Below are 70,837 nucleotides of genomic sequence, written 5' to 3'. Positions count from 1 at the left end.
ATTTCCCGAAGGCAATACATATAAACACACATTCACCCACAGGATGCACACACTGACTGGCACACACTCACACACACACACAGGTGAGTGCATTCAGGACGCACAAGCCGGCTGACTCTGACAGCGGCACCCACCCCCAGAGCGCTTCAGGAGGACAAACCGGAGAGTGTCCCCCAGCTGAATGCAGACCTGTCACTCTGAAGGCCGTGGCCACTTTTCTCTCTGCTGAGAAACATGCCTACAGCCTTACTGAGTGGAGTGCAGGGGGAGGGACAGGACAGAAACACCCCCGTGGGGAGCCTTGGTGCCTAGAAGGGAAACTGACCATGGCCGTGAATATGACTGCTGCCGCCATTTCTGGCCCCACCACGTGACTCGCACGGACTAGGAGGTGCTGTGCCGGCAGCAGCCTGTGAGACAAGCGTCGGGGCTGCGTTCTGACTTCCCTGGGCCCCCAGCACTTTTGCCTTTGTGGGCACCTTCCCGCAAAAACGAAAAACTGAAAATTATATGCTAGGACCTTATCGGCATAAAGACCAATATGACCCAGCCTGATTGCACGGCATTCGTGTCTCGCTGCTGCTGTAAACAAACTCCCATAAATTTAGTGGCTGAAAAGCAAGTGCATTATCTCACAGCTATGGAGGTCCCGAGCTCAGAATGCATCTGACTGGGAGAAGACCAAGCATGTGGCTGGGCTGCGACCCTTTCCTGGGGGGTTGGGGGGGGGGGGCCTGTGCCCTGCCTTTCCCAGCTTCCGGAAGCAGCCCGAACTCCGTGGTCCGTGGTCCCCTTCCTCCCTCCTCAAAGCCAGCAACGGGCAGTGGAGGCCTTCCTACATCACACGGCTCTGCGACCCACTCACTCTCACTTCCTCTTCCCCACAGAAGNGCAACTTGCCCAAGATGGCAGGAAGGCTGCTAAGCAGAGCTTCAGGCAACAGTCACAACTCCAAGTTCAAGGCTGTGGTTTTTCCCCTCTGCCTCCCACTGAACGAGGTTTCAGAACAAAGAAGACCGAGGAGCCCAGAGCCCAACCTCTGCAGAGACCAACAACGATTTGGGTCTTGGACTTGGTCTCGGACCCCGCCCCTCTCCCCCATCGCAGGCAAAGGAGACAACGCTCGTCAGAGACTGTGCTTCCGGCCGCTCCCCCAAGGCTGGCTGGGCACTGGCCACAAGCGAAACTTGGGCAGGGGACTCAGGAAGCCACCGTATACTAGGCACTTAGGAGGTGCTGCCCTCTAGTGTCCCTGTGAGGAAAGTCAATAGCTCCCAGTCTTGGAGTTCATGGGCCAAGAGACAAAAATTGCTGGGGGTTCAGTGTGTGTGGGGGGTGGGGGGGGAGAGACACAAAGGAAGAGTTGTCAATGCTTTTTACTGTCGGCGGGAAATTGGATTGTGCCACTTTCACTGCTTGACATCCTCTGGTGCTGTCCTCTAGTGGTGGGTCCGAGAGTCACGATTAATCCCAGGTGGCTATTGGAGATTGTAAAATTTTTACGACCAAATAAAACTGAAAGTGCAGTTCCTTAGACACACTAGCCACATTCCCAGGGCTCAGGAGGTACCTATGGCGAGTGGACAGCTCGGATGCAGAAGTCCACGGCAGCAATGCTCTTCATCGCCACAATCGGGAGCGGACGAAACTGGAGGCAGCAAGCCAGCCAGCCCTCCGTCCTCTCCAGCCTCATCTTGGGCCACTCTGCCTCTTTCTGACGTGGGTCTCACTAGCCCCATTTGGCAGTTGAGAAACTGAGGCTCCAAGAGGGGCAGCAACTTTCCCAAAATCAACAGAGCCAGTAAATTCTGAAACCCAGACTCGAACCCGTGTCTGACCCCTTAACCTTCACTGCTTCATTCAAGTTCCTTATTGTCCCACGACAGTTAGAAAGAGCCCTTCATTCTGCTTTTCCCAAGTACAGCTCGACCCGCTTTGGGCTCTTGCCCTGACAGCCCCTCAGGTGGCAGGAGCTGAGGTCCCCCTCTGCCCGTGAGACTGCCAAGGTCAAAGGCAGAAATTCCAGGGTGTGGCCCAGGTTCTTCTCTTCCATCAACATAAGGAGCATTTCCCGGGTGGCCACTCTCACTGGCCAAGAGCCAAGTGGACAGAGAAGGGGCCAGGGGACCCTTTTAAAACAAGAAAACAGCTTCAAAGAAATTTCCCGAAGGCAATACATATAAACACACATTCACCCACAGGATGCACACACTGACTGGCACACACTCACACACACACACAGGTGAGTGCATTCAGGACGCACAAGCCGGCTGACTCTGACAGCGGCACCCACCCCCAGAGCGCTTCAGGAGGACAAACCGGAGAGTGTCCCCCAGCTGAATGCAGACCTGTCACTCTGAAGGCCGTGGCCACTTTTCTCTCTGCTGAGAAACATGCCTACAGCCTTACTGAGTGGAGTGCAGGGGGAGGGACAGGACAGAAACACCCCCGTGGGGAGCCTTGGTGCCTAGAAGGGAAACTGACCATGGCCGTGAATATGACTGCTGCCGCCATTTCTGGCCCCACCACGTGACTCGCACGGACTAGGAGGTGCTGTGCCGGCAGCAGCCTGTGAGACAAGCGTCGGGGCTGCGTTCTGACTTCCCTGGGCCCCCAGCACTTTTGCCTTTGTGGGCACCTTCCTGCAAAAACAAAAAACTGGAAATTATAAGCTAGGACCTTATCGGCATAAAGACCAATATGACCCAGCCTGATTGCACGGCATTCATGTCTGGCTGCTGTAATAAACAAACTCCCATAAATTTAGTGGCTGAAAAGCAAGTGCATTATCTCACAGCTATGGAGGTCCCGAGCTCAGAATGGGTCTGACTGGGAAAGGACCAAGCATGTGGCTGGGCTGCGACCCTTTCCTGGGGGGTTGGCGGGGAGCCTGTGCCCTGCCTTTCCCAGCTTCCGGAAGCAGCCCGAACTCCGTGGTCCGTGGTCCCCGGTCCCCTTCCTCCCTCCTCAAAGCCAGCAACGGGCAGTCGAGTCCTTCCTACATCACACGGCTCTGCGACCCACTCACTCTCACTTCCTCTTCCCCACAGAAGGGACTGGTCATCACAGAACCCAGGAGACCTCTCTATTGTAAGGTCAGCCGGTTAGCAACCCCAGTTCATCAGCGACCTTAACTCCCCTGTGCCATGTGGTGTGACATACTCGCAGTTTCCAGGGGGTCAGATGTGGATGTATTTGGGAGGCCATCCGTTCTGCCTGCCATAGTTCCCAAACTAGGATCTCAGACCATCTGTACCTAACAGATAAATCGGCCCTGGACATCAGTGTCCCCGCACTTCACAGCTGAGAAAACTGAGGTTCAGAGAGTACAAGCAATTCACTGGAGGTCACACAGCATGGAGCTGAGACGTCAGCTCAGTCTTGCCTGCCTCTAAAGTCAGGGATGGGGTGGGTGGCTGTGGTCAGGGTCCTGGGGAAGCCACACTGGCACAGCAAAGCCACCTGCACCGACAGGTATGGCACCTGGAAGAGCCTGGGTTTGGTGGGGAGGGTTGGAGGCTGGATGGCAAAGGCTGGCCCAACCCTTCCAAGCTCCCAGTACTGGAGCAAGAAGGCGGTGCTGGCAGGGACGGACAATGCGGGGGTGGGGGTGGGGTGGGGCGGTAGGGGCTTGCCAGAGCTCCGTGATTAGCGGCCCAGCAGACGCCTCCCTGCACCAGTGTGCTGACTGTTAATAAAATACATTCATTTGTCTCTGACATTCATGACCAGAGACAGAACTCATGTTGGGGGAAATGTATTACTTTTCAAATGCACAGTTGTTTCCTTCTCACCACCTACCAGGAAGCAGATGCAGGTAAGAGGTACTTATTTGAGATTCCTATTAACTGGTAATTAAGTTGCTAACATGCTATGAAAAACACAGTGAGGCCGGCGAGGGCGTCCTCTTCAAGACGGCCAAGCAGGACTGCAGAATTGGCCAGAGACCACGCTACACCCCTGCGACAGGGGGTCTGTGACCCAGAGGACCCAGAGAGGCCAACAGTTGGTGGGGGTGGAGTGGGGGTGTAGAAGATAAGTCCAGCACAAGTCAATGACTCTGAACTCTGAGACTGGGAACTGGGGGATTCGAGGGGCACCGGGGAAGGTGACGATGGATCTCCCTGGGGTCACAGTGGGGCGGCAGCAGTTCCCAAGGGTGATGAGGAAGGGGAAAGGCTCAGGGCTTGAGGGTGGGGCCCAAAGGCTTATTTATGGTGCACGCCCAGAATAGTAACCCCTGCCATTCCCACAGCACCTCCTGTGTGCTGGGCACTTGGCAGACAGATCCCAGTGCAAGGGCCAGAGCTGACACGTACTGGCGTGCTGAGTGGGTGGCAGTGCCCCAGTTTTCCAGGTGAGAAAACCAAGGCACAGAGAGGTCAGTTCACCTGTCCCTGATCACACAGCTCAAGAGCTGAGACTCCTACTTAGGTGAGTGGGTACCAAGGGCAAGCGGGGCAGACCCCACCCCTGCTCTGCCGGGCTGGTCTGAGCAACCAAGAGTCCCAGGGGTGGGGGGCCCCGCCTCTCCCCAGCTTTCCCAAATCTTCAACCCACATCAGGCAGCCCTGCCGCCCACCCTACCATTGATAAGGGTCTTAGGCTGGGAGCAGGAGGGCGGTGGGTGAGGGAGGCAGGAATCGCCCCCCGCACGGCTGCCTGCCCTGACCCCCCTCACAGATCATTTCCCCCTGATGTTTATTGCCTTGCGCTTGTGTGTCAGCTGGGCCGTCTCAGAATTTATGCCAAATCAATGTCATAGCAACAGCTCAGCTGTGAAGACTCATTTCTCCCATTTCAGGGGGAAGCGGTTTAGTTTGGAGGCCCCGAGCAAAATCCTCACATTTGCTGAGAAGACGCCGCTTGGCAGGGGAAGGATCCAGAAAGCTGCAGCCTTCTGAGTGAGCTGCCGGCCTGCAAGGCTCACAGTTCCCAAGGCAGCACCCTCAATGCCAAGGAGGACGAAGGAATGGGAAGACGTGTCACCGAGGACAGGCACTGCCACTCGCCTCAGTAACGCCAGGCACCTCCCCCCTCATTCCTAAGAGAGAAAACTGCAGTGTGGAAATGCTGAGAAACTCATCCAGGCCACACGGTGAACTAGGTCTCTCCACCTCTAAATCTGCAGGACGCTCCCTGAACCTAGACAGCAGGAGTTCTTTCCCCCAAAGGATATTCGCTGAGTTTCTGAAACCACCTGCTAAGACAAATTGCCGTAAAGCAGGCTACACTTTCCCACAGGCACGACATGAGACACCCAGCTTGGGATCCTGATCAATGACCGGGCGCCCAGGAAATCATAAATGTGACTAGCTCTGTGTCATAAATATAAATGTATGCTGTCAATGCCTTCATAACCAGCCAAAACATAAACTCTAAACGGTCACGTAAAATTTGTCACAAGTCCTAGCACTTGGGAATAAATACAATGTGCATATTTGTCATAGGAGAAACCCTGAAGTATTATAAATAATGCATATATTCAGTGCATAAAAAATACAGTTCTCACATGTCATAAACTTGACTTTAAAGCAATAAGTTTCTGTAGCAGAATTATAGAATTGCAGAGGATGGAGGAAACTTAAATACTATTTATACTAGTCCCAACCTGATGCTGGGATCCTCACCGCCACAGCATTAGTAAGGTCTTCCAGCCTCTGCTTGCATATCCCCAGGGACAGGGAGCTCACTACCTATATGGCTTCCTAGTCTACTTTAGGTCAGAGTTCCCTGTGGCTGCTTCTCACAAACACTATGGTTGCTTAAAAGGAATGAACATAGCACTTCTTTCAGGGTCTGGCCAGGGCAGAGCCAGCAGGCCTTGAAGGAGGACCTGTCCTTGAAGAATGCTCTGTCACCTACCAGTTTTATGACTCCTGGCAAGTTATTACACCTCTAAAGCTTCCATTTCCCATGTGTTGAAAGGGATGCTAGTCCCTACGTATCAATACTAGTCCCTACGTACATACAATAGTACCTTGTTACAAGGGCCAAACAAGGTGACCCACCTTAGCTAGCATTATTTGTACTAATATTATCACCATCCCAACCACTGACTAAATGACCTCAGTTTCTCCCATATGTGTCTCCCCCGCTGCTCCTGATATTTTTTTAACCCAAATGCAAAGCCTTTGACTCACCCCTGCAGTGCTACATAGTATTGTTTCAAACCATTTCCTCGCCATGCGGAGACGCCTTTGGACGCCAGCCCTGCTGCCCAGTGCACTCTCCATCCCATCCGGGTTTAAACGGCCCGTCGCTGTGACTGGTGTGACTCCCAGACAGTGGGTGCTTTCCTCCCAGTTACTGCTGGGAATGCTAACAAAGGGGGACCTGGGACCGAGCACGGGGGCAGTGGCATCCCACTGCAGACCCCTCAAGGCCAGTGTTTCCCAAACTGAGTCCCCTGGAATTTTTACTTCCTGTGAGGTGCAAACCTGTGTTCGGGAACAAGGGAGTCTGTGGTCAGACGAGGCTGCCCCACAGCAGGTGCCGAAGTGAAGGACGACCACTGTCCAAACAGGTCTGACAGCCCCTGGGGGGGGGGGAGCTCCACTGCGGTGGGGAGGGGGATGTCTATCCATTCCAGATCCCTCTCTGCCTCCCCTCCCCTCCCCTCCCCTGCCTGAGACTCAGCACCCCCAGGGCTAGAGTAAAAAGTTATTAGGACACTTGTGAAGAAGGTGAGGCAGCCCCCTTTGGGACCTGCATGACAGGCGCAGGGACCGCTCAGTAGGGGCTTGCAGATGGGGATGGAGACCAGGTTCAGCTCTGAGCACAGGAGCGTGGGCAGGAGAGGACTCACAGCAACAGCGTGAGTGGGAGTGGGCAGACGGACAGTCACTAGGGGAAACATCAGGGAGAAGGGGGCCTTCCGGCTAAAGCAGCCTCAGAAGACTCTTGCTGGTCGGACATCTGGGGAGCGGGGGAGCGTGGGGACCGAGGGGCCCCGTCAGACCTGAGGATGACCACAAATGGAGGGTGGGCAGTCCTGGTCAGCCTGACTGAGCAGGGTTCTGCTCCAACGGCCTTTACAAGGAAGTGCACAGGGGGGCCTCGGAGAGGTTCCAGCGCCCGAGCAAAGGTGAAACTGAAACTCACCGCCACTCCACTCTCATCTCCTCAGAGGACACCTTTTGGAAAAATGGGCCCAAGACTCCCCAGAGCGTCTGTCTAAGCAACTGTCAATGGTGGTCCCCTTTTATCTTCCCAGGTGCTCCCTGAAAAGTCGTTGGAACTCCCTAAAATGCGCGTCAGTTCTCCTCAGTTGCCACTAGATGGCGACATTGTGCATCATTTGCTTTTCCAAAAAAAAGCACTTGGGAATCAACAGGCAGGCTCTAAATTTTTATTATTATTATTATTATCATTACCATTATCATTATTATTATTATTACACAGGTACTAAATTAATCAAAAAGTAATAAATTGGAGGAAAGTGGAAGGCAGGGACTTTGAATTCCAGCTCCCCACTCTCCTACATGGCTATGGAAATGTGGATGGGTCCCTTCAGCTACCCTTCAGCCCTATGAAGCAGCGTTGGTGGTGGTCCCTACTCCTACCGCAGCGATCAGATCCCCGCGTGCATATTATGCTCTTCTGGGGAGCTTTAAAAATGCGTCCCCAGCCAGACCAGTGACCTAAGAATCTCTTGGTGTGCCTCCCCCCAGTCCAGTATTTAGGAATAAAAATGAAACCAAACAAAGCTACCCAGGCGACTGCAGAGTGTGGGGGCGGGGGGGAGGCACTGCCCTAAGGCAGTACTTACGCTTGAACACCACCAGAATCCCTCGACGCTCTTAAACAACTCAGATTGCTGGGCCCCATCCCCAGAGATCCTGACTTCGAGGGCCTGGGGTGGGGCCAGCCCGGGAATTGGCCGATGCTGCTGGCCAGGGCCACAGTGTGGGTGCCACTGCCCCGGAGAGGGAGGAAATGAGCTAATGCCTACAAAGCACGGAGGCCGCGCCTGGCACCAAGGAAACCCTCAGTCAATTCAGTTACTCTTTTCCTAAACCCACAGCTGTGTTTCCAGGTCTCATGGAGGTCACCCTGGCACCCACCTGGGCCCAGCTCTGAAGCTAGACACCCGGCCATCTCCTAGCTCTTTGCTCAGGAATGAATCCGGAGCCTCAATTTCACATCTGTAAGATGGGAGTTAAAACCCCTGCCTTGCCAGGCTGAGATGAGAGAAGATGGTCTATGCAAAGTACCTGGCACAGGGGACAACTCGAGAAGTGGTTGCTAAACCAGATGACCTTGAATTAGACGATGATTTCTTAGATTTTATACCAAAAGTGCAATAGACAAAAGAAAACCCTATCTAAATTGGACTCCATTATATTCAAAGGACACCATCAAGAAGTGACGACAACCCAGAGAATGGGGGAAAACATTTGCAAACAAACTCTTTGACAAGGAGCTCGTATCTAGAACACACAAAAACTCTCACAGCAAATAATCTGAAAAGAAATCTTCCCAAACATGATATACAAAGAGCCAAAGAGCGTGCAAAGATGCTCAATGGGTTTAGTCATATGAGAAATGCAGACCAAAACCACAATGAGATACCAGTTTATATCCAGTAGGCTGGTTAGAATAATTTTTTTAATGCAGATCTTAACAAGGACCAGTGAGAATGTGAAGAAATTGGAGTGTCCACATAAAATGGTGCAGCTGCTTCGGAAACCAGTTTGACAACTTCTCAGAGATTAAACTTAGAGTTACCACAGGGCCCAGCGATTCCACCCCTAAATATATATCCCAAGAGAATGAAAACTAGGTTCACATAAAAACTTGTACACAGTATTCATGGCCGTCTTATTCATAGTAGCCCAAACGGAAATAACCCAGGTGGCTATCAGCCAATGAATGGATAAGCAAATGTGGCGGTCACACACCAGAACATCACTCAGCCATGAAATAGAATGAAGTTCAGGTACAAGCTACCACACGGATGGACCTTGAAAACACTGCACTCATTGAAGAAAATCTGTCACCAAAGGCCACATAGTACATGATTCCATTTGTATGAAATGTCCAGAATAGGCAAACCCATACAGACAGGAAGTAGATCAGTCATTGCCAGGGTTGGGGAGGAAGGGAACGGGGAACACTGCTGATGGGAAGACCCCCTTTGTTTCAGGGGTGATACCAATGTTCTGGGATTAATTGTTGGTGACTGCTGTGCACTCTGTATATACACTTAAAAAACACTGAATAGCCTGCTTTGAAAGGGGGAACTTTATGACATATAAAATATATCTCAATAAAGCTTTAATTTTTAAAGGAGACTATTTATATTCTTTTTTTTTTCTTTGGTCATGGATATGGTATTTGGATTAGATTTCAGGGAGCTGGAAGGGCTAGAGGTTCTTGGGAGGGGGGACTCCAAGCAGTGGAGGCAGCACGTGCAAGGGCCCTGTGGCCCCACAGAGCACTGTGCTCACAGGGAACACCACCCCCCAGCACACTCGAGGTGGGGCCACATCTGGGCCACAGGCAGCAGCAGGCCTCGAATGCCAAGCTAAGGAGCTTGTGCCTTGTCCCGAGGAGTGAAAGATGGTTCCAACCGCAGTCTGGTGAGAAACGAGGTAGGTTGGGGTGAGGCTATGCATGACCCTCCAGGGTGAGAGAGGACCAGAGTGGAGATCCCAGAGCCGAAGGCCCTGCAGGACTGGCCTACAGGGCAGAAGGGGAGGTGGCAAGCCACCCCCCAGCCAACCTCCCCAGTACTCCTCTACTCCAGTCAAGACTCACCACGTGTTTCCTGTGAGTGGCCCCAGCCAGGACTCAGAATGGCAAGGAAACTTTTCCAGAAATACAAAGAGGGCCGAGGCCACTCTCAGTGATTATCCCTTAGCCCAAGGCCAGGGATGGCAGCCAGATTCCCAGGTACCAGGGAGTACAGAAACAGCCCACACAGATGAGAGATCCCTGCGTCCTCCTCTTGGCTGGTTCCCCCCCAGTGCACCCCCACAGAACTGCCCCAGCACTGCCTTGCCCTTTCCTGCCACCACACTAGGTAGAACTGTGTGCAAACTGAGAGTTAATAGGCAGCAAACCACCCCTGCAAGTATGAGCTTTGGCACAGGGGCTGGGAGGACTCCTTCTGGCTGGATGGAGTGTCTCAGTGGCACTTTCCCTCTTGGTTCTCAGTGGCACAGCAGGCGGGCAAGGCTCAGGGCTTCCCCAAGATGCCCGCAGGCCTGTGTGATCAGTCCCATCCCCTCCCCAGGACCAGCTCAGACGCCCTCTTCCCCAGCTGGACTGTGCCCAGAATGCCTGCCTCGGGCTACAGGGGTGAGGCCAGTGTGTGCCGAGGTGCCTAGAGACAGGCCAGGCCAGGCCAGAGGTCCTGGAGGCAGCAGGAGGCAGAGGTCCCAGGCTCGCCAAGCTCTGGCCCCACTGCCCCACTGTGGTGCCTTGGGCAGGTGCCGGAGCCGCGTCTGGATGCCCCATCAGGGGCAGGATGGGCTGGCCCCCGCCCCGCGGATGGTGAAGCCCTGACCTATTGTTTTCGGGGACACTTTGACGGAGGGCACAAGGAATGTGGGGCCTGGAGACAGGAAGTCCCGGCTTCCGTGGGGGGAGGTCTCTCTGCCAAACTCAGGCCAGTCCCACAGACAGAGAGGCCTTGGTCCCCTCGTACCCCTCCCAGCTCGCCAGGCCATGCCACAGCAGGGGCCTAACCCCTCTGCGCCTCTGCAGAGGTGAGGGTGCAGGAGGCTCGGTCAACAGGGGAACGGGACGATGACTCCAGATGACGGAGGAGGAGGGTGCTGCCCCGGGCCTGATCTTCCCTAGGCTCAGCTGCACCCCTCAGCCCACTCATGCCCCCTAAACACACACACAGTCACACCCATGTGGGTGCCTTACAAGCTCCGCACATGCTCTTCCATGTACACATACAGCCGCACGGCTGCCAAACGAATGCACAAACAGTGGCTGTGCTCACACTCTGACATGTGACATGGACATGGCATCACTGTCATGGCTCAGGTTCACTGAGCACCTGCTGTATGCCAGCAACTGCTCCAGGCACTTCACTTGAACCTTCTCAACTCCTCCTTCCAGTAGCCCCATGAGAAAGACGCACAATCAGTCCCATTTTACAGAAAGGGAAACAAAGGCACAAAAGCTACATGGCTTGTCCAGGATCGGACAAGGACTGTAAGCCCCAGCAGGACTGTACGTGGCAGAGGCAGCTGGGTGCAGGACACCCTCCGAACCCTCACGCTCGTCCGCTCCGTGCTGCTCCCCTGAGGTCCACTGCACGGTTCCCTAGCAGGCTTCCCCGGATGTTGAGAGAAAAGTGAGACACATCTGGGAAAGTGCTCCGCGGATGCGGTATTGTTCTCAGTGTCGGGAATTCAGTCCCTGGCCAGCCAGTCCTTTCCTGGTCATGGGAAGGCCTCTCTCACCTCCCGTCCCCCCACCCAGCTCCAGCGGCCGCCCACTCAGTGGCCCTGGCTTGAGGTTTTCCAGCCTGTAGCCTCTCCCTGGCCTGCCAACAGGCCACTAGCATGAATAGGGCGATTCTGCTAAAATTCAGGGCTCCTTGGGCTCCTGCTTGAGGTGAGGGGCCCAGGGTCCCCCTGTCTAACCTCTCAGTGTGGCATGAGAGGCCCCACCCCCTGGCTTCACCCGCAGCCTGTCCATCCATGAACCCCAGTGCTCCCCTGCCCCTCCTACCCTGACCACGGAATGGCTTCTCCTTCCCTAATAGGCCTCTGTGCCCTTGACCTTGCTGTTGCCTCTGCTCTGCCAGCTCTGCTCTGTGCTTGGTGAGCTCCTGCCCACCCTTTCCAAGCAGCCTGTGTGCTCACAGTCTGTGCTCCGTGGTCCAGCGGCTGTGAGCACACCCAGCAGGGGGCACACATGTCAGCCACCAACCTGGCCCTACCCAGTACAGCATGCAAGGGGCATCCGTCTCTTCCGTCAAAGTGGGGACACATGAAGGACAAGGACCCAGCCCGAGTCACCTCTGTGTCCTCCATGCCCAGCACAGAGCTATGCCCAGATTGGGAATTGTAACTGAGCATAAACTGCTAAACAATGACAGGCTGTCAGCAGCAGGAGGGTGCAGAGTGAGCACTACACTGGGAACCAAAAGATGAAGGCAGCTCCTGGCTCTGCTGCTCGGGAGCTGTGTGACCTTGGGTAAGTGACACAGCCTCTCTGAGCCTCCTCAGCTCCCTTATCAGGGAATACAGATAGTATTTGCAACTCTCGGGGCTGTCGTGTGGAATCAATACCTACGTAAGAAAATAGGGGAGGGGCCCGACAGACTCTCAAACTGAACAAGCAGGGTGCAGGGTGGGGTGGAAGCTTATGAGAAGACAAAACACCTTCCATAGTGGGAATCTGGGACGGCTGGACTCAAGGTGAGCTGGGCACTGGAGCGCCGGGAGGGTTTGGGCTGGCAGAGACAGAAAGGACAGGGCACCCCAGGTGGCAAGGAGAGGTGGGCACAGGCTAGGGGGCAGGAAGCTGCGGCATCTCGGCCTAAGAGTGGATCTAGGTTGTTCTGCACTCACCTGAGCCCTGGTTCCAGCTGAGCAGTGATGTGGTGGGCTGGTCACTTAATGTTATGAAATGGGCAGAGCCATATGCCGGCCTCAAGGTCAGTTTGTGGTCGTGGTAGTGACTGTAACTAACTCTACCCCTGTGTCAGAGTTTATCAGCGGATAGGGTCCTTCACTTCCCCGAGTCCCACCCTCCTCCTGGCCCAGGGCTGGGCACCCAGCAGGGCAGAGAGATTGATTGGTCAAATGGGCACCTCCATAAAGCCTTGGAGAAAAGCACTCGCTGTGCGCTGGGATAAACCACGGAACACAGGCATACACCTGGCCCCGCGCCTGTGTCTACCTCAACATGCCAGTGGCTCATCCACCCAGTGGTTCACTTGTTCACGCCTCCGTTGGTTCCATGACCCCCGCTCTGTGCCCGCCCTAAACTCAGCTCTGGCCACTCCCAGGTGGGCCCAGCCCCATCCATGCTCTGAGGAGTGCTCCCTGTTTCTGTGGGGCCACAGCTATTCCTCCTTCCTGCTCTTCCTCCCTCTGGAGCCCCCAGAGCCCACCCCACACGGACCCCCACTCTCCTTCCCCTCAGCAAAGCCAAGGAGCTTCCCCAAATCCTGCTGGACAGCAACACAGCAGNCCTTGGAGAAAAGCACTCACTGTGCGCTGGGATAAACCACGGAACACAGGCATACACCTGGCCCCGCGCCTGTGTCTACCTCAACATGCCAGTGGCTCATCCACCCAGTGGTTCACTCGTTCACGCCTCCGTTGGTTCCATGACCCCCGCTCTGTGCCCACCCTAAACTCAGCTCTGGCCACTCCCAGGTGGGCCCAGCCCCATCCATGCTCTGAGGAGTGCTCCCTGTTTCTGTGGGGCCACAGCTATTCCTCCTTCCTGCTCTTCCTCCCTCTGGAGCCCCCAGAGCCCACCCCACACGGACCCCCACTCTCCTTCCCCTCAGCAAAGCCAAGGAGCTTCCCCAAATCCTGCTGGACAGCAACACAGCAGACCAGCAGGCCAGCTCCCAGGCCAAGCCAGCCTCTCTCCCTGCAGTCAGGGGCCCAGCGGGCAGCCTGTGAATCTAACACACCCCACCGTCCCCCTCTGTGAGGACTATGCACACAGATCAGGGCCACTCAGTGAAGGGCGAAGAGACCTGCACCCCACGCTGCCCCTGAAGAAGCTGCCAATCTGGCCCCAGTGCGCCAACTGCCATCCTAAGGGCCCACAGTGTCACGTGAGCATGTATGAAGCACCCACCTGGCACCAGGCAACCACCAGGCACACACGCACCAAGGAGACCCAAGCTCAGTGGAGGGCGCCAAGATCAGTGGATGAGGGAGGTGGTGGGCTGTGAAGGGGGCCTTATACATGATTCCAGAGCCCAGAGGAGGGGGTGGGGCAGAGGGAGAGGTCTGGGTGGAGAAGGCAGATGGGGCTGTGCAAGCCAGCGACGGGGCAGGGAGCAAGCAGCCAGGGCAGCGCCATGGCAGGAGGGAGACTGCCTCGGCCGAAGCCAGTGGCAGGGCCTCCGGCCTCTCGCATCACCCGGGAGAAGAAGCGACGGGGAACTTGGCTCAGAGGAATGGGCGGCCTGGCTCAGAATTCCTGTCCCACCGCTGCAAGCTTTGATCACGGGGCGCACTGAATCCCCAGTCTCTGTTTCCCCATCTGTGCAATGGGGATGACAACAGTGCCGTTCCCCAGGGCTAGCCAGAGCCTGGAAGGGGAGACCCCGGGGACGGCCGAGTGCACGGCCAGCACACACGGACCATGGACCGCGGCCCCCAACCACGTGCACACTGACACGGCCTGGGAGCTGCAGGCAGCGGGTCTCGGGGGCCCGCTGCCAGCAAGTCTCACACCATGGGTCTGGGGAGGGGACCAGGAATCTGTGTGTCCACACCCCCCGCCCCTGCCAATGAAGTCTGATTCTGAGACGGGGGAGAGACACTTGCTTGGTAAATGCTGTTGTTCCCAGCATTTACTTTCGTGGCCTCCCCTGATGCTCAGGACAGTCCTGCAAGCCTGACCCAGTCACCCACTTCCCACGTGCAGAAAGAGGCTCAGAGAAGCATGTCAACAGCCCCAGGTCACAGAGTCAGGGATAGGCCTGGGAAGGGCTGGCCTGGGTCTGCCAATCCCTAAGGCTGGGCTGTCCAAGCAGGACGTGCCAGGGTCCCCTCCCTGGGCAGAGGTGGGCGGGTGTCCCAGGCCTCCCCACCACCCCCATCCTTGCTTCCTCCCCTTCACTGCTAATCAGGCCCCACACACCATCCCGTTTCCTGCTGGCCTGCCTACGGCCGCCTCCTTTGCCCTGATAGCACTTCCTGGCCTTGCACCTTCCTATTACCTCCTTTGCCCCCACACAGGTTGCAGCAGGGGGTGGGAGGTGGCAGAAACCGAGCATGAGATCCTCGGGGACACTAGCCTGCCTCCTGGGGCCTGGACTACCTCAGCATGGCCACCCTGTCCCCACCCCAGGGCACAAGCGTGGACGGCCATCCTTGTTTACAGCATGACAGAACAGTGGGCTTGGGGGCAGAGTCAACTTCCCCACAGGCTGGAACACAAAGGGAACCAGCAGATGGTGGCAGGATAGACCCCGCCAGGGTCTGCCACCCGGTCAAGACCCGGCAGGAAGCTATGCTCCGTGGGCACGTACACCATGAGGGCGAGGGCAGGCGGCTGGCCCAGGCGGGGTGAGGGGCTGGAGCACCAGGGACGGAGCGTGGGCCTGGGCCGGCCCCTGCGCAGCCACCCCCAGCCCCGGGCAGGAGACAGCAGGGTTAATCCTTTTGCAGAAGAGAAGACTGGGCTGTGTTTATTCCACAAACAGTGATCCAATGTGCTGGAGCCCACTCAGAGGCCACGTCAGGACGAGATCTCCAGCAGACCTGGCCTCCCCCCGACTGCTGGACATCCCCTCAGCACACAAACATAGCTTTTAAAAAATTTTTTTAAAAAACAAACAGAAAACCTCCCTTCCTCTGCTTCCACTTGCTACAAGTCCCGGGGCAGGGCCTGTGATCACGCACACGTACCTCCACATCCCCGCCCCCTTCGCCAGCCTCTAACCTATCCACCTGCCCCTCTCCGTTTAACCTGTGGACAGGAACCTCCATTTCTGTCACAGTCATCGTTGGCCTCCCTCTTCCAAAGCCACCCTCGCTTCTCCAAGGCTGACCCAGCTGACACCTCCCTATTCTCACCTCGCTTCCCTGGCCTCCCTCCTGCTATGGGTTCCCTTCATTCAAAGAAGATCTACACACCTCGGTGGCCCAAGACCCCGTCCCTGCAGGCGCCTCCACTCCCAGGATTTCAGGTGCTGTCCAGAAAGAAGTCCCCAGCTTCCAACCTCATCTCCAGGCCACGTGTATCCACCTGTCTCCTGGGACACCTGCGTCTCTCAGGGCCATCTCAAACTCAATGTGCCCAGAAATCTTTACCTCCCCCTCCCCAAAACACATTCCCCCACACCATGCCCTGTCTCCAAACTGGTGTCTGCTGACTTACTGAGTGACCCTGGTCAAGACCCTCTCCCTCTCAGGTCCCCGCCCCGCTGTCTAACCAAACCAGTTTGGGACTTCCCAACCATTCATTCATCTGTGGAAAAATGGGCAGCTATGCAAAGGGCAGGTGCTTCCACTGCGCGCCCTGGGAGATTCCGAATCAGCTGGCCTGGGGTGGGGCCCCAGTATCTGTAGTTTGTGAAAGTTCCTCATGTGATTTTTATATGAATATGAGACACCCACCCCCACCTGCCTGCCCAGCTTCTTGGTCCCCATGAGCTCTGGCCCTGCCTCAGCTTCCCTAGCTTCCAAGCTGCAACTTTTAGTTTTGTTATGTCAACAGCCCTGTAGAGTTGAGGCTCTGATGATCCCCATTTCACAGGTGGGGAAACTGAGGCTCAAGGGACACAACTGGCCCACAGTCACATCAGAAGCAGAACCAGGGCACTTGACTCCACCTGATATTCCTCAACCCACACAGCCCCGGCAAGACCAAGCTGGCACTGTGCGCTGGAACCCCTGCCCACCCCACCATGGAGAAGCCAATGGCCCTCCAGGGCCAGGAGCTGCAGTCTGTTCCCCTTCTCCACCCCTCACCACCCACCTCACCCCCAAGGCCCCTGAAGCCTCCCCAAATCCATCAAAGTCTTCGCCTCCCGCAGCATGTCAGGAAGTCACCTGGGAGAATCTGGGCCCAGGCTGACCCAGGCTGGCTCTCTGATTCCACTGCACCCCGGCTTGGTGGAGAGGCTTAGACTGGCCGAGTCTCAGTGTCCTGAGCTATGAAATGGCAGTAATGGTACCCGCTCTTAGGGTCATGAGAAAGATGGACCAAGGCCCTTGGCAGGTGCCAAGGCCCCACTCAGAGCAGATTTGAGGCCTGGGGTCAGAATGTGAGCATCCCAGGCGGGTCCGGGGCTCGGCCTCTGTGGGGACAGCATGGCTGGGCCGAGGCGGCCGCCCCCTACGGAACTGCCTATCTGCAGCCAGCCCGGCCCTCACACAGAAACAATAACAGGAAACCATCCCAGGGGGAAGTGGGCCAGGGCCAGCTGGAAAACCTGAAGGGGCGGTGGCCGGCCTCCCTCGCCGCTGCCAGGCGTGGCTCCCCTCGAGAGGCTGTTGGAGCCGCTCCACAGCACTCAGCCCCCGACAGACGGTCTGCCTGACGGAGCACAGACGCCTCTCGGCCCACAGAACAGTGAGTGAGTGCCCCCCCGAGCCCCGGCCCACCCCACACCCATCGCCACATGCCCAAGACAAGGAGGGTCCTGCCTTCCCCATCTTAAGAATGGCTGCCGTTGGGGTCCCAGGGGACAGCCAGGCCTCGGGGCAGATGGGGTCTCCTCCCAGCCCAGAGCAGGGCCAGGAAGCACACGAACGGGCATCCTCAGGGCTGAGGGAGTGGGCCAGGGCCAGGTCTCCCACGTGTGGACTCCCCCTCGTGACTCCCACCGGCGTTGGGCTCAAAGAGAGCAGGGGACCACCTGAGCTGCCAGCGCGCCAGGGCCAGAGGACTGGCACCTGGGCCTAGGCTCCTTTGGTGCCCCTGCGGCCATGGGAGAGGACTGACCATGGCCTGCCCTCGTGTCCTCAACCCAAGGCGGTGTGCTGGGACCGGGAGAGGAGCCCTGGAAGGGGCTGGCGGAAAATAGGCACCTCCGCCAGTGTGGGCCCCCAGCTTCAGAACAGGCAAAAGGAGGCTTAACTCGGTACTCAAGGCCCTGCCTGTGGAAGCCCTTCCCCTACCGGCCCCACTCAGAGCCGAGGGAGCTGGGGTCAGGGGGGCAGCCACCCTCTCTTCCGAAACAGCCAGGCACCTACAGTCCTCGAGTGTTAGGGAAGCCCCTTGAAAGGACCTGACTCAGGAGGTCTAGGTGAGATCCCAGGCCGGAGACAGTGGTGCTGGGTGCAGACCCCAGCCCTCCTGCTCACTTCCCGTGTGACTTTGGGTCCATCACTCCCTGTCACTGGTCTGCTGGTCTGAGCAATCCACCGTGGGATTGGAGGCAACGCACAGACGGCTCCTACACAGTGGAGCTCCGATTATCTTAGCACTACTCACCACCCCGCAAGTCAGCTACCGCCTGTCTCCATTCCTCAGTGAAGGAAACTAGGATTTGGAAATGTTAAGTAAGAGCTGGGACGCGGGGTTCGAACCAGGAGCTCGCACCCCAAAGCCCAGACTCTTCCTGGCAGCTCCAAGCTTCTCCGTGTCGCAGCTTTCCTGTCTGTCAGATGGAGGAGATGGTCTCTTTGGGGGGAATTTAATGAGGCAACGGACATGCCGGGCTCCGGCAGCGGCTTACAGTAGGGCATCTTCAAAAAAATCACAGCTGGTGGCTCAGTTGGTTGGCGCACTGTCCCATGCACCAAAGAGGTCACAGGTTCCATTCCTGGTCAGGGCACATCCCTAGGTTGCGGGTTCCATCCCTGGTCAGGGCGTGTACAGGAGGCAACTGATCCGTGTTTCTCTCTCACATCAGTGATTTCTTCTCTCTCCCTGGCCCTACCCCTTCCTCTCTCTCTAAAATCAATAAACATCCTTGACTGAGGATTTTTTAAAAAATCACAGCTGAATTTACCTGCTACCCCAGAGCTGACCGTGGCCATGAATCCACGTGGCTAAACCAGAGGATTCGGCCCCTGAGGTCAGGAGGCCCCAGCAGGTGAGAGGGGCAGTGAAAGCCAGGGGACCTCGCCCCTGCCCTTCCTCCGGCAAGCACGCTGGAGAGCTCCTGCAAGCCAAGCACTACCCACTTGTCCCCCAGCCAAGACAAGGACGTTTCTGCCCCGAGGGGTGGACAGACAGAACCCTAAAGGAGGAGAAGGGCGTTCTGGGGGAGGCCCGTGTGGCTGGAGGGTTTGTAAAACCGGGCACGGCAAGAGGGCTAGTGATGCTAGAGGCCAGGGGTGCCAGGACCAGGTGCTTCGGTTCACCTTCGGGGGATGGGGAACAGGGTCTCTCCCGTCTGGCCTGAATCCGGCCACCGGGGGGCTCCAGTCTGGAGGGCAGCAGCAGACCTCCGAGGGTCTGGGAGCTGCTGAGTCCCAGGCAGCCCTGCCTATTCGGGCTTCCTGTGGTGAGGGGGTAGGGGAGGCATCCACGGGCCTTGAAGGGGTTAAACTGCCCGCCCTGCAGTCTGGGCCTGAGCAATTGTGCTGCTGAACAAGGGCCGGACACGGGGGCAGGAAGCTAGAGGGGGCCACGCTTATTTTCTCCCAGAGTCAGATGACTCACAGCTCTGCTGCCACCTCGGGGGCGCAAGGTGGACACAGCGGCTGCCAGATTGGGGAAACTGTCGAGCCCCTCGGCCCTGTGGGCCCATGCCTGCTACGTCCATTGCTTCTCTGCACCCCATTCACCCCCGGCTCCAAGCAACCCTGAAGCTACTAAAAGGATGCCCATTTGACAGATGAGACCCCAGAGGCTGAGAGAGGCTGCATGTTGAGGTTACAGCACAAGATGAAAGCAGGATATGAGTGAGACCAGATCCTTCTGACCCCACAGCCCCCACCACACTCCATAATCAAGCTCAGAGAGGGGATAAGGCAGGGGGGATTGGACTTGACCGTTCAAGCCACAGAAGCAGGACTCAGGATAAGCCCGGAGCCCAATAACCCTAGGGAAGGAATGTTCCAGGGGACAAGACCTACCCTGAGGAGCTTGGCTTCTGGCTGGAAAAATACCGAAAAGCCCATCCTAACCCAGGTCCAAGATGATGTTGGGTGGAGAGATCATGGAAGGCTTCCTGGAGGAAGAGGGGAAGCCAAGTAAGATATTGGCAGGGCTTGGGTCCATAATCTGATCCTCAGTCTTCTCTCTCTAGGGCAGGGGATGAACCCAAAGGGCCCTAAACTCCTCCAGGGACCTCCAGGTGCCCTGCATGGGGCCCCAGAGTAACAGCAGATCCTGGCAAGTGTAGAGACTGGGAAGAGGAGGGAGCAGGGCGTGTGGGATCAGGCCAGGCAGTCAGTAAATGAGATTTCCTTCTGGGGGAAAAGTGGACCCAGGGCAGAACCAGGAAATGAGGTCAGGTGTGGCTCGGCCAGTGGAGTTCATAGCCTTCCAGGCTACAACTTACTGAGCACCTACCGTATACTGGGCTTCAAACCGGTGATTTCACTTATCGCTCCTGAGGAGGGAGGCAGCCGTTCTTGACGAGGCAGCTAGAGCTCAGAAAGAGCAAGGGGCGGGCCTGAAGCCACGCAGCAGCTCACGGGCAGGTTCAAACAAGCTCATTCTGTAGCCTCTGCTGACTGCCTCAGGGCCCCGGGCAAAGTCAGGAGGCCCAGAGGAGCCGAGTACAGGCCCTGTAGGGGGCTGTTCTCTCCTTGAGGCTTGGAGATGCCCCACGAGGAGACCGGGGCATGGCCTGGATGATCCTAGAACCCAGCAACCCGAGCACAGATTGGTTTCAAATCGCAAACCAGCTCTGCTGAATTTGTGATACCTACTCCAGAGTGTGTATTGAAGATCCAGGGGCTGAGTTCAGGTTCAGGGGGAAATAAACCCTGTGGTTGATTAGTGATGTCTACCAAGGGTGTGGGAACAAGTGAGTGACAACCTATGAGGTCTGTCTTCCCAGCCGGACTATAAGAGGCCCCCCCGCCCCCAGCACAGGGGTAGGTGTATGCTCATCGGGGACCCATGAGAAGGCTACTCTTAATGTCCTCAAAGGATCAGCTCTTAAAGTGGTGTGTCTGATAACATCACAGCCATTAGGGAGACTATCTGGAGACAGGGAAGCGCTTCTTGGAGTTATATTAACTAGTGCACTGCCCCGCCCACCTGGTGTTGTCTGCAAATGTGCAGATTTGTTCTGAACCCCCTGAGTGAAGACAAACACAGTGACGAGGCCAGAACTGGAGACTGAGGCAGGCTGGCCGGCAGCAGTGGGGACACCAGGGCCTTGGGGTCGCGCAGCTGGGTGTTGGGTACAGTGGAGACAGACCGGGCCCTGCCTGGTCAGGGACACTCAGCTGTGCTAGGGGCAGGACCCGATCCCAAGACCTCATGAAGGAAGTGGCCTGGGGCTTGAAAAGAAGTACAGCATTCACTTGGGGTTCACAGCAAGGAAGGGCATTCGGGAGGGGGGAATAGCCTATACAGAAAGCCTGCTGGAGACAGGAAGAGCACTGTGTATTTCACGAAGGTCTTGTTCTCCTCCGGCAGGAAGGGGCAGAGAGGTGGGGAAGAGGACAGCCAGAGGGGTGGGCAGGAAACAAACCGTTCTGCAGGGCCTTGAACTCTGGCTCAAGAGCTAGATTCACGCTGCAGGGGGTGGGGACCCAGGGAGAGGGGTCAGCAGGGAAGCTGGGTGGTTGGTGTGGTCAACTCTAAACAGAGTCAAGACAGGGAAGGACCCTGAGGAGAGGAGATCGGGTCTGGGACCCACAAACTGGGTCACAAACCAGGAGAAAGCCCAGGGGCAGCTCTTAGCCACCCAGTCCAACCCCCAACACACCCCACCTCCAAGGCTCCCAGGGCCTCACCCTTCATCCTCCCAGTGTGGGCTGCCAAAGCCCAGCTATAAATGCTTGGGCTTAGCAGACAATTTGGGAATCCGTGAAGGAATTTGGGGATCCCGGGCTCCAACCTCTGCCCTGGACTGAAGCTGTGGGGTGGACGGGTGCTGGGAAGAACTGCCCAGGGCCACACAGGGAGCAGGGACCGGGGCTGAAGGTGTGGCCCAGCGCATCACCTCCCGAAGACACACCTCCTTCAGGACTGGGGCCCAGCCCCTCATCCTTGACCCAGGCCTCTGGGCGGGAGCCCAGAGCCTGCAGGAGGCTGTGCTGGGACTAAGTGTCCAGTCCCCCTTCTGGGGCTTCGCCTGGAGCTGGGCCCAGCTGGCAGGTCTTGCCCCAGCTGACAGAGAATGTGTTGGGTGGGAACAGAGGAGCCAGACCCCAAGAGCAGAGACCCTTCAGGCGCCGGCGTGGGCAGACTCCTGGGGACAGGGATGTGACTTGTGTAGGCACATTTGTCAGTGTGGTGTATCTGTCTGGCCTGAGGATGTCACGTGGGTATCCCTGACCTGGAGGCTTCATCCACCGCACCCCCAGGGCCCACAGCCTACTCAATAACTACCCTGAGCCCAGACTTAGCCTCTGAAACCGCAGGCTTGAGCAGGGCCCTGGTCAGGTCGGGAGCAGGGGCCTGCCGGCTGGTCAGGGGCCAGCCCAGCCCAGGAGTGTCTGCCAGGCTGCCCTGCTGAGTGGCTCCCAGCAGGGTCCAGGCCTCCTGGGGTTGATGTAACTACAAATGAAGCAGCTCCAGTCACTCCCCTCCACTCCCTCTGTGCCCTGTGACCCGCCCCCCCAGCCCCTCCTTTTAAAGAGTACAGAGCTAAGCAGATCTCACAGCCCCAGCAACACACGGGGGCCAGGAAGATAAAAGGAGCAAAGGCAGTTTTGCCCGATGTCCCACAGAGGAGAACCAAGAGGGGCAGGACTCGCCTGGACTGCGACCCTCAGACCAGCCGAGGCCCGGCTCTCTGCCCTCTCCCAGCCTCCTGACGCCCCCCTCAAAGCCCGCAACCGATCCCAAATCACATTGCCTACCCAACGGCGGTGTCCACCTCCTCCACAGGGACGCAGCCCATGCTTGCCCCCCAGCACAGTCCAGTGCCAGCCCGCAGTCGGTGCTCCATAAATGTTTGTCGGGTGACGGTGTCACCCCGAGGCTCTAGAGCGGACTTCCCAGAGGAGAGAGTGCGGCAAGGACGAAGGGCCAGATGTGACCGAGTCGGGTGGGCGTTATCATCCTACGGCTGGAACTGCACTTGAACTGCACTTGAACTCCCCAAGCCCCCCTGGGGCCCAGACAGGTAACCAGAGCAAACAGAGGCACAGGACCCCCACTGGGCTTGGCCCTGAGACCCCACTCGGTCCTCAGGCCCAGTGCGGGCACCTCAGTTTCAACTGCGCTGTGGACATAGGTCCAACAGGTGGCTCTCCACAGCCCGGCCCTGCCGTCCAGGCGTGGCTGACCCCAGCCACTCCCCAGGGCCCCTGCCCCTGGACTCCCTGCCCGCTCCCCAGAGGCTTTGGGCCACACTTTGTGCTCTCATTTTGGGCCCTGCAGATCTTCCCAGACTGACTGAGGGCACAGACAGCCTGCCCACACGCACGGGTCTGTCTGGAGCTGCCCCCAAGTCTTACGGGGATCCTGAGTGACAGGGACACAGGCGGGCACCTGGCCTCTGCGTGTCTGAGCTACCACGTAAATCCTCTCTCCCCTCAAGGCAGTTGTTGGGCAAGTTTTTAGGGCTGCTCAGCTAGAAATTTCTGAGCTTGGAAATCACTTCCAGAATCTTCCACCCTGGAATCTTCCAAATTCAATGCATATCTGTCATACCAAACCCACCCTGCACCAGAGGACTGCTCTGAAAACCATGCGTGCCTCCAAAAGGCATGAGTCCATCTGTGGCAAGGTCAGGGAAGGGTTAAAGCGAGCCTGACCTCCGCTGTGGCTCTGATGGCAGGGAGGTGCGGCCAGGAACACTCTGCTCCCAGCCCTGGGCACGTCCATCCTGCCACCTGACTTCCTCCCATTAGTAGCAGGAGTAGGAAAGATTGTTGGTAAAACTCGGCCCCTGGGCACCCTTTTTAACACCCAAATTTCTCCCACAAAAGACAGACAAACATGGCTTTTCAGATGGAAAAGCCCGTCAGGTCCGGCCAAGAAGTGTAAGAGGGGTTCAGGGTGTCGGAGAAGGTGGGTCTGGGAGAGGGCTCCGGATCTACCACTTGGAAGTCGTTTGTTTATCTTGAGCCTTGGTTTCCTCCTCTGTGAAATGGGCTGATAATCCCCACCTCCGCCGGGGACAGTGGGAAAACTGAGTGAGATGAGCTCTATGAAAGCCCAGCAAGGGGGACAGTTTATTACTGTCACTGCACCATCTGTCACTGTGGAGAGGGGGCACGATGGCAGCAGGACTCCGTGGGGAGAAAGGCAGCCTAAATTCAAATCCCAGCTCCACCTCCTGCTGCTGTGTGACCCAGGAGGACTCGCTCCACCTCTCTGAGCCTCACCTGCAAAATAGAATTACTTGCAACTACCTCACAGTTTGACCCTGTGCCACTGAGGAGGTGCTTGGGAATGTCACTTACAGCTCACTGGGCACACAGGACTGCCCCCCTGACTCCCCGCAGACATGCTAGTGATGTGGGGTGACTGTGTGGGGCCACTGCCAGTCCTATGTGACAAGGGAGCTCTCTCCGGGGCTCACATTAGGGCCCTTGCTGCCACAGACTGGTCTGTGTGCTGAGAAAAGACTTTGTACTGGGGGCCAGCCAAAGCCCACTGCGGGGCTGAAGTCCCCGGCGAGGCACGGGGCCCTTGCCTGTGACTGGCTCTGGGAGAGAGTCCACCCCCTCGCCTTTCCCTCGGCCTGTGGGCTCACCACATTTGAACCTCCGGTTCTGTGGTCACACCTCCTTCTTCCAGATTCTTTCCCACCCGCCCCTCCCTCCACCTTCATCCTACCTACTGGGTCCAGGGCAGATTTCTCTGGCTCAAGATCCTTAACTGCACCTTATCTGCTTAAAGCCCTTTTGTCCTGTACAGGTTCCAGGGATGAGGACCTGGCACCTGAGGGCAGGGGACATCGTTCAGCCTCCCGCACTGGCCTGGCCACCTCTTCTTGCACCCCACTCTCCCCCTCTGTTCATTTCTATCTGACCCAGGGGCCTTCTTTTCCTTCTTCATATACACTAACCACTTTTCCACCTCAGGGCCCTTGTCCTTGTGGGTCCCTGGGCTGAGAATCCCCTTCCTTCCCCTGCATCCCTGGGGCTGACCCTCAGATCCTGCCCGGAATGCCATCCCTCTGAGAGACCTGCCCTGGCCTCTCCACCCCAGCCAGCTGCCCCTCTGTTGCGACCTCCACTGCAATCCCCTGAGCACCTCCAGGATGGGCTTTTGCTCATCTACTTACTGTCCTGGTGTTCCCACTACAGTGCGGACGCCCGAGGGCGGCCCCCTCAGCCTGGGGCCCAGCACACAACAGGCACTCAGGGCCCATCAAGGCCAGCACCCTGTCTGGCTCAGAGGCCTAAAAATTCTCTTTCCCTGTCTCTCAGTTTTAATTCGGTTTGTTTTACTTTTTCCTTTTCGAGTCACTTCTCACTTCTGGAAGGAAGAAGAACTAAGACTTGTAGTTCCTTTCTAGGCAAAGAAGGAAATGACCCACCAGGCCCGGGTCCAGAGAGGCTGGGACAGGGGTCATGCCTGCTGTCTCCCCCGAGTCAGGACCAGCTTCCCGGCCGGGAATCCCGACCTCCCACGCCTTTGTCCGCTGCCTGCCTCTAGCAGGAATGGCTGCCCTTTCCAAATCCTACATCAAAGGACAGGAGTCTTTTCCAAGTCAATTGCCTCATCTGCGACTCAGGAATGTGTTACGCAAAGCCAGGACGGTGTCCCCCCAGGCACATGGCACTTGCGTTCTGGGGCCTGCCCTGCCCCAGCCCAGCCAGCCACTTCCTCATGGGCCATGGGCAGAGGCCATAGGTGGGGGCTTTGGATGCTAAGGTCAGCAATCCAAAAGGCCAGGCCAGCCCAGAGCAGGCTCCCTCAGCTCCAGGGGACGCCAGCTTGGCGCCAGGGTCTCGGAGGAAGTTCCTAGCGCTCGGAGATCCTCTGTGCTGTGCAGAGGCCAGCCTCTCCCCTAGACGGAGGTAGGGGACAGCTGTAGGCGAGGCCTCCTACCCAGCGCCCCGCGGGTCTGCGTCTGCCCAGGCAGGAGCCCTGGTCCCACCACCACCCACCCGCCTTCTTCCCCTGCACCATCCCAGGGGCTGCAGGTCAGTGACACAGGGACCCAGCAGGGGAGGACGGACGGGGTCAGGGCTGAGAGGGCACAGTGACAGCCACGGCCAGAGTCTCCACCTACTGGGGGGCAGAGGGGCAATCCCTCTTCCTGGAATTCTGGAGGAAGCCAGGCCCCCCTCAGTGGGTGATCCCAGGCTGATCTGAGGCCTGCCTTCAAGGGCAGGCAGTCTGGGCAAGGTGGGGACCCTGTGCTTGAAAGCCCCCCCACGCTTGGTTTCATGGTCTTCTGTCTCTGTCTTGAGATTCTTAATATCTTCTGACCGCAGGACAGCACATTTAAATTTGGCCCCGGGCCCTGAGAATAACCACACCAGTCTCGTGAGCCCAGACTCCCGACCTTCGCCCTGCCGCCCCCTTGCTCATGCGGCTGCTGCCCAGCTGATCACCCCCAGGGAGTTCTGGGGTGAGGCCTGACCCTCCGGGTTAAGACGTCTGGGTTTCCCAGAGCCTTCTAAGACGGCACCAAAGCAGTGCCACCCCACAGGGGCTCTCGGCCTGGCCAGGGCGCACGTTTACTCAGAGGGGCCTTTAAATCCCACATCCTAGAGCTGCTGGGACCCCGGAGAGCAGTGGGTTCCGGTCAAGGTAATGGCAGGCGAACGTAGGTCATGCATCTTCCCACAACCACGTCGAAATGACCACCAAACCGCAGGGCAACTATCATTCAGAAAGAACCACCTGAGGTCTAGCTGAACAGAAGTCCTATCACTAAGGATGTAAAGAGGAAACCGCATGGAGACTGGAGGAGGCGTGGGGAGGCAGAAGGGGCTGGCCCCACACCTACACGTGGCAGTTAAAAATTGAGAGGGGTATCTCGGCTACAGAGGTACCCCCGGAGCAGCGAGGGGGTCGCAACCCCAGACCAAGCCCCCCAGCCCAGGGGTCCAGTGCCAGGAAGAGAAGTCCCCCATCACTTGTGGCTGTGAAAACCAGCAGGGACTGTGGTGGAGGGAGACAGAGAGCTGTTGGAGTCCCAGGCGTTCCTCTTCTTTTTGTTGTTTTAATTGAATGTACTGAGGGGACATTGGTTAACAAAACCATATAGGTCCAATGGTAGAACTCAACAAAACATCATCTGTATAGCTCATGGCGCGTGCACCACCCCAAGCCCGGTCTCCTCCTACCCCCCTTCTCTCCCCTTTGCCCACTCCCACCTCCCCCACCCTCCTTTCCTTCTGGTTATCACCATCATGTGGTCCAGGTCTATCTGTCAGATACATTTTTTTGTTTTGTTTTGCTTAGTCCATTCACCTTTTCTCATTCGGCCTCTAACGCCCCCTCCCTTCTGACAGCTGTCAGCCTGTCCTCTATATCTATGCTTCTGTTTTTATTTTGTGTGTTAAATTATTTTGCTGATTAGATTCCACATATAAGTGAGATCATATGGTACTTGTCTGTCCCTGACTGGCTTGTTTCACTTAGCATCATAATTTCTAGGTCTATTCATGTTGTGGCAAAAGGTAAGATTTTGTTGTTGTTGTTGTTGTTTTATATATGAGTAGTATTCCCTTGTGTAAATGTACCACAGCTTTTTAATCCACTCATCTGTTTTTTTAATATACATTTCTATGTATAGTATTTTTTTAAGATTTTATTTATTTATCTTTAGAGAGGAAGGGAAGGAGAGAAGGAGAGAAATATCAATGTATGGTTGCCTCTCATGAGTCCCCTGCTGGGAACTGGCCTGCAACCCAGTCATGTGCCCTGACTGGGAATCGAACCAAGATCGTACGGTTCGCAGGCCTGCACTCAATCCACTGAGTTACACCAGCCAGGGCTTAATCCACTCATCTGTTAATGGGCACTTGGGCCACTTCCATACCTTGGCTTTGTAAATATCATGGCAATGAACCTAAGGGTGCATATACCTTTTCGCATTAGTGTTTTGGGTTTTTTCAGATAGATTCCCAGCAGTGGGATCACTGGGTCAAAAGTGGTCCCATTTCTTATTTTTTGAGCACACTCCATACTGTTTTCCACAGTGGCTGCCCCCATCTGCATTCCCACCAACAGTGCCTCAGTTTCCCTTACCCGGACCTGCTCAGACTCAGTAGCTCTGAGCTCTAGCACTGGGGCAGCAGAGCGAAAGGCACCAGGGACATACGAGGAGGAACTGAACGGTCTGGCTTTGAGGTGGGGGCTGGTGGGGCAGCTTTCTCCCAGACAAAAGTGCTAGCAGAGGCCACTGTTCCTTGCTGAGCCCTCCACCACAGAGTCAGCAGACAGGCAGCATACCGGAGCCCCCATCCCCCTGGCTAACACAGTTCACCCTGCCCTGGTGATTCCCTGAGACTCCACCACCCCCAACGTGCAGCAGACCCCAGCCGCTTCCAGTGCCATTTCCATACAAAGACCTGTCTTGGCTCAAGCTACAGATTTTCCTAAAATCTCTCAGAGGTTCAAAAATCCCAACCAAGGAGCTTCTGGCCTCAACCCACCCAGTACTTTTTTGCAAAGTGGCCCCAGGCCCTTCAATGGGGGCAGCTAGCCTTGACTCGTAGCTTGGCTTTCCCAGGCACCTCCAAGCCCAGCACAAGTAGCTGCACTCTACAGATTGCTTTGCAGCTCATGTCAGGTAGCCCTAGGCAGGGCACAGGTGGTGACTGACCTTGGCCTGCGCCTCCCCAAAGGCCCCAAGCCAGCACACCAGGTGGACAGTGTCAGGTCATGCTACAGCAGCACCTAACCACCTCTAGAGCAACACACTCCAGTGGTAAACCCGGTGGGGACCAGAGCCCCCCTGAAGGAAGTCCTGCTCCACAGGGTAAACCTTTATAGCAGCTTCTCCTCTGTAGCCACAGCCAGTCCTGCTAGCTGATTGGCCTGGGGGTAAATCCCTCCCATTGACATGCTAACAGGGAGGTACACACAACTCACACAGGGGGTATACCTGGAGCAGCAACTCAAATACTCAGAGAGGCTGCACCCCAGGGGCCCACAGGACACCTACTATATAAGACCACTCTACCAAGACTGAGAGATGTAGCAGCTCTTCCTAATACACAAACAAATACAGGTAGGCAGCCAAAATGGGGAGACAAAGAAACATGTCCCAGATGAAAGACCAGAACAAAACTCCATAAAAAGAATGAAACAAAATGGAAACAAGCAATCTACCAGATACAGAATTCAATTCCCTGGTTACAAGGATGCTCAATGAACTTAGGTGAAGAGCAGGTGAACTTAGTGAGAACTGCAACAAAGAGATAGAAATTATAAAAGTAGAGATAGAAAACATTAAAAAGAGCCACTCAGAAATGAAAAATACAATAACAGAAACAAAGAATACATTACAGGGAATCAGTGCAGTAGATGAAGCAGAGCACCAAATCAGTAGTTTGGAAGATAAGAATGTAGAAAATACCCAATCAGAACAGCAAAAAGAAAAAAGAATACCAAAAAAAATGAGGATAGTATAAGGAGCCTCTGGAACAATGTCAAGCACACCAATGTTTGCATTATGGGGGGTGGGGTCCCAGAAAGAAAAGACAGAGAGCAAGAATTGGAAACCTATTTGAAAAAACAGTGACAGAAAACTTCCCTAACCTAGTGAGGAAAATAGACACACAAGTCCAAGAGAGTCCCAAACAAGATGGATGCAAAGAGGCCCACACCAAGACACATCATCATTAAAGTGCCAAAGTTAAAGATAAAGAGAGAATCTTAAAACCAGCAAGAGAAAAGCAGTTAGTTACCTACAAGGGAACTCCCATAAGACGTCAGCTGATTTTTCAATAGTAAGTTGGCAGGCCAGAAGGGACTCACACAAAATATGCAAAGTGATGAAAAGCAAGGACCTATAACCAAGAGCATTCTCCCAAGCCAAGGCATCATTTAGAATTGAAGGACAGATAAAGAGCTTCCCAGACAAGGAAAAGTTGAAGGAGTTCAGTACCACCAAATCAGTATTATGAAAAATGTTAAAGGGTTTTCTTTAAGAGGAAGAAAAATCAAAAATACAAAAAATAAAATGGCAATAAGTTTGTATCAACAATTACTTTAGTTGCAAATGGATTGAATGCTCCAATCAAAAGATATCTGGTGGCTGAATGGGTAACAGAACGAGACCCTTCCACAAGCTGTCCAATGACCCTCACTTCAGATCGAAAGACACACACAGACAAGGCAAAGGGATGGAAAGAAACATTTCATGAAAATTGCAATAAAAAAGGGGGGTAGCAACACTTACAGCAGAAAAAAAAAATAAACTTTAACAAGAGACAAAGAAGGACCCAGCAATTCCACTTCTGGGTATTTATTTGAAGAGACCCAAAACACTAAAGCTAAAAGACATATATATCCCTATGTTTACTGCAGCACTATTTTCTNATATCTGGTGGCTGAATGGGTAACAGAACGAGACCCTTCCACAAGCCGTCCAATGACCCTCACTTCAGATCGAAAGACACACACAGACTGAAGGCAAAGGGATGGAAAGAAACATTTCATGAAAACTGCAATAAAAAAGGGGGGTAGCAACACTTACAGCAGAAAAAAAAAATAAACTTTAACAAGAGACAAAGAAGGACCCAGCAATTCCACTTCTGGGTATTTATTTGAAGAGACCCAAAACACTAAAGCTAAAAGACATATATATCCCTATGTTTACTGCAGCACTATTTTCTCTTTTTTTAAGATTTTATTTATTTTATTTTAGGGAAAGGGGACAAGAGGGAGAAAGAGAGAAAGAGACATTGATGTGTACGAGAAACATCGACTGATTGCCTCCCATAGGCGCTCCAAGCAGGGGGACCTGGCCCACGACCCCAGCACGTTCCCTGACCAGGAATCAAACCAGCCATCTCTTGCTTTGCAGGACCGTGCTCATCCAACTGGGCCACACAGGTCAGGGCAACCGCAGCGCTATTTTCAACAGCCAAGATATGGAAGCAAAGTAAATGTCCATCAACAGAATGAATGGATAAAGAAGTGGTGCATATACACAATGGAATAGGACTCAGCCACAAAAGGAAAAAGAATGAAATCTTGCATCTGCAACAACATGGATGAGTGTGGAGGGTACTGTGTGACGTGAAATAAGTCACAGAAAACAAACGCTAGATGATTTCACATATATGTGGAATCCAAAAACAAAAAAACAGGCAGAACAGAAAGAGACACAGATACAGAGAAGATTTTAACAGGTGCCCAATGGGAGGGTTTTGGAGGGGGATGGAGAAAAAGGTGAGAAGATGAGTAAGTACAAACTGGTAGTAACTGGATAGTCACTATCCAGTGATGTAAAGTATGGTGTAGGGGGCATAGTCGATAATAACATGGTAAGGAATGGAAAGTAAATAAATCTAGTAAATAAATGGAAACTAAATAAATCTAGTACCCATCTGACACTATGTATGGTGTCAGATGGGTACTAGATTTATTGGGGATGATCATAAAGTTATATAAATGTCTAATCACTGGGCTTTACACCTGAAACTAATTTAACATTACACTTCAACTTTTAATAAACAAACAAACAAATGAAGAGAACAGAAGGAAAAAGCATGAACTTTTGGGCCCTCCCGACTCATTTGCGTGTAGTCTGAATGACCTCGAAAATGTTACTAAACCTCTGTGCTCCTCAGCTTCCCTGTAAAATGAGGATTACAGTTACATGCACCTCGAGGGTTACCGGGAGAATTAAATCAGATAACAGGGAGTTCTTGAATGGCGCCAGGCAAATAATAAGTGCTGGATAAATGTTAGCTGTCGGCCCCACCACTTGCTCCAACGTGAACTTGACTTCTTTGTATGTTGGTTTCTCAGGTATAAAACGAGGATAACTGGGTGCCCACTGCACAGGGCTTTGGGAGCAAACTGTCAGCATCAGCATCACCCCCTCCTCCAGGAAGCCTTCCTGACAGCCCCCTTCTGGGCCCACCTCTCCCCTGCACTTGCTTCCACAAGAGCACATGTGACACTTAAACAGGAATTCTTTCTGTGTCTGTCTTTCCCTCCCAGACCTGGAGCTCCTCGCTGGGGCAGGAACAGAGTCCAGTTCTGCTGGTACCAGCAGAGGGTGAAGGATGAGGGAGTGAACAGATGAGGGGAGATCGGCTGTCCCTGGGAACTGCTCGCTCCCATGGGTAGCAACCCATGTGCCCTGATGGTGTCTCCTCTCCTTCCTCAGATCTGTGCCTCCTCAGAAGATGTACCTGCCCCTGATACTACTGACCACAGTGGGCACCTGCCTAGGCCTGCTGATGGCAGCTGCCACAAGCACCGACCCTGCCCAGCTGGACAGTCCCTGCATGCTACCCACCCACCGGCGCCAGAAGAGAGACTGGATTTGGAACCAGATGCACATTGACGAGGAGAAAAACACGTCGCTGCCCCATTATGTGGGCAAGGTGAGGCTCAGGCCCAGGGCAGGAGAGGCCTGGGCGGCAGGTGGCCCACAGTGACGGTGGTGGTGGTAGTAAAGAGGGTGGTGGCAGGAGGGGTGGGGATGGCAGTTGCGAGGGTAATGGCACTGGGGGTAAAGCTGACGGAGGTGGAAGATGTGGGGGGTCGAGATAATGAGGGGAAAAGGGATGCCGTGATGATGATTGTGGGGGTGATGACAGTGATGGCAAAGAGGAAGGTCGTGGTGGTGGTGGTGGTGATGGAGGCCATGGGAGTGATGGGAAAGGGGAAGGTGGGCGGGAACAATGGAGGTGATGACGGTGGTAATGGCGATGAGGAAGGGGAGGCGGGAGGGTGGTGACGGAGATCATGGAGGTGATGGAGGTGGTGGTGAGGATGGAGGTGATGGAGATCATGGAGGTGATGGAGGTAGTGGTGAGGATGAGGAAGAGGAGTTACCGTTGGCGGTGGAGGTGCAGGGACTGTGCCAGTGATGTGGTGGTGGTGATGCAGTTGTGGTGGGAATGATGGTGAGTGCTATGGCACATTTTCCCCCAGAACTTGGTCTGGGGACCAAATACCACCGGTGGAAGGACCACCCCCCACACAGGCTGAAAAGACCAGCCCAGGGCTCCGGGCAGAGCCTGCCACACCTGCCCATTAAGTTTCCCACCTGAGAGGTCTGGGACACCTTCTACAAAACTGTGCTGCTGACAAAATTAATCATCCAGGCCTTAGTTTGCCAACCCTGGTCTAGGCCTTTGGATCTCCTCAAAAGAAAAAAAGAAAACGAAAGAAAAGCCTCTGCCTCAGGCCACCCCTCCTACTTTTCTGTGGCCCTACACAACGCCCCAGCTTCTAGAACATCCACAACACGGTGCCCAACACCCGCCTGCCTACCAGGGCTCCGGCTCCTACTTCCTTCCTCTTTAAAACTCACTCATCCCTAATCATCTCCCTAGAACTTAGAGCACTGACTGAACTGTCTGACTGTGTTGTGTCGTTACTGATGTCAAAACCAAGCATTCTAACAAACAAGAGTGGCTCTAGTGGGGGACAAGGACAGGGAGACGGACTAGGTGTTTTCAACGAGGAAAGAAACTTCTTTCGAGGGCCTACAATCCCACCATGTCAGCTACCTGGACTCTAAACGTGGTTGGCCAAGGAAGTAAGAGATGGATGCACTGATGAGAGGAAGTACAGCACCAACCACCACGGGCAAAGACAACACGGCCCCCACCCTAGGAGAGCCTGTGGTCCCAAATGGGGGCTGGCAGAACTGGCCCCCTACTTGGTTTTGTAAATGAAGTTTTATTGGAACAGAGTCACACCCCCACACTTACGAATCGTGGTGGCTGCTTTTGGGCTAGAATGGCACATTTGAGTAGCTGGGACGAAGGGCATAGGACCTACAGAGTTGAAAATACTGTCTGGCCTTTCAAAGAAACAGTTTGCCCGCCCCCCATCCTAGAGGCACAGCACATATTAGACAAGGAACTCGGCCAACAGCGGTGATGGGGAGTCTTATGGTTATAGGAAAACAGACTGGACAGGACCCTGTGATGGAGTAGGGCCCAGTCTGGCCTCACGTCAGAAATGCCACTGCATCCAGGGGGACCCACTGGCAACGGGGCCACCTGACTGTGTGCATGGGCTCCTCTGGCTCCCAAGAATGACTAGGAGGTTTAAATTCCTCCATGTGGCCACTCACGGGGAAAAGACGCTTGCCTAGGACAGAGCTGTAGGAGAAAGTGGTCCCAGGAAAGCACAAGGTTCCTAATTCCCAGCACGAATACGAACAGTATGTGTCATAGAGGAAAATGCCACCCCCACCCACGTCCTTCAAAACGGGATAATTATGCCATGAATCATCCCCTGAAGAGAGTGACTGGACCCAAGGATGAGTCAGGGAGGACCAGTAGAAAACAGAAACACCTGCGTCACACACAGCCTGACACGGCGACCTTTACAGGGATCGCCCGAGGGTCTCAGAGCAGGAGGAACAGCGTCAGGCCTGCCGTCATCTGCCATCAGGGTCCACTTGGTACCTGCATGTCGCCGAGGGACAGAGGAGCCACACGCAGTCCCTACCCTGAATAGAAACAAGGGTGCCTGGGAGGGAGAAGAACGGGGCTCCAAGGAGCACCTCTTGGCTCCCAAAGACGTCACCTAAGGGAAGGAAGTCCCTGTTTACGGAGAGCAGAGCACGGAGCCTTTGTTTACAGAGCAAGCTGGACAATGGGAGTGAGCCCAGGGCAGGCTTCTGAATCCACGGATGTCAGTCATTTAGAGGTTATGTCCAAATGCAGTGATGCCTTATATTTGTATTTATTTATCTTCTTATAACAGAAAGTTTCTTTAGAAAGTCCTCAAGGTAGGAAAAGTGAACCAGCTGGGCGTGGGCTCAGAAGATGAGTCACAGAGAGCAGCAGCAGAAGGGCCCTGGGGGCTCAGGAGAGAGAAAGCCAAGCCCCGAGCAGACACACGGCCAGTGGGCGTGCTGTGGAGAGCGAGGGCATGCCCACACATAGCCGAGATCTTTACAGAGCGGGAGGGCCCCCCACAAAATCCATAACTGCAGTCTGATTGTGAGGGAAATGTCAGACACGTTCCCACAGGAGGGCGTCCTCCGCCAGGGCCAACACCTCTGCTGAGTCTGAGAAGCCGCCCCGGCCCGGAGTGGTGTGAACACACAGGACAGCTGGATGCGGCGGGCTGTCTGGGTGGGGTCTGAGAACAGAAAAGGCACATCAGGTAAAAACTAGGAAAAAACGTGCATAAGCGATGGACTTCAGTCAACATGAGGCATCAGTATTGTTCATTGGATCATAATGAAGGTACCAGGTGTTGGTGAAGAGGGGGACTGGAAGCAGGATGTGAGAGAAACTCTGCACCATCTTTTTCCACTTCCCTCTAAGTCTGAAATTTTCTAAAAAGTAAAGTCTATTTAAGAAAAGCTGGGAGAAGGAAAATGGAACACAATCAAATGAAATCTCACGAAGAGTTCTAATACAACAGATCAGTGCTGACTCACGGCCACTCACTGCCCCATCCCCACCGATCCTATCACACCCACTCAGAACCAAGCCACGGTCTTATCCTGATCCTGAGCAACTCACGCAGGGCCCCAACTACCCCTCCCCCTGAGTCCTCACACTCCCTTCAGGCCAAAGGGTGCAGAGCCTAGCTGTTCATCGTGACTCAGCCACTGCGCCTCGGTGCCTCCTCCTGAAACGACCTGCCTGCCCCCACACCCCGCAGCCCTGTTCCAGAAAGCTCTGCCAGCTCCCGCTGCTGCCCCGTCTCCCTCCCACCAAGGACAGCGTCCCCACGCCTCGTCCCCGCTTCCTTACCTTGCAGGCTCTTCTCCACGCTCCGTTCCCTGGCTTCTCGCCCCTCGGCCCCCTGGGTGCTGCTCCCGCCCCAGGCTCCAGTGACTGCCAAACCCAAGGGACATGCCCAGACCTCATGCGATTTGACCGCCCCTTTCTGGAAGCTCCCTTTTCTGTCTGCAACCCACTCTTTCTTGGCCAACAGACATATGAAAAAATGCTCACCGTCCCTAACCATCAGAGAAATACAAATTAAAACTGCCATGAGACATCACCCCGCACCTGTCAGAATGGCTGTCCTCAAAAAGACAACCAACAACAGTGTTGAGGAGGATGTGGAGAAAAGGGAACCCTCATGCACCGTTGGTGGGAATGCGGGCTGGTGCAGCCGCTGTGGAAAAGAGCATGAGGCTTAATTAAATTAAAAAATAGAACTGTGGGCCCTGGCTGGCGTAGCTCAGTGGATTGAGCGCGGGCCTGTGAACCAGAGGACCGCGGTTCGATTCCCAGTCAGGGCACATGCCTGGGTTGCAGGCCAGTTCCCTGCAGGCCAACTCCCAGCAGCGGACGCACGAAAGGCAACCATACATTGATGTTTCTCTCCCTCTCCTTCCCCTCTAAAGATAAATAAATAAATAAATGAATAATCTTAAAAAAATAAAAATAAAAAATAGAACTGCCACACGACCCTGCAATTCCATTCCTAGACATGCATCCAAAGAGAAACAAAAACGCTAATTCAAAAATACATGTGCACCCCTATGCTCATGCAGTGTTATTTACAACAGCCCGTGACACAGAAGCAACCTAGGCGCCCATAGCTAGGTGAATGGATAAAAAAGATATACGTGTGTACACACACACATACACGCACATGGCTTATTTCACTTACATGTGGAATCTAAGAAAACACAAACCAGAAAAAAGAACTCGTAGAGAGAACAAACTGATAATTGCCAGAGGGGGGCAGTGGGGCATGAGTGAACAGGGTGGAGGGGAATAAGAGACACAGGCTGCAGTGACAGGTAAATGACTAAGTCGTGAGGATGCCATTCACAGCCTAGCGAAGACGGTCAGTAATATCACGGTAACTCGGTACCGTGACAGGCGGTTGCTAGACTTTGTGTGGCGACCACACCATAAGGAGCATGGATATTGGATCGGCATGTCGTACACCGCAGACTAATATAATATTGTAAAACCACTAGACTTTTAGAAATTGCAGTGTCACATCCCCAATACCACACATGTGTGCACAAACGTGTGTGTGCACATGCACATGCATACATACCCACATGCACTTGCACACTCACGTGCACACACGCACAGCACTGCCCATTCCTGGCTCAGGGCGCCTCTTCTTTCCTAGATCAAATCGAGTGTGAACAGCAAGAACGCCAAGTACCTGCTCAGAGGAGAATCCGCCGGCAAGGTCTTCCGGGTCAACGAGGACACAGGGGATGTGTACGCTTTGGAGAGGCTGGACAGGGAGAAGATCTCTGAGTACCAGCTCATTGCCCTCGTGGTGGACAAGGACACCAACAAGGACCTGGAGTCTCCTTCCAGCTTCACCATCAAAGTCCACGATGTCAATGACAAGTGGCCTGTGTTCACCCACCGGTTTTTCAATGCATCTGTGCTGGAGATGTCGACCACAGGTATGTGCTCGGCCTGTCCCTCTCCCCTCTCTCTCCCTCCTCCCCAGCCCGAAGGCACCTCTCCATCTGCAACTTCACCACCTGGGGCCAGGATCAGTGAGCTCGGGGCAGTGACTGTGATGACCCTAGTCATGGACTGAGCCCTGATCCTACACATGGGCTGAGCCTTAACCATCAGAGATACACACATGTCATTACTCTTTAGAGCAAACCTCACCCACTGCTTTGACTCTCAGTACTAACACAATCAGAGCGTAGCTTTTGCACGTGAATAATGCCAACTCTTTCACCAAGGCAAGAGCCATCTCTGGGATCCACGCAGGAGTAGAGGGGGACGATTAGAGCCCTCACCGAAGGGCGTGTCTCCGTCCTGGACCGCTGGCCTCCGGAGTTTCCTCTTCATTCCTCAGTTCTACTCCAAGCCTCCAGGGGATGCCAGAAAAGGGTTCCCTTCCCCACCCTTAGTCCAAGGTCCCTGGCCAAGGCCTGGGGACCAGACCTACCTGTTAAGTATGGGGATCCTGAAGTTCAAGGGAAAAAGAGCTGTGACACCCACCCTTTCGGAAGTGCCTTCCCATTCCCTTGCTTCCACACTTCTGGGGGAGAAGAGAAGCAGCCCCTCACTCTCCCAGGTTGCTCCTCATGACCTCAAGCACACACCCCTCCCTCGTGTCCTCATTGATGAAAACCACCTGTCCTCTGCCCACTCCAAGGCCGACCAGGCTGGGCCTCCACCCTGCCAACACTCTGTCCCCATGCAGGCTTCTCAGGAGACAACGCAGCCTCTCCCCTCTCCAGACCAGGGGAGGTGGGTTTGGGGAGCACCCTGAGCACCATCTGCCCTCATCTGAGAAGGGGGAAGGGCTGGCAGTCACAAGGCCATAACCCCTGGTCTCTCTCTGCACAGGGACCTCGGTCATCCGTCTGACAGCAATGGATGCAGACGACCCCACTGTGGGAGACCACACCTCTGTCATGTACCAAATCCTGGGAGGAGGCGAACATTTTGGCATTGATAATAATGGTCTGTATGACTCACCCTCTGTGGCTTGGGGGGAGGGGAGAATGCTGCAGGTACAGGAGCTGGAGGAAGTCCAGTCTGACAGGTGTCGGCGACCGCTGCACAGCCCTGTCCTGTGGAGGTGGTTCATATGGCATGTTAAGACGAGGTGGCTGAGGTTAGAAGGAAGCAGACAGGTACCGAAGCCGTGGACTCCAGTCCTGGGAACCAAGTCAGGACCCAGGTGTCAGGGGTGACACAGGCGCCAGGGGTGAGAGCCGGTTGGCAGCTCTGGTGCCGATGCAGAGAGATCTGGTTTCCAAGCCCAGCAATTCCACTAACCTTCTCTAAAGGCCTCAGGCAGGTGGACCGACCTCTGCCAGCCAGGGTCCCCTCACTGGAAAATGGGGGTGCTGACGCTCACCCCCATGGCAGCTGTGAAGCAGGGGTTGGATGACATGTAGAGAGCACTTGGTCACTGTAATGATCCACCCACTGGGACTTCTCAAACTGTGACGACTGAGTCTTGGGAGCAAGACAGAGGCCCGGTGGGCCAGGCCCAGAGAGACAGCAGCTGCATGGCCCCGAAAGCGCCACACACTGCAAGGCGCCCAGGCAGGCATCACTGACCCCGTGCAGTGCTCTCGCCATGCCGAGCCTAGAGGGGGCCTCCCACTCTTTCTCAACACAGTGTTCCGGGAGGCCAGCGCTGATACTGACCAAGCTGTTTGGGCAGCTTCGGCCTCGAAGGGCAGGGCGTGGAGGCAGGGGGTGGCTGATCGCTGTCCCGAAGCCTTGGCTGCACCTGGAATGACCAGGGTGCTTTTAAGTCAGGTGCTCTCCAGAGCGGCCTGGGCAGCAGTGTTTTCTCCAAGCTCCCCGGGTCACGCGGCTCCTACTGGGACGCTTTTTGCAGGACTCATTTACACAAAAAGCAATAGCTTGGACCGAGAGGTGCAGGCCAGGTACGAGATCGTGGTGGAAGCTCGAGATGCCCAAGGCCTCCGGGGGGAGTCAGGCACAGCCACCGTGCTGATCACTCTGCAGGACATCAACGACAACTTCCCCATCTTCACCCAGCGTAAGCCCCTTCCCTGGGACCCTGGGGAGGGCAAGGGTTGGGATACCCTGGGGACAGAGCTAGGAGCCCCTCTACCTCTTCCCCCACCCCAGGGTGGGCCTAAGGGGAGGGGCCCTGCTCCCCACCCATGCACAATTTCCCAGGACTGTCCTGCTGCCCCCTGAATCAGGACATTGACCCACCCACAGACTGATTCTCCCCAAAAATGTCTGGCAAGGGCTTTTTGAATGCCCTGGGTGGCGCTGGGGGGACAGTCAGAAGGCTCTTCACTTGTATCCCCACTGCTGAGGTGAAGGTCACAGGCGCAGTCACCCCGAGGACCGGCCAGGTTTCCTCAAGTGGCCTCGTTGTACATGGCATACGCTCCCCAAAAGCAGGATTTATCTCTTTGTCTTTCTTGTCAATGAATAACTCCCCTAGCAAAGTGCCCGGCACACAGTAGGTGCTCAATAATTAGTTGGATGGAAGGAAAGATAGAACAGAATCACTTTGCCTTGGGACCCTAAATTCTAATGGCATTATTATTATTAATTATTATTATTGTCCCATGTGCGTTTCCTATAGGAGAATACATTAGGGTAGTAGGAGGGACGATCGCCTTGTCTATCTCATTAACCCAATGTCCTTTGGGGTGTCCTATTTACATCAGCTGCGTACACATTTACGGTGCCCGAAGACATCCGTGTGGGCAGCCCCCTGGGCTACCTGTCTGTTGAGGACCCAGATGAGCCCCAGAACCGGATGACCAAGTACAGCATCGTGCAGGGCGAGTTCAGGGACACCTTCAAGATCGAGACGGACCACACCCACAACAAGGGTATCATCAAGCCCATGAAGGTTTGCAGGCCTGGGGCAATGGGGACAGATGTGGGGCTGGGGGCTCCCAGCACGCCCAGAACTTGCGCAGGGGCTGCTCCCAGGTCAGAGGCCATCAGAGGTGCGGTCCAGGCTGGTGTGGAGCTGGCCATGTGCTCACAGGAACCAGGATGGGGAGCCAGGAGGGAAGGGTCGGTGCCTTAGGCTGGGTTACCCCAAAGCAGACTGCGAGGCCAGGACTTGGGTGTAAATAGTTTATTTGGAAGGTGATCTCAGGAAGCTCTGGGGGCGGAGACACATGAAAATGAGGCAGGTGATGCAGAGCTCCTGAGTGAACAGGTTCTCACTGTGGACAATGGGGCATGGCCCCCACTGGGGACATCGGGGGGACGGCTGCCTTGGAGTTGCAGCAGCTGAGGGCGAGCTAGGGTGTGGCCTGAGAGCTGCTGCTGGGAGCATGCGGTCCCTGGCACTTTCCAGCCTGCCTGGGCACCACCCACTAGAGCGCCGATAGAGTGACAGGTGTGTGCGGCAGAAAGGCCCCCAGCTCATGAGGAAACAGAGAGCGCCGTGGGGATATCCGTGGTCACTGGCAGTGGCTGCTGACAGCCAGAGCAGTCCAAGGGGCTGAATCTGGAAGGCGGGGGGAAGGTCCTGCCAGGGGCACAAAGTGCCTCCAGAATGTCCACGTGGAAGACCAGAGGCCTAAGTCAGTGACGATTCACCTCCGATGGGGCATTCCAGAACCCTTCTGTCCGAGCCGGACCTCTGGCAGACCCCTCCTGAGTCTGTCTCTGGCCCGGCACTGCACTAGGGACTGCAGACTCCCAAGGGAGTCGGTCAGCCTCCGAGGCACCAAAGTTCCCAGAGAGCAGGGAAGACATTCAAAGACAGAAAGGGTGGGGGAGGTCAGTGCTACAGCAGCCCGCACGGTGACAGTCTCCGACAGTCTCCGACAGTCTCCGACAGTCTCCGACAGTCTCAGTGTCAGGAGGGCTGGCATGGCCTCTGAGAGAACACCTGAGTGCCTGCCTGCGAACCAGCTTTGGGAGGGGCGAGAGTCGTAGGCGGGCAAGGGGAGATCCTCGAGGAGAAACACACGAGAAGACTCCTCCCTAAGGAGCTATGGCTGCAAACGCTAGTGTCTGACCCTTTGGGAGCATGACCGGGGCTGACGCTGTGTGCCCCCAGGACTCGGAACACGGCCAGGCACAGAGCCAGGCTGGCAGGTGCAGCCGCAAAGCAGCTGAGATGGAATGACGGAGCGGGGGCGGCTGAAGACAGCCAGGCCCAGCCACTCTCCTGATGACCCTGGAAATACCAGTTCTCCAGGCTTCAGGCCTCTCACCTATAAGACGGGTATCATCCCAGAACCATGTTGCAGGACTGCTGTAAAGACCACGTGCCTGGCTCTGAACGGGGGCTCACCGAACTTCCCCTTCCCCCCTCCTCCCCCACCACAGCCCCTGGACTACGAACACATCCAGCATTACACCTTCACCATCGAGGCCACGGACCCCACCATCAACCTCTACTACTCGAGCAACCCCTCTGGCAGAAACAAGGCCCGCGTCACCATCAACGTCACAGATGTGGACGAGCCCCCCGTCTTCCAGCAGCCCTTCTACCACTTCCAGCTGCAGGAGAACCTGAAGAAACCTCTGATCGGCTCAGTGATGGCCAAGGACCCTGACGCCACGCGGCGGAGCATTGGGTAAGAAGCGGGTGGTGAAGGTGGTGATCATGACAACCTTGACCTTGAGGTTCTTCTGCCTGCTGGACTGAGACCAGGAGTCAAAGGAGAGGCCTGCTTCTCCCAGCACGCATGTGTGAAGTGGCAGAGACGGGAGTGGTAGCCCCAGCTCTCTCACTGAGCCACGTGGCCGCGTGGGCTCTTGTCCTGCCTGGGCACTCACCTAGCCCTGGCCATCAGAGCTGCTCGACCTCGACCTTCGGGGGCCTGTTCCGTGGACTCTGGCTCCCGCAGGCCCAGTCCAGGGAGAGCTGATGGTCAAGAGGGCAGCCAAATAGATAATATAGGTGAATCCTCTTCACTAAACATGTTTTATTACAGTTGTCTTCCCCAAACCATGAGCGGAATAAGCGCTCCTTTCCCAGAGGAACAACACAGAGATGAGTAAAGAAACACCAGTAGACCCCACCCCAGATCACACATGTTCCCCAGACTCCTGTTGGGTGTGGCCTGCCACGCTTTTCCTCACGACCACACAAATGTCAAGATACACTTGTGGCGGACTTGGTGTGTGCTCGTCTGGTTTGGGCAATCGTTTGAAAAAAAATTTTTTTTATTATACCAGGCCCATTTCATCACTATTCATTCTTCTCTCTCTACTCGACTCCTCTCTTCCATCCTCTGGGACAAAAGATAGAGTTCTAACTCTTACTACCTAGAGGCACTTAACATTGGGTAGTAAACATGAATTTAGTCCAATCTCATTTTGTTCCGAAGGAGTAGCCCGCTGTGCCAGCAGCACTGAAATGACTCACCGTTTTCTGATCTTCCTTGTACACGAAGCTCCTCTATGTACCTGAATCCATTTCTGAGCCTCTGTTCTATCTAGTCTGTGGCTCAGCCTTTTTGTTTTATTGTAGCAGCTTTACACTGAGACTTGCTGTGTCTAAGGCAAGCCCCTCACTCACTGTTTTGGGGGTTTTTTACTTTACATAATTTTTTAAAGATTGTATTTATTTTATTTTTAGAGAGAGGGGAAGGGAGGGAGAAAGGGAGAGAAACATCAATGCAAGAGAGAAACATCGATTAGTTGCCTCTCGCACACCCCCAACCGGGATCAGGGCCCACAACCCAGAGATGTGCCCCAACGAGGAATCGAACTGGCGACCTTTTGCTCCCCAAGAGGATGCCCAACCCACTGAGCCACACCAGTCAGGGCTACTTCACATAATTTTATGCACTCCAAAACATTCTTTTTTTCATATGAACTTTCAAATTCTTCATCAGGTTTTTAAAAATAATATTGGAATTCTAACAAGAAGTGTGTTTCCATATCAGTTTTGGAGGAGTTAATGGGTCCCTGCTGTCAGGTCTTATTAAGGACAAAACGTGTCCCTCCTTTTGGGCCACATCTCGTAAGTTTGGGGTCCACTGTTTTCACAGCCATTCTATTCTAAACAGTCTGTGATGATCGCTGGTATTTCTTCATCAAGCCAAGGGTTCACTCAAGAGATTAATTTTTTTCTTTCCATTTGCAAGTGGTAGGGTATATTGTACTTTCTTAAATTTTTTATTTATTTATTTTTTAAAATATATTTTATTGATTATGCCATTACAGTTGTCCTATTCCCCCCCTTCATTCCCCTCCACCCTGCACACCCCTCCCCCACTCTTCCCCCTTTAGTTTATGCCCATGTGTCACAAGTTCTTTAGATTCTGTATTTCCCTACTATTCCTGCCCTCCTCCCTATCTATTTTCTACCTACCATCTATGCTACTTATTCTCTGTACCTTCTCCCCCCTTCTCCTCCTCCCACTCCCCTGTTGCTAACCCTCCATGTGCTCTTCATTTCTATGGTTCTGCTCCTGATCTAGCTGTCTTCTTAGTTTGCTTTTGTTTTAGGTGTGGTTGTTAATAACTGTGAGTTTGCTGTCCTTCCACTGTTCATATTTTTTATCTTCTTTTTCTTAGATAAGTCCCTTTAACACTTCATATAATAAGGGCTTGGTGATGATGAACTCCCTGAATTTGATCTTATCTGAGAAGCTCTTTACCTGCCCTTCCATTTTAAATGAAAGCTTTGCTAGACAGAGTAATCTTGGATGTAGGTCTTTGGATTTCATGACTTGGAATATTTCTTTCCAGCCCCTTCTTGCCTGTAAGGTCTCTTTTGAGAAATCAGCTGACAGTCTGATGGGAGCTCCTTTGTAGGTGACTGTCCCCTTATCTCTTGCTGCTTCTAGGATTGTCTCCTTCATTTTAATCTTGGCTAATGTAATTATGATGTGCCTTGGTGTGTTCCTTCTTGGGTCCAACTTCTTTGGGACTCTCTGAGCTTCCTGAATTTTCTGGAAGTCTATTTCTTTTGCTATACTGGGGAAGTTCTCCTTTATTATTTGTTCAAATAAGTTTTCCATTCGTGGCTGTTCTTCTTCCCCTTCTGGTACCCCTATAATTCGGATGTTGGGACATTTAAAGATGTCCTGGGGGTTCCTAAGCCTCTCCTAATTTTTTTGAATTCTTGTTTCTTCATTCTTTTCTGTTTGGTCATTTTTTTCTTCCTTCTGGTCCACTCCCTTGATTTGAGTCCCAGTTTCCTTTCCAACACTATTAGTTTCCTGTGCATTTCCCTTCATTTCAATTAGTTTAGCCTTCATTTGTTTCTCTAATTTGTGACTAAAATCAACCAATTCTGTGAGCATCCTGATCACCAGTGTTTTGAATTGTGCATCTGAGAGGTTGGCTATTTCTTGGTCACTTAGAATTATAGGCTCTGGGGCTTTGAGCTGTTCTTGAGCCATATTTTGGTCTGTTCACACCTGTTATGTATGAGGGGCAGAGCCTTAGGTGCTCACCAGGGCCGGGCGACCCAGTCGTGGTCTGGCTGAATGGTTCATTGTTGTCGGACTTTCGTACAGTTCAATTTTCTGTGTTTTGGCTGTGTTTTTGTTATTAAAACTTTGTTGTCTTTAAACTTAGTTGTGTGAGAAGGCACAGTGTTTTCCACCTACGCCTCCATCTTGGCCGGAAGTCCTTGTATTGTTGCTTTAAATTGTCTTGTGACACAATACAATTGTATTTGTGTTCATTTCTGCCCTAGAATATTTTGTGTGTTTTAATGTTCATATTGTTGACAAGGTTTATAACTATTTTACCTTCATCACAGTATGTAACCTTCATCCCCACGACATCACCCAGTCTGTGCAGCTTACACACCCGGCCTTCCATTCTGCGCCGCCCAGTGTTAAGTGTATCAGGCCTGTGTTGACGTCGTTCGGGTTTGCCTGATGAACCTCCCACCCTTTCCTTTTAACTTTTCTAGGTTATTTAGCACTAAGCTGTCTTTCAAAAGTACAATGCAGTTGGCTTTGCTTTTTCATCTAAACTGGGATGCTTCGTGTTTAACTTGTTCACATTTTTCATCATAACTGATATGTTTCATTTTACTTCGTTTATCTTGTTGCACACAGCCTTGAAATTCAAGAGTGTTGACAGGATATAACCTAAATATTGACCTCTTTTCAAAACTATGTCTAACATCAATTGCCTCTTTCAATCTGTCGACGCGGGCCTTTCCCCAGGTCAGGAAAGTTCTCTTTTATTATATCTTTTGTTTCTTCTGTTCCATCTATTCTGGAGTTTTTGCCAGTAGAGGCAAATATTCCAAGTATATGTGTTATCATTATATTTTTTTCCTCTCTCTTTTCATCTATTCTTACCTTTTTTTTAATTTCTGGAAGAATTGTTGGAATTTTTACTCCACAAATTTAATTGTTTCTCAGGTCAGTGCTCAATCCATTGAGCCACACCAGCCAGGGCATCAAATTTAATTGTCTTTCACTCACTTCTTATCTCTTCCAGCTCCTTCACTATGTCTTCCTGGGTCTTCCCCAACTGCCTTTGCATCCATCACACAAAAAAACCAATCCCAGCTACAGTGTAGCGGATCACAGTGCCACCCACCGCAGCCCTAACAGTGCTGCCGGTGGGGGCTCAGGCACCACTCTCAGCTCGGGACGGCACCATTGCTAAAATCCAAGGGGTCCCCTCACTCCTCTGAACCCCTCTGGACAGCAGGGTGTGATGGGCAGGGAGAGGAAGACAAGGAGGATGCAAAGGACAGATCCTGGAGGGCCTTGTCTCTCATGCAAGGAATCTGGGCTCAGCGAAGAGTAGAAAGTCATGAGTCTCTTTCCCCCCCGGCAGATACTTCATCCGCAAGACCAGTGACAAGGGCCAGTTCTTCCAAGTAAACAAGCAGGGAAGCATTTTCAACAACAAAGAACTGGACAGAGAAATCTACCCCTGGTATAACCTGACTGTGGAGGCCAAAGAACTATATCCTAATGGTGAGTAGCCCCATCGGCCAGGGTACCTTTGCTCCTCCCCCTCATTCATTCAAAATTGGCACAATCCATCCTGGTGGGTCTCTGGAGGGAGTAGAAGCTCCTGCTGAAGTACCACGGGGCTGGATGCTACAGAGCCTTCATCCCCAGGTGTGGCGAGACCAGGAGCGTCCATGTCTCCGAGACTTTGTCTCAAGGGCCAAATGCCAGGCCCCAGACTGAGTCGGAGCCTCATGCACAGTGCAGTTTCAGAGGCACTGCTAACAAACACGACGCCGATATCCCTTCAATGAGAACCACCTGGGGCACCCCTTAGCCTAGAGCTTCTCGGAGCCCTCCCTGGAGGTTCAGGTCCAGTGGACCAGAAACGGGGCAAGGGAACACGCACTGAACGAGGGCTAAGGGACCCTTATTATCATGGACTTTGGATTGCCACGTTTGGGGGGCTCTTTATGCTCCAGTTAGTTTATAACAGTGCATAAAATCATATCCTGCGGTTTTACTTCGCCCCGTTCCACGGCCATTTTCTTGTGGTACTAAAACGTCTTTTTCTTAATTACATTTTAAAATGTAATTTACATGGGCATTATAAATGGTCCCATAGTCCATTCTTTTAAAGTAGTATAATTTATTAACCCAATCTCACTTAGCTTGTTTACCTTTTAAATCATTTTGTAATTAACTTAATAAATCATTCTTGTTTAAATTAGTTTAATTACTTAATCAAGTCATTCGATTAGTTTAATGATGACTTAATTAAATTAATTTGATTAAAGCTATTTTAAATTCACTTAGGTTGCCTTTTTATTCTTGTAAATAATTCAGGCACCCTTGTGCATGAAGCTTGACCTTGTGCATGAAGCTTGACCTTGTGCATGAAGCTTGACCCCTACTTCTTCCACTCCTTTCACCCAGAATGCCAGCCCTGGCTTCCCCCAGAGGTCCACAGTCCCCTCTCCCTGTTAAAACCCGGGAATCCCCACCCACACGTCATCTGAGCTTCCTGAGGTGACAAGTCCTTTCCCCCTTCAGGGAGCCCCACAGGCAAAGAATCCATTGTACAGGTCCACATCGAAGTTTTGGATGAGAACGACAACGCCCCAGAGCTCGCCCTGCCCGAAGCTCCCAAAGTGTGCGAGAACGCTCCTCAGGGCAAGGTGAGTCTGGCTCAGGTGGGAGGCAAGGTGCCGCCCACCTGGGGTGGGCTTCAGAGCAGCACCTCCCACCCACGGTCAGCTGCTTAATATAACCTGCACAACAGCCTTGAGGAAAGGTGACATTATCCCTACTTCATAGACAGAGAAACTGAGGCTCAGAGAAAATACACGGAGGGAAGAGGGATGGTGCAAAGAATACCTCTGTGGAGATGATTAAAGTTAGTGTTGCAAGTGAGAGGCAGCCATGGTCAAGTCTAAACCCCAAGTCCCCATCACTGAACCCCAGGCCACCCCAACACCATCAGTGACCACCCCCCATCTTCTGCACTCCAGCTGGTGGTGCAAATCTCAGCAACAGACAAAGACATAACACCAAGGAATGTGAAGTTCAAGTTTTTCCTGGGCATTGAAGACAGCAACTTCACCCTCACGGATAATCACGGTATGTACACATGAAAGTAGCCAGCCCAGTCTTGGGGGGTCGGGGGTGGGCCCTTGGTGTGCCAGGGCCAAGGGCCAAGCCAACACAGTGGGGGCACACCCTCACTGGGGTTCCATGGTGTGGCATACTTTGCACAACTTCCACCACATACCTTGTCGGTCTGTGCAATGGTCAGAGGTGCCCTGGCCGAACTGCCAAGTCCCCACGGCCTGCTGTTCCCCATAAGATGCTAAGTGCACAGAATAGATAAGGATGCAGATAGTCAGCTCCGCCCATGAACTAGCCAAGGGACTTCTCTCACACCGAATCTCTGAGATCTGCACAACCCCAAATTACTCTGTGACATGGAACTTCGAGGTCACTCCCAAAGAGTCACAGCCAGAAATGTGAAATCCAAAATGCCAGGGGCACAGAAAACTTTGTCTTAATTCAATTACAGTAATTCCTTACCACCAAGGGGGACTAGGACAGAATCTGGTCCACCAATCACAGCCCAGACAGTCCTGGGATGTCCATAGTAGCCAATCAGAGCTTCCAACGTATCTGTGCTTAGAAGACGGACCATGCTGGGTTGATTGAATTCCAGCAGCCAACGGTAGACAGGTTTCCATAGCTTCAGCAGCTTCCTCAGAAAAATAGAAAAAAAAAAATTCCCTCAAATCTAAATACAGCAATCCTTCACCCAGCACGGGATGGAATCCCTGCCTTTTCCTGACTAACAAAACTGTTGTTGAGGATCCCTGTATGGAAACAGCCATTGCAACCGCTGGGGAAGGCAGGAAGTGGGGTATCTGAGAGTAGGAGCAGACCCAGAGGACCAGCCACAGCCTCCTTCCTGTGGGATGGGGAGGGCGGCCATGACGTATTGACAATCAATGATACACCATCCATGCTCAGCTGTCTTTATTACTAATAATGTGGCAAAAACGCCCACCACCCCATCCCCAAGGCCCGCCTCAGTCCCACTGCACAGAGGGTCTGCAGTAGGGTAGAGAGCGTAAGTGCTATGGGAAAGACACCCAGGTGCAAGGAGGAGGCAAGCTTCCTGGTCTTGGACTCGCTGAGAGCACAAAGGTCCAGCCATAGCATTAAATGAGGATTGCGAGAAAACGCTCATTTCTCCCATAAAGTGTCAATGCCCAGAGAGTTTACTCTCAATTGTAATAGACAAGGCTACTTAATAATGAAATATAACTGGCTTTCACTTGAAATCCAAAAGATGGCCCCCTTTGCTTTCGGCTGGCTTTCTGAGTGGGCTGACCCTACACAGCCGGTCAAACGCCCCCTCCTGGGCCCACCCCTGACCAGCAGCATCATGACCTCTCGGGGAACCTGCAAAAGGCACATTACCTGACCTCTGCCTGAAGCCACTGAATCAGAAGTGTGGAAAGGGGGACAGGGAGGAAAGGGAAGGTGGCAGAGGCGGGGAGGGATCGTGAAAATCAGCCGGCCTAAAAAGCTCCCTGGGGAGTTCTGTACATGAAACCACTGAAGGGAGCTGGGAGGGAGGGCCAATATTTGAGCCAAAGCACAGTCCCAATTCCAGCCTGCCTCACATATTCTCAGTGCTGTATGTGATCATCCCCTTAGCGCCCCCGGGAACAGAAGCATTGTTTTTAGTTTCTAACCAATTTGCAAGGATAACAGGAAGAGCCTCAGAAGTTAGTCTGATGCTAAAAGACTTTTTAAAAGTTCATTTTCCCCATGATTACTTGTCAAAGCTTGAAATAATACATTCACTAATGGAGCTGAAAGAGAGTCGCCTATTATTAAAGTTAGAGAGGGAGGGGTCAGGCTTATCAGTTGTCCACAGATACGGAAAGCAAGGGTTTTACATTCTGGCCAAGTCATTCTTAGTAGCTAAGTCCAAGTTGCTGCCCAAAAATCCCCTCTCTGGAGGAACAGACTTGTGCTCAAATGGCTGAAACATAAGGCAGGGGATGGAAAGGACACAGAAGCACCCAAGGCAGCTCATGGCTGGCACAATCAGGGAGGACTCCCTGGAGGAGGAAGGCCACTGTCAGTGTGGACAAGGGGACAGGCACTCCAGGCAGCACAACCTGACTCTGAGGCCCTGGTGCTTCCAGATAACACGGCCAACATCACAGCCAAGTACGGGCAGTTTGACCGGGAACACACCAAGGTCCACTACCTGCCTGTGATCATCTCGGACAACGGGAGGCCCAGCCTCACAAGCACCAACACGCTGGCCGTGACAGTGTGCAAGTGCACCGAGCGTGGCGAGTTCACCTTCTGTGAGGAGGTTGCTCCCCAGGTGGGCATCAGCATCCAGGCGCTGGTAGCCATCTTCCTCTGCATTCTCACCATCGCAGGTCAGTGCCCAGTCGGGGGGGGGGGGGGGCGGGGACACTGAGGGGGCTGCTCCAGAGCGGGAAGAGGCCAGGCTCCCAGGCCCAGTCCTGCCTCCCGCCGCAGGGGGACGTGGGACTGCCGGCTTCGCCTCCCTGGGAGCCCAAGGGTGGGGGGTGGGAAGAGGGGCGAGTGAGGGAGGTGGTTTGGACTCTTACTGTGGGCCAGGCACTGTTCTACGATTCATTTACATGAAACCAATTCTGAAAACAGAGGATCCCGTTCATCTTTTGGAAAGAAATGCAGAATTTAAAAACTTCTCATTTAGATTCTCTCCAGGAGCTTTTGTCCCTTTCCTAGGATTCCTCCTGCCTTGGTATCTTTTTTCTTGTTTCGGCCCCCTAAATTTTAGGAGCATTTTGGACAAGGATTAGGGTGCAAGTGGTTGATTTGGGAGGTGCTCCCAGGAAGCCCAGAAGGAAGAGGAGGCGTGAGATGGGGACAGGAGGCGGTGGATAAAGGGTGCATTTTCACACAAGTTACCGCCGAGGGTCGCTGGGCTTTCCTGCCCCTGGGGCCTGGGTGGGCAGGGTGGCACTCACAGCCGCTGTTCACCCACCAACTCCCACCAGCTGGGTCGGGGGGCTCCTCCTAGAGGTGCAAATTCTCCTGTGCTTCACCTGCCATGGATGGGGTCCCCCAGAGGACACCCACAGGCAGCTGGACACCAGCCTGTGTACTGCAGGGATGGGGCCCAGGTGACCGCCCCAGGCCTTTCCTGCCGGGAGCCCCCCTGAGAGGGCCCCTGCCTTTTTCTGTGCTCCAGAAGAGTGTGCTCCTCTTCCGGGGGGCTCCTGTGGCAGAGGGTCCGGACCCAGACTCCCCCCTGAGTAACAATGAGTAATAATAAGGATAGTGGCACCACTTCCACACACAGAATTGCACTAACCTTAGAACCACCTTACCAGACATAAACAGAGCAGAGTTGTCATCATTTTCACTCTACAGATGAGGAAGCTGAGAATCAGAGAGGGTGTGCCAACTTTACTTGTGTAGGTAATGGTTTGTTCAATAACCCGAGGCTAGAAGGACTGAGCCTGGGGGATGGCCTGAGCCTAATTTTAGGAGCTGTCTGCACCACACAGCCCAGCCCTGCTCAGGGGTGAGAGAGACTCACACACTCACCCCCCTCAGAGTCCTGAACAGGGTCAGCGTCGACACCACTGCCTGGCTGTGAGATCCTGCAAGTCACTCGGCCTCCCTGAGCTCAGTTTGCTTAACGCTAACGTGGGATACAAATCCCTACTCCCTGGGTGGGATAACATGAAAATGTGGCAGTCATATGCCAGCATGTATGCAGCAGGCGCTCAAGAGTGACCGCGGCTCCTGCAACGAGTGCGTGTCTGCCAGCACCACCGCTATCCATCCCGAAGCCTTGGCTCCAAATCTGGGCACTCCAAATCCCAGTGCCATCCCTTTCCCCATCTCTGCCCTGACCAATGGCCTGCTGGTCCTCAGAAAGGACAGAGGGCTTGCCACAGTGGTATGAGAAGGGAGGGGGTGAGGATGCAGGCCGTGAGACCGGGACTGGAAGAGAGAATGACCTTGAGGGAGGCCCACTCTGTGCCTCTCCCCCTCCCACAGGGCCAGTGGCTGGGAGAGCCCAGCCAGGACCACATGGGGGCAAGATGGGGCAGAGACCCCCACCTGCAGAGGTGGGGAGGTGGACCCTCCGGGGTCTAGACCAGAGCAAGCCAGTGTGGGGCTGGGGTGTCACTGGCAAGTTGGACAAATTCCCAGGGAAGAGAGGAGGGTGCAGGGGAGACCCAGAGGGTCTGGGCCAGCTGGCAGCTGGGCTGCGTCTGACCCTCTAACCACTCGCTGCTCCCAGTGATCACCCTCCTCATCTTCCTGCGGCGGCGGCTCCGGAAGCAAGCCCGTGCCCAAGGCAAAAGCGCGCTGGAGATCCACGAGCAGCTGGTCACCTACGACGAGGAGGGTGGCGGCGAGATGGACACCACCAGCTATGACGTGTCAGTGCTCAATTCCGCGCGCCACCGTGGAGCCAAGCCCCCGAGACCCAGGCGGGACGTGCCGCCCGCAGTGTACGCGCAGGTGCAGAAGCCACCACGGCACCTGCCCCTCGCCAAGCCCGGGGAGCCCGGGGACATGGCCGCTGTGATCGAGGTGAAGAAGGACGAGGCAGACAACGACAGCAGCAGCCTGCCCTATGACACGCTGCACCTGTTTGACTACGAGGGCTCCGAGTCCATCGCCGAGTCCCTTAGCTCCCTGGGCACCCACTCCTCCGACTCCGACATCGACTACGACTTCCTCAACGACTGGGGGCCCAGGTTCAAGATGCTGGCCGAGCTCTACAGCACGGACCCCCGGGAGGAGCTAGGGTATTAGGGGCTGTGAGCCTCTGGGCCTGGGGACCCAAACCCCTGCAGCCCCAGCCGCCGGACACCAGGCCCTGAGTGACAGCACTGATGCCCCAGCCCAGCAGCCCCTCCTGGTGGGCCCCAGCAACCTCACCACCTTGGGTCCCTGAAATGTCCGGGAACATACTTCAGGGATGGTTACCCCACAGATGCTGGAAAACCCAAGCTGGTGTTCTGTCGGGCATCCACGTAACCCTGTCACCAAGGACCACAGGTCCAACTCAGAGACTCTTTCTCTGGCTCCTCAAAGAGCTTATGTTCAACTCCCAGGGAGAGGTCTTCCCCCGAGGTGCCTAAACCCTCTGGCGATGCTGGCGAGGCCCTGGCGCCTGTCTGCCTGGGAGCAACGGGCAGGACAGCATGACCTGTGGGTGGCACTCCCTGCAGCCCAGTCCAAAGGGAGCTGGGACTGTGCGTCACGCCTGCCCTGCTGCAACTTCCTCACACCTCCCAAGTCCCCCCCACCCCCGCCCAGGCAGCTCCCAACCTTGGGCCCTCAGGCGACCTCACCTGCCTGCCACACCAGTATCTGCACTGCACTGAGCGATGCACATTCAACTGAAGTCAGGGAAATGGCTGGCTGAACCTTATAGCAACTGTGAATTCATCTTGGAGGGACAGTGGAGACCACGTATGACAGATCATAGGGTAAGAGCCACCTCCACCTCCACACCCCCACCCTCCGGAGGGGGCCTAGGGTCGTGTTGACCCCAATTTGAGACCCACTGACACCAGTTTGGCCTGGGAAGTGAGAGCAGATCCACCCAAGCACAGCACCTTTTCCCACTCTGCCTCGCCTGGTCGTCCAGGCATGTGCTCTTGCGCATCTCTCTCCTCCTCATCTCTCGGCTAAGAGGCACTCAAGTTATAACCCACAGCAACGGGCAACTCTGGCCAATGCCCAAACCCAGATATTACTGTACAATGGAGCCAGGCGATTTGCCTTTACATCTTGTTGCCCCATCTCAGGGAACCCCAGCAGGGCCCCACACCTCGGGCACCCCCTGCGGAAGGCACAGCCTCTGCCCTACCCAAGCCCTGTGGTCCTGTGTGCATCTCCCACTTCCAGCCACACGTGGCGCACTCCTCGGCAAACACACCTGCGGGGAACGAGGCAAACCCTCCAACTCACCCGTGGCCATGACTGAGGTCCCCACTCTGGCAAGGCCCCTCCCTCATCAGGGGATTGTAGATAACACTGACTTTATTTTTAACAATGACTAGTTTCTTATAATTTTTGTTACTAATAGTACTTACACATCTCTAGCTCTCACAGACATATAAGATTTTTTTTTTTTGCATAATAAGGTTGCTATGTAAGTTAACAATTTTAATTCAGGTGTTTTAGTTGAATAAACCAGTTCCTGTAACCTTCTATTTCCTGTCATTGCCATGAGTGCTCCAGGGGTAATGACTGTGTATCGGCCACACTGGTGCATGAGACGTACTGTATTTTTATATAGACCTAAATAAAGATTTTGAGATTCTTCCATTTCGAGAGCTGAAAGTGTGCACGTGAAACACACACACACCACCAACACCATCACCACGATCGTCAGCGGAAACCAAGGCGCAAGGGGACAGGCGCCAACAGGATCTCAGAAACACTCACCACGGAAAAGGGATGGCGGCAGATGATGACAAGGGACACCTAGTCGGGCCCCCTGTCCTCCCGGAACCCCATGCCACCACCCAGCTCTGTCCATGGCCCCAGCCCCACCCTGCACACCAGCAAGGACCTCCGGAAGCTGAAGCTGTGGTATCGTTTCTGCATGGCACGTGAAGAGTCGGGGGGGTTGGGAGGTGAGGTCCATCTGCAAGGAAGGAGGGGACTAATTTCCAATTTGCTGGTTGACAACGGGAAGCAGCAGGCACGTTATGGGGATGTGTGGGCCCCCAACCGTGGGGTCCCGGCTGGGAAATCTCACAATCAAAAGGAGCACCGAGTGCCTTCACGGACAGCAGACTCAGATCTTGAATTGGGGCCTTGATTGCGGCCCTGGGGGGGCAGGGAGAAAGCCCACTCCAGCAAGGCCCCTGCTCCGAGACCCCCGCCAGCACGGTTTCGAGAGCAGCGTGTGCCCCAGGAATGGTATTTTGCAAATTACACTCTACACAAACACTACCTTTTGAATCTCTGGGGATCAGTGTATCTCAATTCCAATTTTTGCTCTAATTTCCTTTGTGATTTCTTTCTTTCAATACAACGGTCATTCAGGAATGTATTGTTTCATTTCCACATGTTTGCAAATTTTCCAAATTTCATTCTGGGACTGATTTCTAATTGATCCATAGTTTTTTTGTTTTTTTTAAAATCATTTCCATCCTTGTAAATTAACCGAGACTCATTTCATGCCGTGACCTGTGGTTTACGGTGGAGGACGTCCCGGGTGAGGGAGGAGCCCACCCTTGCTGTGCTGGGTGGACTGTCCTACGGAGCCTCTGAGGGCTACGGCGCTGTCCACTATGGCACTGTCCATTACAACACTGTCCATTACAGGACTGTCCAGGCCTTTCACCTCCTTGTCAATTTCCACCTCATCAGTCTACCCGGCACTGACAGTGGGTGCTAAAATTGACTGTTACTCTAGAATTGTCTATTTTCCCCTCAGTTCTATCAGTGCCTCCTTTGCATATTTTTGGTCCCTGTTGGTAGGGCCTGGAAGTTTATGACGACTGCATCTTCCCGACGGGTGGACCTTTAGCCTTACAAAAGGTACCTGTTGCATCCAGGAACAATTTTTGACCTGAAGTCTATTTTGTCTGATATTGGAATACCCATCCAGCTCTCTTTGGGTTGCTGTTTACGTGGTGTATCTCCTTCCATATTTTTACCTAGTTGTGTTTTTTCATAGCGTGTCTTCTGTGTACAAAATATGGCTGGATCATGGCAGTTTATCCATCCTATCAAACTCTGCTTTTTAAAAAAAAAATTTTGTGTATTTTGTAGAGAGAGGGGAAGGGAGGGAGAAAAAGAGAGAGAGAAACATCAATGTGTGAGAGAAGCATGGCTGCCCCTCGCACGCCCGCACCCGGGACCTGGCCTGCAACCCAGGCTGTGCCCTGACTGGGGAGGGAACCAGCCACCTTTTGGTCCCCAGGCTGTTGCTCAACCCACTGAGCTACACCAGCCAGGGCTCCAATCTCTGCTTTTTTATTGGAATATTTAATCCTTTTCTATTTCACATAATTACCAATAAGGTAGGTAATTACCATAACGGTAGGATTTATGTCTGCCATTTTACTATTTGTTTTGCTATATCTTATTTTCTTGTTCCTCTATTATCCCAATACTGCCTTCTTTTATGTTAAACAGACATTTCCTAGTATAGACATTTAGTTATCTTGTCAAATCTTTTACTCTATTTTTTTTTCAGTTATTTTCTTAGTGGTTCCCCTGAGGATTGTAAAACTGTACCGACTTAATGCAAAACTTTGCAAGACTTTGCAGCCTGATGGGTGTGGCTCAGTAGGCTGCGCATCATCCCACAAAGCAAAAGGTCGCTGCTTTGATTCCCCATCAGGGCACACGCCTGGGTTGCAGGTTCGGTCCCCGATCAGGGTGCATATGGCAGGCAACCAGTTGATGTTTCTCTCGCATCGATGTTTCTCTCCCATCCTTACCCTCTCTCTAAAAATCAAATCTTCCTAAAAAGGCTTTGCTCCTCAACTGCTGCCACTCCTTTGTGCTACTATGGTCACGGACATCCCTTCTTATGTCCATTGTATGCCATCCACACAGGTTTACAAGTATTGCTTTGGGCAGGGGCCCTTTAAATCATATAGGAGAGAAAAGTACAAACAAGAAATTATCTACTAAAACTGTCTTTTATATCTACCTCTGCAATTACCTTTACTGCTGGTCTTTCTTCTTTGATGTGGTTTGAATCTGCTGTCTAGTGTATTTTCATTTCAGCCTAAAGGACTGAAGTGAAAATAAATCCCTTTTGTATCTTTTGTAGGGAAGGAATTCTCACCATTTTGTCTCTCTGTAAATGTCTTTATTTCTCCTTTATTTCTGAAGGTTAGTTTTGTCAGATATAAACTTCTTGGTTTATGGGCTTTTAACCAAGAAGTCTAAACTTGGTTAAACGTCTTCCAGCACTTCGAAGGCCAACTCACTGTCTTCTAGCCTCCCTGGCTATTGATGAGAAGTGGAAGCTAATCCTGTTGAGGAAACTTTGTATGTGATGAGTTGTTTCTCTCTTGCTGCTTTCAATAGTCCCTCTGTCTTTGATTTTCAATAGTTTCATCATGATGTGTCTATGATAAATTCTAAGAAAAATTCTTATTTTACTTTGAGTTCACTGAACTTCTTGGATGTGTAGAGTTATATTTTTATCAAACTTGGGAAGTGTGGGGCCATTATTTCTTCAAATAGCCTTCCTGCCTCTTTCTTTTCTCTCCTATGGGACTCAAATTATACACATGTTGGAAAGCTGGCTGGACTTCCAGTCAAGATGCAGACAGAGGTATGCACAGCTTACCTCTTCACACAACTGCAGCAAAAACAACCACTAGACTACAAAACAAATATCACCCAGAACTGTCAGAAAGTCAAGCTGTATGGAAGCCCAACAACCAAGGAATTAAAGAAGCAACATTCATCCAGATGGGTGGGAGGGGCGGGGATACAGAGAGATGCGGAGAGGAGAGGTGTAGAGATGGGGACAGGAGGTCCCTCACCCATGTGTGGCGGATAAAAATCAGGAGGGACACCTCAGGAGCAAGTGATCTCAGCCCCACACCAAATCACCCAGCCCTGGGTTCCAGCTCCAAGAAGATAAGTCCCCATAACTTCTGGCTGTAAAAACCAGTAGGGGATGGGACAGCGGAAGAAACTGCAGTATTCTCAGGCGTCTCCTCTTAAAGGGCCCACAATATACTCAGTACTTGCAACTCACTCCCTCTGGGCTTTAGCACCTTGACAACAGCTGGAAAAGCACCAGTGGCCCCCGGGGAGAAACTGAAGTGACTGGCATCAGAGTGAGTGTAGGGAGACAGCTTCCTTCCAGACAAAACTCCAGAGGCCAGGCAGCGGCACTGTCCCCTCTCTGAGCCCTCCCCCACCCAGAGCAAGAGAACAACAGAGCAGTGACACAGGTCACCCCACCCTGGCAATCATTAAGGCTCTGCCCCATCCAACTTACCAGTGTGCTTTTCTACAATAGGCCACACTACTAAGACAGTGAGTCAAAGCAGCTCTACCTAACACACAGAAAGAAACACAGGGAGGCTGCCAAAATGAGGAGACAAAGAACATGGCCCGAATGAAAAAATGGAACAAAACTCCAGAAAAAGAACTAGGCAAAATGGAGTTAACCACCCTGGCTGGTGTAGCTCAGTGGATTGAGCGCAGGCTGCGAACCACATGATCGCAGTTCGATTCCCAGTCAGGGCACATGCCTGGGTTGCAGGCCAGTTCCCAGCAGGGGACACACGAGAGGCAACCATACATTGATATTTTTCTCCTTCTCTCCTTCCCTTCATCTCTAAAGATAAATAAATAAATCTTTAAAAAAACAATGGAGTTTGGTTAATGGAGTTAACCAAACTCTGATGCAGAGTTCAAAACACTGGTTATTTGGATGCTTAAGGAACACATTGGGTGCTTCAACACCAAAAAACAGACCCAGGCAGAAATGAAGTTTACCCTAAGTGAAATAAAGAAAAACCTACTGGGAACCTAAAAACCTAACCTCTAAGTGGAGGGGATGAAGCCGAGAGTCAAATCAATGATTTGGAACATAAGGAAGAAAAAAAGCATTCAATCGGAACAGCAAGAAGAATCTCGGGTTCCGACCTACTTTGCAGCGAAACGGCTCAAAACACCAAGAATCGCTGGTGAAGAGAGCACCCATTACGGCACCTCCGTCAGGAAAGGGGTAAAGAAAACTGGGATCAGACACCACACCAGGCATACTTGCTCCTTTGTGGCAACACCAAGACAAAGAGGTGAGCTGTGGGGACCCGGCACTGTGGCACCTGCGTGAAAACGGTCATGCTTGGCACCGTGACCTCCCACACCTTTTCTGCCGTCACAACCAAGTCGGCCATCAGCTGCCTGAAGAAACCGAAAGACCAGTAGAAGCTCCACAATTTGAAACATCGCTAGCCTATAATAGATGGGTTAATTTATATAGCGAAAAACAAAACAACAGGAAGAAAAAGAATCCAAAAACATGAGGAGAGGCTAAGGAGCCTCTGGGACATCTTCAAATGTACCAACATTCAAATCACATTGGTGCCAGAAGGAGAAGAGAAAATGTAAAAAATTGACAACTTACTTGAAAGAATAATGAAAGAAAACGTCCCTAACGTGCTGAAAGAAATAGACATACAAGTCCAGGAAGCACAGAGTCCCAAACAAGATGTGCCCAAAGACGCTCACACCAAGACACATCCTAATTAAGATGCCAAAGATTAAGGATGAAGAGAGAATCTTAAAAGCAGCAAGAGAAAAGCAGTTACCTACAAAGGATGCCCATAAGACTGTGGGCTGATTTCTCCAAAAAAACTCTGCAGGCTAAAAGGGACTAGCAAAAAGTATTCAAAGTAATAAAAAGCAAGAACCTACAACCTAGATTACTCTATCTAGCAAAGCTTTCATTTAGAATGGAGGGGCAGATAAGGTGTTTCTCAGACAAGGTAAAGCTAAGGGAGTTCATTTTCACCAAGCCATTATTGTATGAAATGTTAAAGGAACTTATTTAAGAAAAAGAAAATCAAAACTATGAACATTAAAATAGCAATAAATTCACAAAAATCAACAACTGAATCTAAAAAACAGACTAAGCAAACAAGCAGAACAGAAACAGAACCACAGATATGGAAATCATTCAGAGGGTTATCGGTTGGGAAGAGGAAGGGGGAGAATGTGGGGAAATGTGCAGGGATTAAGAAGTACAACTGGTAGGTAAAAAATAGGGGGGCGTTAAGAACAGTATGGGAAAAGAGGTAGCCAAAGAACTTATATGCGTGACCCACTGACATGAACTAAGGTGGGGATTGCTGGAGGGAATGGGGGTTACTGGGTAGAGGAAGGCAAAGGGGGGAAAATTGGGACAACTCTAATAGTATTATCAATAAAATATTTTTTAAAAAAACAAAGCTTGCTGATGTCCAATAGGTACCTGAGGTTCTACTCATTTTCTTTATTTTTTTTCTTTCTGTTCCTCATACTAGGTAAGCTCGACTGACCTATCCTCAAATTTGCTGGTCATTTTTTCAGCTAACTCACACCTGCTCATCTTAAACTCTTCTAATAATTTTTTTCCCACTTATTGTATTTCAATTCCAAAATTGCTTCCTACTTGGTTCTTTTTAAATAATTTCTACTTGTTGTCAATATTCTCTATTTGATGAGACATCATGCTCATACTTTAGTTCTTTAGACATGTTTTAAATAACTGGTTTAGAGGCTTTGTCTAGTAAGTCTAACCTCGGAGTTTCTTCGGGGATGGTTTCTCCTGCTTGTTTCTCTTCCTTGTGAATGGGCCACACTTTCTTGTTTCTTTGAATGCTCTGTAATTTTTGTAGAAAACTGCATATTTTGAATAATACAATGTGACAACTGTGGAAACCAGACCCTTGTGCCCTAGGGATGGTTACTGTGACCCATTTTTATGGCTGCTGCACTTTGTCGGGTGGCTGTCCCAGCCTACCAGCATATGAAGTTTGTACTTTTGGCTGCATGTGAAGTCTCTGCTTGGTAGCAGTCCGCTGATGACTGGCGGAGATTCCCTTAGATGCCGCGATCCTGGCTGTTCTGATCTCAGTGTTTGCTGAGGCTGTGCGTGTGTGTCGGGGAAGCCCTTCGACGCACGACTCTGCCTTCACCTTCACTTTCTGAGGGCACCCAGCCCTGAGGCCAGCCAGAGCTGGGAGCTTAGAGCTTCCCCATGTCTCTCCAGAGCATGTGCACAGCTTCACACACGTGCATGGCCTTTCTGATTTCCAGGAACACACCAGAGCTCTCAAAGCCCTCTGTGGACAGTCCATTCACCCACGATTCCCTTTAAAACTTTTGGTCAGCGGCCTACTTGCCCCAGCTGTTCTCACTGCCTCAGGCAGTGTCTATGTTACTCCACTACCACTGATTATTTCCAACATATACCCTTCCCAAAAGGGCTGTTTGCATGGAGCGAGCTTCCAGTTGGGTTAAATAAGCGCAACCTTTAAAATGAGGTCTTCTAGGGCAAACTGTCTGGGAATCGGGCTTTGAAGGAGCCCCGACCCTGGCTGCCCCTGCTGGAGGCTGCTAGGCTGTGTACTTCCACTGTGATGCGGAGCCATCAGGTTCCAAGGCTGCCACACAGCTAGAAAGAGGGGCATGAGGCGAGGGCGAGTTAAAACACATCAGAATTCACTGTTCCTACCAAAACAGGGCCTTTTCCTTCAGTAAACACTTTCCAAATTATTGCAAGTCTTCCATTAATCCCAGGGTTCTGAAATGTGTATTTTGACCATTTTTTTCCCCACTCTCCTCCTCACTTTGGTGGAAGACAGGATTTCTTCATTCTGCCATTCCTGCTAATACAAGCCCCTCACCCTGGTTTTTGAGGTCAGTTTTCCTAACTGTCTGATGTGCCTGCTCCCTAACTCACAGCTGCCCAACCCTTGGGATCCAGGAGACCTGTCCACCACCCCCTCCTCTCCCTCCAAGGAGACCCCCAGGCCTCAAGTCAGCCCCAGAGCAGGCAGTCCCTATTCCTGTAACCCCCCTCCGCCCCCAGTGGAGCCTGGCTATGATCTTCTCGCCACCTCCTCCTCTCTCTGGTTCCTGTGTACCAAGGCAGGAGGCGTGATCCTCGTGAAGACAGAGGGCTCACCTCTATAGAGCCTTTGGTGGACACCACGGTAAGGCACAAGCCCAGGGCTCTCTGGAATCTGCTTACCACACTGCACACACCTGCTCCAGCCAACCCTGGGCCTGACGGAAGTGGGCAGGGGCGGCAGGGGCTCAGAGACCTTCCCTTCCCCAAAGTCAAACCTGTGAGGCCAGGATGGCCTCACTTCACAGATGACTAAAGTGAGACCCCCCAAAAAAAGGTGTTATGTGGCCAGAGCTAAACAGCAAGTTAACGACGTTGCTAGGACTAGAACCCACTTCCTGGCTTCCAGGAATAGCTGGATCTGCTGGAGATTTATTTCCCTGGTCTAGGGCTGGAGACTGGACCAGGAAACCCTGTTCAGATTCATTGTGGGGAAGTGACCACTAGGGGGCGTATGGCATCAACAAACGTTTCACGCTCACTGACATCCTGGTGCAATAAGCCACACACCAGACTCCAAGTGTCCTGAACCTTGACAGAGAGCTTGGATCAGACGGGCACCACAACCTGCCAGGGATACTGCTCCGCACCTCCCCTCTTGCCAGGCTCTGATGGGGAATAGAGAGTCAGGGGCCTATTTCCTCGCCTCCCTGAGGGGAGGGGGTACCTGGGGCTTCCAGCAGCCCTGCTGCCACCCAGAATGTTAACTGCAGGAGCTGCTGGCCCCGCCTGCCAGACCCCTGGGCTGGTGAGAGTCACAATACACGCCACAATCCCTCCTGGCACCAGGAGCCCCTGCCTCAGGGTCCATGCCCAGCCTTCCTCCTCTGCCCTGTCCTGCTTTTGCCCAGCCAGTCTGACTCTGGATCAGAAACCGTGGCTGTGCCCGTGTGGTCCAGTTCCAGGCACCTCCCAAATCAAATCTTTACCATAAACCCTACTGTCTTCCAGCTGATGGGCTGAGTTTCTGATCTCCCAAACCAAAACCCCAGACCCTGCAGCAGCCCCCCTAGAAGACATGCACAGAGTGTATGTGCTCAATATTAATTTCAGGTTATGTACAAAATATACTGGAAAAAATAGAAATGTCTGAAAATAAGAGACTGGGTAGGTAAATTATAGCGAACACATAAATAATACTGGGCAGGCATTAAAAGCCATGTTCTGATATGGCGATCTTGAGCTAAATTCAAGGTCGAACAAAAAGGCAGAACCCATTGCAGTAGTTACAGTCAGACCCCAATTATTTTTAACTTGTAGAAATTTGTCTCCATGTTTTAAAGTTATGAATAACGTCCGGCCAAGATGGAGGCATAGGTGGAAATACTGTGCCCCTCCCCCCACAACTAAATTTAAAGATAGCAAAGTTTTAGAAACAAAAACGCAGCCAAAACAGTGAAAATTGAACTGTACGGAAGTCCGACAACAACGAACCACTCAGCCAGACGGGTAAGAGGGTCAGAGTCAGCAGCAGAGCGGGGTCAGGCAGGAAAGGTCATTCGATGGGACCAACCCAGGAGCGGAGGTGGAGGTGGTTGGTGGATCCCAGGCATGGGCTGGCGACAGGTGGACCCAGTGAGGGCGCAGGGCGGCTGGATGACTGAGGTCACACATTAGCGCACAGATAAACCAAGCACAGGAGTGAACAGTGAGACAGACTCTGCAGGCTAGGGCCCCGGCGAGGGGAGTTAGAGCCTGAAAGCACCAACTGGAAAGACTCTCTGAGGGTCGAGGGACTGGGAGAGGCTCCCAGACTCACAGAGAGTTCCTTGGAGAGACCCACAGGGTCCTGGAGAGTACACGGGCCCACACACCCGGGAACAAGCACCAAAGGGGCCCAATTTGCTTGCGGGAAGCCACAGAGGGGACAGAAATCCGAGAGAGCAGAGCGGAGCAAAGTGCCATTTTATTTTTCTCTGTCTGATCCCGCCCCCACGTACAGTGTCAAAACCTAGCAACTGGGTCGCCCGGCCTGGTGAACACCTAGGGCTCTGCCCCTCATGCATAACAGGTGCAAACAGACCAAACATTATGACTCAAGAATAGCTCAAAGCCCCAGAGCCTATAATTCTAGGTGACCAAGAAACAGCCAACCTTTCAGATATACAGTTCAGAACACTGATCATCAGGATGCTCACAGAACTGGTTGATTTTAGTCACAAATTAGAGAAACAAATGAAGGCCAAACTGATTGAAATGAAGGGAAATGCACAGAAAACCACCAGTGATGGGAAGGAAACTGGGACTCAAATCAAGGGAGTGGACCAGAAGGAAGAACAAAACATCCAACCAGAAAGGAATGAAGAAATGAGAATTCAAAAAATGAGGAGAGGCTTAGGAACCCCCAGGACATCTTTAAACATTCCAACATCTGAATTATAGGGGTACCAGAAGGGGGAAAGAAACAGCCACGAGTGGAAAACGTATTTGAACAAATAATAAAGGAGAACTTCCCCAGTCTGGCAAAGGAAATAGACTTCCAGGAAATCCAGGAAGCTCAGAGAGTCCCAAAGAAGCTGGACCCAAGAAGGAACACACCAAGGCACATCATAATTACATTAGCCAAGACTAAAATGAAGGAGAAAATCCTAGAAGCAGCAAGAGATAAGGGGACAGTCACCTACAAAGGAGTGCCCATCAGACTGTCAGCTGATTTCTCAAAAGAAGGGGCTGGAAAGAAGTATTCCAAGTCATGAAATCCAAAGACCTATAGCCAAGATTGCTCTATCCAGCAAAGCTTTCATGTAGAATGGAAGGGCAGATAAAGTGCTTCTCAGATAAGATCAAATTCAAGGGTTCATCATCACCAAGCCCTTATTATATGAAGTGTTAAAGGGACTTATCTAAGAAAAAGAAGATAAAAAAAATATGAACAGTGAAAGGACAGCAAACTCACAGTTATTAACAATCACACCTAGAACAAAAGCAAACTAAGAGGACAGCTAGATCAGGAGCAGAAACATAGAAATGGAGATCACATGGAGGGTTTTCAATATGGGAGCAGGAGGAGGAGAAGGGGGGAGAAGGTACAGAAAAATAAGTAGCATAGACAGTAGGTAGAAAATAGACAGGGGGGAGGGCAAGAATAGTATGGGAAATACAGAATCTAAAGAACTTGTGACACATGGACATGAACAAAAGGGGGGGAATGGTGGGGGAGGGGTATGCAGGGAGGAGGGGAGTGAAGGGGGGAATGGGACAACTGTAACGGCATAATCAATAAAATATATTTTAAAAAATAAAATAAAGCTATGAATAATTTTTCTTTTCCTCTTAATTTGGGGCTTTCCAAATTTTCTATAATCAGCATACACTATGTTTATAATCAGAAAGGATGGTATTTTAATATTAATTTATAAACACTTTCTTCTCATTAAAAAATAAAGAATTTTTTAGTAAAATTTGTTCCCAAATATCATTATTTAAACAGTGAAAGTTTTTGTTTAAAACTAATGTTTTGAGCGTACTATTAAGACAACAGGCACTTTTTAAAAAATTAATTAAATTGCTTTTGAAATCAAGACATTTGAATCTGGCAAAATTGTTATTGGGGTGTTCATTAATTTACTGGGTTCCTTAAAACATTTTTTTTTTATTTCTGAAAGCATCTCTTTGAACTTGGTCATGTGGGGCCTGCACCTCTTAGCCTTTGGAATGCCTTAACCACAAATACCCAGCGACTTTCTGGATCAGAGCAATCTCAGTCCATGAGATGGAAACAACCAAGTTTTCAGCCCAGTGACACCCACAGGATTCTGCAATGCACAGACATACGCTACATTACTCTCTCTCAAAGAAATGAGAGAAACAACTGGGACCGATTTCCCACAGCCCATCGGAGACCGTCTGGCCATGGCCCAGAAAACTAAATGTGCGCCAACAGTGAGGACTTCGCGGCATTCGGTGGTGTGTTTTCGGGGCCTAAACTGCAGACAGTGCAGTTAACTTATGCTGCTCCTGAGTAATGGTTGCTGGCAGGATGTTTACAGATGGCACGTAGGAAGCTGTGCAAGGAATTTTGTTTTCATAAAAGACCCTGAGCAAGAAGCGAGTCTTCGTATCAAAACTCTTCCCTTTTGAGCTCAGGGAACCAGAGAAGGCTTTTCTTGGCCGAACAGAGGGAGGCCTTCAGGCAGAGGGACAGAAAATCTCCACCTGGGACACGTCGCAAAGCGGCCAAAGGGCGGAAAGCGATCTGGGACTTTCTCCGAGTTAACCAGCGGTAGTGCAGCCGTACAAGGAAACACTACTGAGCAGTAAGAAGGGCAGAAACACCGGCACAAGCAACCACTGGGGGTGACTCTCAAATGCATTATACTAAGGTAGATGCAAAAGGCTACACATTGGACGATTCCATGCATACAACATTCTGAAAAAAAAAGAGCACAGATTGGAGTTTCTGGGAGCTGGGGAGGGAGGATGGGATGGGGCAAGGGGCGGGGAATGACACTGTTCACTATCTTATTTGTGGTAGTAGTTACACAATTCTATGCATTTANGCGATCTGGGACTTTCTCCGAGTTAACCAGCGGTGGTAGTGCAGCCGTACAAGGAAACACTACTGAGCAGTAAGAAGGGCAGAAACACTGGCACAAGCAACCACTGGGGGTGACTCTCAAATGCATTATACTAAGGTAGATGCAAAAGGCTACACATTGGACGATGCCATGCATACAACATTCTGAAAAAAAAAGAGCACAGATTGGAGTTTCTGGGAGCTGGGGAGGGAGGATGGGATGGGGCAAGGGGCGGGGAATGACACTGTTCACTATCTTATTTGTGGTAGTAGTTACACAATTCTATGCATTTATTAAGATCACAGAAAAAAGTGAAGGCTACTATATGTAAGTCAAAAGTTAGATTTTAAAAATCACCAACAATTTTTTTACATGGAGAGATAGCTGATCAGGGTCTGCCTCACTTTAAAAGTGATCTATGTATTTGGTCACCTCATCGGCGCACAAGACCCAGGTGTGTGCTTGCATTCACAGCCTACAGTTCCAGCCCTCGTTGGGACCCTCTTCATTCTCTCCGAAGGGACATTCCCAAAGTTTCCCAACCGCCCTTCCTACCCCTAGCCTCAACTTCCACCAGGCGTTCTTCCACTGGCACCAAAATGACTTTTCTGAAGCGCCCACAACATCTTGCAACGCAACAGAATTTCTCAGACCTCCATGGCGCTTCACCGGAGGACAGTGGGGCCTAAACTCTTCGCCTGGTACCCCAGGCCCGGCATGATCGAGCTGCCCCTGGACATTGTCATGTCTTTACCGTCCCGACACCGTATGCTCCACCACACTGAGCGTCGGCCTTTCCTCACACACAAAGTACAGGGTATTACTGCTTAAGATATGCACCTCCTTCTCTGTGGGAGGGTGACGCACCCCTAACCCACCAATGTCAAGCATGGCCATGGGACCTCCTGTGTCAAACACACGGTGAGTGGGAGACACTTGCCGCTTCAGAGCAGAATCATTAAGAGCCAGCTTGTGACGCCACCATCTCTCTTCTCTCTGCCGCCAGCAATGAAGACATAACTGGAGTGAAAAATAAACTTGTGGGCCACTGAGGTTTGGGGCTGTTTGTCACCCAAGCGTAATCTAGCCTGGGCTGACTGAACAACCTGTGTAAACTCCACAACTGTTCCCTTTGCCGCCTCTATGCACAGCACAGACACATGGCTGGCATCTAATGCCTACTTGTTGAATGAAGAAATACAGTGAATGAATGAACACACGACCACTGGGCCTTCGCACAGGCTACTCTCTCTGCAAAGAGCGGCCAGCTCTGCTTTTTCACTTGCCCAACTCCAACTCCTCCAGGAGCCTTCCATGGCCACCCCTCTGTCCTCCATGCATATCCCTGCTCTCATGACAACTGTCTGTCTTTCTGCCCTGACTACAGGCAGGGCCAAGCCTGCCTCGCCCTGGTGGCCCTGCGTCCAGCACAGCGTCCAGCCCAGAGTGAACGGGTGGACGAAGGAGTGCAGAAGTAGAGGCGTGGGGAGTTCCTCGTTCCTTCAGGAAAGCCACGGGCTTTCCGCATGCCAGGCCTTTGCTGTTCCCCTGACCAGAGCACCAGCCCCCACTCTTCCATCACCACCTGCCCCGTCCACAGCACGTCCCTGTCACAGTTAAGGCGTTCCTCCCTGCTCCCACAAACTTAACATGTCCCTTTGACAGAGCCCTTGACACACGGCGCAGAGATTTAATATGGTCCCTCTCCTCTGTGAGACTCTGAGGACAGGGCCTCAGTCCAATACATCTTCGTGTGCTTAATAATAACAGCAACAGCAAAGGCAATAGCCGACCAGGGCTCACTTCGGTCCAATGAATGGACGAATGTTTGAGTGAATGAATTCAAGTGAGTGGATTTTAGCATCTTCGTCCATCATCCCCCAGAAAGCCCAGTCTCATCACTGCAGGATGATGGCTCTCTGACACTGTCACCACAGCTGACACACACCCCCAGGAATGTGCTGCTGACCCCAACCTCACGAGCTCATGGCCCTGTCACTGGTCAGTGCACGGGGACTGTGAGGCTCGGTGCAGGGTTCCCCTTCCCAAACCCATCATCCACTTTCCCCGCACACTTGGCAGAGATGTCCCAGAATGCATGACCCCAGGGAAGCGTGGGTACCAGGTCTGCCAACCCTGGAGCCTCCTCTAATGGGCTACCAACAGAGGGCAACTGGGAGATGGAAGGAATGGAGAAAAACACACAGAAAAGGAGGAGGAGCAAGAAGGAGTCTGCACCCACCCCAAGGTCACTGTGCATGGCTAATTACATAACCGACTGCAGATGTGAATGGGAATGCTGAAAAGGACGGTGAACGCCCAAGGTCAAGGTTGAGGAACACTAATCACCTCCACATAACGCCTCCCTCCTCTCACTGACTCCTGCTCCGGGGAGTCCCAGGGGAAGCAAGGAGAAAGAGAAAGAGAAAGAGAAAGAAAAAGAAGCACTTGTCCAGAACTCATCCTAAAGACAGACCTCCAGGAACTTCAACCATCTGGAAACCAACCAGAAAGTGGAAGCAAATAAAAAGTCTCCATACAGCTAATCAGCACTCATCAGAGAGGTCAAGGTCATGAAAGCAAGGACAGAAGTGAGGAACTCTCACAGAACATAAGAACCTCAAGAAACACAACAGTGAGCAATGCAGGGATCCTGGGAACAGACCCTGAAACAGAAAAGGAACATCAGGTGAAAACTAGTGAAATTCACATAAGGTACAATAGTATTATACCAACGTTAATTTCCGGGTTTTGATCACTGGATGGTTAAGTAAGTTGTTACCATTAAGGGAAGTTGCATGAGAGATATACATAAACTTGCCCTGGCTGGTGTGGCTCAGTGGATTGAGTGCCGGCCTGTGAACCAAAGGGTCACTGGTTTGATTCCCAGTCAGGGCACATATCTGGGTTGCAGGCCAGGTCCCCAGTAGGGGGCGCATGAGAGGCAACCACACATTGATGTTTCCCTCTCTCTAAAAATAAATGAAATCTTCTTTTAAAAAAAGGATATACATAAACTCTATTTCTACAATTTCTCTGTAAGTCTAAAGAGCAAACATTTAACATTATTTTAACATTTTATGTTAAAATAAAAAAGGTGTTCTGTTTTGTCTTATAAAGGACTTCTATGTAGCTCCCAGCCACGTCCTGAAAAGAATGTAGTCATTCTCACCAAACTTGGTTTTGCTGAATTGTCTGTGAATATAGTTTATTTATTTAGCAATCACGGGCATTGTCCTCTCAAGAAACCTAAAGTTCTCCCAGGATGCTGAGAAGCGGCCAATGAAAGGAGTAGGAGAACTCAGCGGCAGCAGACCAAGAGGTGGCGGGAGGGCGAGAACCACAGCGACCCGCCTGTGTCCCTGGAGAGCCTGCGCACCAGCTGGCGGCTTTGTGATCCAACTGAATTCGTGCAGCGGGTGTTTACAGAGCCCAGACCAGATTCTGAGCTGGGAACACGGGACTGAACAAGACTCAGTCCCTGCCCTCACAAAGGGGGAGGCAGTGTACACAAACACAAAAGAAAATCTTACGCAATTTCTACCATCTTGAAATGGGAAGTGTGGGATGGGGCCCCACAGGAAGGAGTTACTAGCTCACCTTGAGGGCAGACCGAGGTCCGCCAAGGCACTGAGGAAGTGGGGTTCTGCATGTTAGAGGCGGCCAGAACCCGGGGGTTGCGGTGGAGAGTGGCCAGAGTAGAACTTAGAGAAGTGGGCAGGGACCAGATCAGAAAGGACACTGACTGTCTTTCCAGAGTAGACTTGACCTCGGAGCAAACTGGGAAACTACTGAAGAGCTTACCTGAGGATGTGGCTTGATGTAAGGAAGCTCCGAGGCTATGACGAGGTGGGGCATCCGGTCTCCAAGACTGACTAAAGAGGCTACGTGGAGTGGCCCAGGTTGGTCCAGTCTGGACCCTGCCTTAGGGGACAGGATGCTAACAGCATGCTGCAATGGTGGAAATGAGCAAGCCCATCCTCCAAACACAGGAGGAGATCCAGTCTCTTCCCCTCAGGGCCAAAGTCACAAGGTTCCCGTGCCCACCAGGCAGACTGCCCTGCCACCCACCACGCACAGGCTCAACCTCTCTGGGCCAGAGTGTCCACTGTCCACACACTGCACTGCGTTCGGGGGACATGCTTAATGCACTTCTCAGGGACGCACTCTCCGGCCAGCATTTCGAATCCACAGCCACACAGCAGACTGCCGCCTCAGGGAAGAAGAGGGGCCCTGTATCTCCCGGCCTGCCCAGGGTGCCCCACTGTCTCACACCGCTTTCCTAGCCCCGCCCCCGCCCCGCCCCCCGCCCCGCCCCCGAGGCTGTGCTATTCCAGAGGAGCAGCTGCAGGAGGCAGCCCTGGGGCAGGGACCCGGGATTCCCTGCCCGGTGGGGATGACACGGAGCGGTTCCCCAGTTCCCAAGGACCATGGAGAGAGCCAGGACACAAAGGAGAAGCAGGGCCAAGAGTTCCCTTCACACTGCGCCAACCACTCTGGAGGAGGGGGCCACAGGCTACAGATGCTGGACAGGACATCGGGGCCCTCCTGCTGGACCACATTTCAGAGAGGACAAGTGATTTGCCCCAGGAACCACAGCAGGTCAATGGCAGAGCAGGGACCTGGACTGGATCAGGACCCAGTCCGGAGTGAACTTTTCGTGCTCCTCAGAGACCTCACACAGTCCCCTGACACCCCTCCCTAACCCCTCACTGGCCAATGCTGCAGGAGTGCACTGGTACCTACTATACGCCAGGCCAGCCTGCCCGGAACCACGGCTCTTCCCCAGAAACTCTCCTCAGAAAGGGTAGGAATTTCGCCCGACACACTCAGGTTTTCTGTGAAGTGTTTTTTGCACCGCTTGGTTTATTCATATGCCATCTTCTTCCAAAAAGAATCAAAGCCACTTAAAACACACACATACTGTAATGTTTTCCCTGACAAGTGAGTAACTAGGGGCATAGAAAACATACACACATCTCAACTTTTTTTTAAGTAAGTGGGTGAATTGGGACAACAGAAAAAATAAGGACAGGAAAT

General features: G+C 52.7%; 1 protein-coding gene across 2 annotated transcripts; it reads left to right on the top strand.

Annotated features, from left to right (window-relative positions):
- The first annotated feature begins 17,174 nt into the window (after positions 1–17,174).
- On the top strand, positions 17,175–53,998 carry CDH5 (cadherin 5). 2 transcript variants are annotated; one of them, XM_037041589.1, is made up of 13 exons: positions 25,646–25,796; positions 25,827–25,853; positions 32,012–32,231; positions 36,928–37,216; positions 38,124–38,240; positions 39,133–39,297; positions 39,947–40,134; positions 41,577–41,827; positions 46,014–46,156; positions 47,186–47,310; positions 47,644–47,752; positions 49,840–50,085; positions 51,954–53,998. In XM_037041589.1, exons 3-13 carry the CDS (start codon positions 32,031–32,033, stop codon positions 52,472–52,474), a joined length of 2,355 nt encoding a protein of 784 aa, XP_036897484.1. In that variant the 5' UTR covers positions 25,646–25,796; positions 25,827–25,853; positions 32,012–32,030; the 3' UTR covers positions 52,475–53,998. The 2 variants fall into 2 exon arrangements, with proteins under 2 accessions (XP_036897485.1, XP_036897484.1); XM_037041590.1 differs by lacking the exons at positions 25,646–25,796; positions 25,827–25,853 and adding an exon at positions 17,175–17,248.
- Positions 53,999–70,837: the final 16,839 nt, after the last annotated feature.

Source organism: Sturnira hondurensis, unplaced genomic scaffold, assembly GCF_014824575.4.
Source record: "Sturnira hondurensis isolate 20B ecotype Veracruz unplaced genomic scaffold, ASM1482457v3 Scaffold0003090, whole genome shotgun sequence".
Taxonomy (NCBI): domain Eukaryota; kingdom Metazoa; phylum Chordata; class Mammalia; order Chiroptera; family Phyllostomidae; genus Sturnira; species Sturnira hondurensis.
Note: the sequence above shows the minus strand (reverse complement) of the source record. Positions and strands in the feature narration are given on the sequence as shown.

Bases quoted from the DNA above. Each gene is read 5' to 3' on its own strand.
- CDH5 (XM_037041590.1), top strand. From the start codon at position 32,031: ATGTACCTGCCCCTGATACTACTGACCACAGTGGGCACCTGCCTAGGC. The intron at 39,298-39,946 runs GTAAGCCCCTTC...TATTTACATCAG, and splicing joins CTTCCCCATCTTCACCCAGC to CTGCGTACACATTTACGGTG. The intron at 41,828-46,013 runs GTAAGAAGCGGG...CCCCCCCGGCAG, and splicing joins GCCACGCGGCGGAGCATTGG to ATACTTCATCCGCAAGACCA.